The 71,918-nt window shown below is 44.3% G+C and overlaps 1 protein-coding gene across 1 annotated transcript; it reads left to right on the top strand.

Moving 5' to 3' along the window:
- The first annotated feature begins 16,450 nt into the window (after positions 1–16,450).
- Positions 16,451–41,224, top strand: LOC133753971 (ubiquitin-like modifier-activating enzyme 1). Its single transcript, XM_062184608.1, has 25 exons — positions 16,451–16,567; positions 16,699–16,754; positions 16,842–17,010; positions 17,097–17,234; positions 18,415–18,521; positions 18,776–18,866; positions 18,975–19,107; positions 30,275–30,372; positions 30,453–30,599; positions 30,721–30,897; positions 30,986–31,090; positions 31,225–31,305; positions 31,644–31,799; positions 34,473–34,638; positions 34,769–34,965; positions 36,417–36,481; positions 36,691–36,886; positions 37,504–37,578; positions 37,688–37,877; positions 39,430–39,518; positions 39,737–39,829; positions 39,956–40,147; positions 40,624–40,725; positions 40,831–40,931; positions 41,089–41,224. The coding sequence occupies exons 1-25, from the start codon at positions 16,451–16,453 to the stop codon at positions 41,222–41,224; spliced, it is 3,177 nt and encodes a 1,058-aa protein (XP_062040592.1).
- Positions 41,225–71,918: the final 30,694 nt, after the last annotated feature.

Here is a 71,918-nt window from a genome sequence, read left to right as displayed (position 1 = left end):
AAGTAATTATAAAATAACTGAAACTTGGCAATCATAACATTGTTAGTGCTAAGATCACAGAACTATTTCTGTTCAAGGCATCCTTTTTTGGTTGTGAGACTAGTATAAACACAGAAAAAACATGAAAGATAATTTGTTTCTTATGGCAAGGAAATACAGAGAAATCAATAGAAGACATTTTATATAACATTTACGTAATAGCTAAGGAAGGAGTCAGTTCATGTCACTTGCATAGTTGTGAAATGTGTGGAAGATCTAATAGCACAGGAAAGATTTAACTTTAATGTAATGGTCACTGGGGGACTAATGAAGTGATCTGAAGCGAACTAAAAGCAGGAAAGCACACACACACAAAAAGGTGTGAGAACAAATAAAACAGATAATGTTTAGGAGATTTAAAATAAGGTCCTGGATTCCAAAGCGGAAGTAAGAACATTTATTAGTAAAGAGGCTTAACAACGTAATATCTTATTTCATGTAAAGAGAGAAGTATAATCTCTAGTTCTGCTTTTGAACTTTGGTACAGTGGGTTCTTGATGCTGCCATTATCCAGTTTACCTTGAATACAGATACCAGTGAACACAGATATCTGCATCTTCAGAATACATAAGGAGCAAACCTATTTCGATTAGAGGATTAGCCAGTGAGTGCTTAAAACATGAAACGCTGATCTCTAGGAATTAAGGAATAAGAATTAACACAAGACAAGATTTGAGAGAATTGCTTGCTTTAAAAGGTACAGTTTTCCTCAAGTGAGTATTCCATTACATTACTAAAATGCAAGGGTAAGCTAGTTCATTAGCAGTAAAATAAAACTAGCCACTTGGTAATAATTTAGGAAATAAAAACATTTAGCTTGTAATAATTGTTCAGCTAAAAGGTAGCAGAGTTTGTGTATGTAAGATGGATTGAATAGCAAGATGGCTTTCTTAGCTAAGAAATAATAAATAAAAAATGAACTCTGTGAAGTAAATAGTTTGAATGTTTACATTTTTGTAATTAATATTCATTAGTAGGGAGCTCTTATTTACCCTAACAGTTAAGATGCAAATGAAGATAGTGTCCCACATTGTACTACTTAAGTTCATTTTTCAGTTCAGGTCCCACCCTCCTGTTAATGCAGACTGCGGAAGGTAGTGCTGACTGATAAGTAATGGAGTTCCTGCCAAACAGTAGGGAACCTGGATTCAGATCTCTCGTTCAACTTCCTCTGTGGCTTTTGTGGGGCATTTGGAGAGGGGGATGAGAGTTTGTTCTTTTGCTTCAAAATTGTTTGTTTTAAATTTAAAAACAAGCATTTAAAACATATTTCATATGTAAAGGAATAAATGAAGATGCAAAATTTTTTTTTATAAAGGCTCATGCTCTTTTATTTATTTATTTGTTTTACAGGCAGAGTGGACAGTGAGAGAGAGAGAGAGAGAAAGGTCTTCCTTTTGCCGTTGGTTCACCCTCCAATGGCCATCGTGGTAGGCATGCTGCGGCTGGCGCACCGTGCCGATCCGATGGCAGGAGCCAGGTGTTTCTCCTGGTCTCCCATGGGGTGCAGGGCCCAAGCACTTGAGCCATCCTCCACTGCACTCCCTGGCCACAGCAGAGAGCTGGCCTGGAAGAGGGGCAACCTGGACAGAATCCAGCGCCCCTACCGGAACTAGAACCCGGTGTGCCGGCGCCGCAAGGTGGAGGATTAGCCTAGTGAGCCGCGGTGCCGGCTGCAAAAATGTTTTTTAAAGATTTTATTTACTTACTGGAGAGGTGGAGTTATAGACAGTGGGAGGGAAAGACAGAGAGGAATGTTTTCCTTCTGTTGGTTCACTCCCCAAATGGCTGAATTGGCCAGAGCTGCACCGATCTGAAGCCAGGAGCAGGAGCTTCTTCCAGGTCTCCCATGCAGGTGCAGGGGTCCAAAGGAATTGGGCCATCTTCTCCTTCTTTCCCAGGCCATAGCAGAGAACTAAATTGGGAGAGAAGCAGCCAGGACTAGAACTGGTGTCCATATGGCTTGCCAGCACTGCAGGTGGAGGATTAGCATACTGACCTATAGCACTGGCCCTGGATTTTAATATAATTTATTGGAAAGGCAGAGTAGCAAATTACCATCTGGTGGTTCACTTCCCAACGGGCTGCAACAGTAAGGGCTGGGCCAGAAAGTATTCAGGAACAGGAAACTCCATCCTGATCTCTCACAGTAGTTGACAAGGTACTAAGTACAGGCCACCCTCTGCTTTCTCTCTAGATGCGTTAGCAAGAAACTGATTAAGAAACAGAGTAACCAGGAATTGAGCTGGTTTTCTTGATATGGGAAGCAGACCTTGCAGGTGGTAGATCAATGTGCTGTGAGACAATGTTGGTCCCCAGAAAGTCTTTTCTAAAGAAGTTTTTAACCACTAAAATTGGTGTTACATTTGTTGATTGTTTATGAGAATCATTGGTCCTGAAGGCATAGTAAGATATGTAAAACTATGAGAAATTTTCTTGAGTTACATACTTTTAGCCATTCAGGGTAGGGCAGGGCAGGGGGGAGACATTAGAAATATGCAAAGGCAGGGGCTGGTGCTGTAGCGTAGCAGGTAAAGCCGCTGCCTACAGTGCTGGCATCCCATGTGGTGCTGCTTCGAGACCCGACTGCTTCACTTCCAATCCAGCTCTCTGCTGTGGCCTGGGAAAACAGTAGAGGATGGCCCAAGTCCTTGGGCCCCTGCACCCACATGGGAGACCTGGAAGAAGCTCCTGGCTCCTGGCTTCAGATCAGCGCAGCTTCGGCCATTGCGGCCAGTTGGGAAATGAACCAGCAGATGGAAGACCTCTCTCTCTCTCTCTCTGCCTCCCCTTTTCTCTGTGTGTAACTCTGACTTTCAAATGATAAATAAATCTTTTAAAAATATGCAAAGGCAGAGAGAATATAAAGTATATAACATAAAATATAACAAAGTCTTGTTAGGAGAATGAATGGGAAAGTGAGGATTAACTGATAACAGAACTTTATTTTGAAAGACTCTAAAGGAAAAAGAAAGAAGTATGTTAAGGATAATTTAGGTTCTTTAAACATTGAGGTGGCTACAGAAAAAAAGTGAAATTTTTGAAAATGAGGCAGTTATGTAAAACAAAATAAGAAATAGTTCCAAAGTTTACAGTAGCCTGACTTCAGATTTTTCCACTCTAGCATAATGTGAAAGAAATATGTACTTCAAAGTTTGAATTGTGGTATTTTCTTGGCTGTGATAGGTGATCTTTTACTCTTCTCTGATACTGAGTAGTGAAAGTTCCCAGTAAACCTTGTGATCTCATATTTCTTTCATTTTTTAAATTCTTTTTTAAATTTTTGACAGGCAGAGTGTGGACAGTGAGAGAGAGAGAGACAGAGAGAAAGGTCTTCCTTTTTGCTGTTGGTTCACCCTCCAATGGCCGCTGCGGCCGGCGCATCGCGCTGATCCGAAGGCAGGAGCCAGGTGCTTCTCCTGGTCTCCCATGCGGGTGCAGGACCCAAGGACCTGGGCCATCCTCCACTGCACTCCCGGGCCATAGCAGAGAGCTGGCCTGGAAGAGGGGCAACTGGGACAGAATCCGGCGCCCCGACCGGGACAGGAACCCGGTGTGCCGGTGCCGCTAGACGGAGGATTAGCCTGTTGAGCCATGGCGCCGGCCAATGATCCTATATTTCTATAGAAGTATGTTGTGTTAGTAACTGGAGATATAATATATTAAATTCATAATTAATTAAAGGAGGATTTTGACTTAGAACTAAATTATGAGAAGCATCTGTATTTACAAAAATATTTTGTTGCATTAAGTGCCAATACTGGTATGTAAAAACAAATGAGTTAAACAGCAAGAAGACTGGAGTATACTGAGGCTTTAAAAAAAAACAGGTTGAAAGGATAGTGACAGATTTGTTTCAACTAGTCTTTACACTAAATTGTAATTACTTCGTTTAATTTTGTGTTTGAAATTTGAATAGTAGAAAGAACAGGAATAATGGACCGGTATGATAAACAATTATAAGCAGTAAGAGTGAAGACAAGTTTTTAACAATAATTTGATGTAATGAGAAGGGATAGATAACTGAAACAATGACACATGTAAGGGAAGGATAGTCAAGTGTAAGAGGAACAGAAGGAGACAATCGATGAAGGAAACTCTGTAAGTAATCTTATTTTTGAGGTTTTGTCTACATAAGGTAACATTATTGTAAACTTTCTGTATAGAGAGGGAAGGTAACAAGACAAAATGTGAATAACAGTTCAGTGGTAAACAGAAAAGCATTGATGGAGTCTTGGAATAATTTTTGACTTCTGTAAAGAGGAAAAAAATGTTCTTTGAGGTGCTAAATGTTATGATGTTTCTTGAAACTAAAGGTCCTGAATCACGTGGGAGAGAGAATTATGGAGATCTACCGCGTAGAAAGCCAGTGTCTTCACGGAGAGATTATTATGTGTCACCAAGAGGTGGTGGTTATGCTGCAAAAGATAGGTAAAGGAAATCAGTTTTTAATTTTAAAATTAACAGTTTGATATTATATAAGAGCCACTTCCATTTAGTCCTCAAAATATTGCCTTACACCAGAGAAAATCATTACCAATTAAACAGTACTTCCCAGTGTTCCCCCTCCTCTCAACCCCTGACAAATAGCAGGTTTATTCTATCTGTATGATCTATAGAGGATAGTTCATGTGATCTTTTGTGTCTTCTTTTCCTTAGCATGTTTTTAAGATTCGCTGACATTATAGCGTGTATTTGGTACTTATGTTATTTTATTTCTTTTATTTATTCGAAAGAGTTACAGACAGGTAGAAACAGAGATCTCTCATTCACCGTTTCAATCCCCAAGCAGTCGAAGTGACATGTATCCAACTGGTCGTGCACGCGGTAGCAGACAGGAACGAGGGTTCCCACCTTCTCTGGACAGGGTGTACGACGTTCCTCATGGATCATCTGGTAGTTCAAGTTGTGGGGCTTCTAGAGGCAGTCACGGGGGAGGCCAATCTGAAAGAGGAGGACGAAGAAGATACTAAAACAAAAATTACACTTGTTTGCCAAACTTCCTTTGCAGATAGAAAATTTAAATGCTACTTTTCTTGTGTTATAAGTACTAGCTATTAAAAGAAATTCCTTGGTTTTGGAGGAGGAGGCAGATATTAACTTCTCTTCCATGACATTTTCCTTTTACAATATATAGATAGATTTGTTTAAAGAAATGTCAGTGTTGCTGTTGAGAAATAAACGTTTCTTCTTGAGAGTGTTTGTACTGTTAAAAGTTCTTAGAATAAAAGTTTGCACAAAACACTATGTCCTGTTGCATTTTTCTTTGTTGCTTGTACGTCACTACGCCAGCCCTTAAACTACCTTTATATTATAAAGAAATAAGTATTTGAAAGAGAGTGAGCTGGCGCCGTGGCTCAATAGGCTAATCCTCTGCCTGCGGCACCGGCACCCCAGTTCTAGTCCCGGTCGGGGTGCTGGATTCTGTCCCGGTTGCTCCTCTTCCAGGCCAGCTCTCTACTGTGGCCAGGGAAGGCAGTGGAGGGTGGCCCAAGTCCTTGGGCCCTGCACCCGCGTGGGAGACCGGGAGAGGCATCTGGCTCCTGGCTTCGGATCAGCGTGGTGCGCCAGCCACAGCACGCTGGCTGCAGCAGACACTGGGGGGTGAACCAACGGCAAACAAAGACCTTTCTCTCTCTCTCTCTCTCTCTCTCTCTCTCTCACTGCCCACACTCTGTCAAAAAAAGAAAAGAAAAGAAAAGAAAAAAGAAAGAGGGTGAGACTGTTTTACATCCACTGATTTACTCTCCAAGTGGCCACAATAGCCAGGGCTGGGCTGAACCAAGAGCTTCACCTTGGTTGGTATCCCACGTGGGTGGCAAGAGGCCTAAGCACTTGGACCATCTTCTGCCGATTTCCCAGGTGTGTGAGCAGGGAGCTGGACTGCAAGTGGAGCAGCCAGGACTCAAACCAGCACCCATATTAGGTGCCTGGCATCGTAGGAGGCGGCTCTACCTCCTGTACTACAATGCCAACTCTAAACTAATGAGTTTTTTTTAAGTACCCTTGTATTTGAAATTTCATTTGTGTCATTAAATTTCTTCATGGCAAGATGGCCTTAATTAAGCAGGATAAACAAATCATTAAGTTGCTCTTTTTAAAAAGTGAAACATGTAAAAAGGTTTGAGAAGTCTCCAGAATGACTTTAAAACTCATTGTCCATGGACCAGCACTATGGTGTAGCAAGTAAAGCTGCTGCCTACAGTGCCAGCATCTCATACGGGTGCTGGATTGAGACCGGCTGCTCTACTTCCCATCCAGCTCTCTGCTATAGCCTGGGAAAGCAGTGGAAGATGGCCCAAGTGCTTGGATCCCTGCACCCATGTGGGAGACCTAGAAGCAGCTCCTGGCTGGAGCTTCAGATCGGTGCAGCTCTGGCCATTGCAGCCAGTTGGGGATTGAACCAGAAGATGGGGGACCTCTCTCTGCTTCTCCTCTCCCTGTGTAACTCTTGACTTTCAAGTAAAGTAAATAAATCTTTAAAAAACAAAACAAAACTGGCCGGCGCCATGGCTTAACAGGCTAATCCTCCGCCTTGAGGCGCCGGCACACCGGGTTCTAGTCCGGGTCGGGGCACAGATCCTGTCCCGGTTGCCCCTCTTCCAGGCCAGCTCTCTGTTGTGGCCCGGGAAGGCAGTGGAGGGTGGCCCAAGTGCTTGGGCCCTGCACCCCAGGGGAGACCAGGAGGAGCACCTGGCTCCTGCCATCGGATCAGCGCAGTGCGCCGGCCGCAGCGGCCATTGGAGGGTGAACCAACGGCTAAAGGAAGACCTTTCTCTCTATCTCCCTCTACTGTCCACTCTACCTGTCAAAAAAAAAAAAAAAACAAACAAACTCACTGTCCTAATACTAAGGTGTTTTTCTTTTTTTTTTTTTTTGAGTCCTGACACATGGCAGGAAAATGGAATTGAAAGATACAGTAATGTTACCCAGACAATTGGATGATGGTTATAGGCAATTAACTGCTATGCTAGGGAAGGAAAGACTCATACTGAAATTGAACAAACTGGAAAAAAGTATTTTTTGTATCCAAATTAGAGAACTAAATGACTGAAATGAGAGTTATTGAAACCCTTAATTTCCATTTAAATCAAATCTGAACTAACTCAATTTAATACATCTCTTAATAAAATAAGTATTGCCAGGTTTAGAAATATTGGAGTACAAGTATATTTAGGAGTTAAATTTTATTCTTGAAATAGTTAAAATTGGTAATAATGTGACACAGTTAGGGTTTTTAGTAAATTCAGCGAAGATCATGAATAGGAAGTGAAGAGGCTTCAACATTTGAAATTCATATAAAAACTTCCTTTAAGATTTATTTATTGATGTGAAAGCCAGAATTAGAGGAGGAGAAAATGAGAGAGAGGGATCTTCCATCTGTTAGTTAACTTCCCAACTGTCCACAATGGCTGGGGCTTGGCCGTGTTGAAGCCAGGAAGCTTATAGGGATCTCTCACATGACTACATGCGCTCAACTACTTGGACCATCTTCTGCTGTTGTTCCAAGTTAATTAGCAGGGGACTGGATTGGAAGTGGTGCAGCTGATAGAATAATCAGTGCCCATTATAGGATGCTGGCTTTGCAGGCAGCAATTCTATCTTCTACCCCATAATAGCAGTTCTTTGTGAAAAATCTCAAAAAGCATATAGCATATAAGAAATTTGATACACTACTTAGGTTTAAAAATTGTTAAATGACAGATTCGAGCATCAAGTGGTGTTAGTAAAATGGTGCAGTCTTATCCATGGCACCATCTAAGCCCCAGGCACCATCTTAGGCTATGACCCCATTGCCATCTTGTATAGTAAACTTTGGTCCTAAGCCCAGCCTGGCTTGCTAAAAGTCAGGTGACCAAATGGCCCAACCACAAGCATCAGCTCCACCCCCATCCTAATGAGATTCATTGCTTCCATTTGCCTACCTTCTCTAAGGCTATAACAAAACCAGCCACCCACACATGTGCTCCTGATTGCTCTCCCTTTTCTGCCTCTCCCTCCAGCCTGTTCTCCACTCAGCAACATACCTTTTCTTTACCTTTGGTGTTTGGTGTTTTGTGGTGGCCCTCCATTGCTTCTGTGACTTGGATCCAAGTTTTCTGTGGACATTGTTCTCCCCTTGGTGATTTGAGAGGCTTTGGGATCCTGGCCCGTTGCCAACCACAAAACTCACTCCTTGCGCTACCTTCATCACCAAATGTTCTGTGATTTCCATCCACACACTTGCCATTCAAAATCCTCAAGAAAGACGGGGAATGGGGAATTCTCCCACTGTGACTTTTACCACGGATTGTGGTTTTGCTCTGTGTTGTCTTGAAGTCCTGGTACTAGGCACCACAACTCCCAAGGCTTTATGCCTCTCCACTGGCTTTATGCCTTTCCACGGGCTTTAAGCCTTCCATGGACTGTAGGCCTTCCGTGGGCTTTAGGCCATGGGTGCCAGTGGCTCTATGGGTGATGATCCCAATCTCTGCTCCTGTACCCTCCCTTTCAGACAGCCATGAACTTGTGGATACCTGATAACCACCGGTCTGACTCACAGGTCGCCATGGGAGCTTCCTCACCCCACATTCCATCTGATTCTCCTCTCAGTTGTCTCCTAAACTATTTAGCCCCTCTTAAATTGCCTCCAAATCTCAAATGTCATTGCCTCTTTTTGGTATCGGGCGAGGCCCATGTATGACTTTGACAACCAGTTAAAATGGCCACTTAATGGCACATTTGACACTGACACTCAGGAATCTGTGGGTGTTCGGGAAAGTGAAAGTAGACTCCGTATATCTAAGCTTTCTCCTATTTTTCTCTAAACCTTCTCTTTTTATTTTTTATTTTAGAAAACTTTTATTTAATAAATATAAATTTCAAAAGTAAAACTTTTGGATTACAGTGGTTTTTCACCCCATAACCTCCCTCTCACCCGCAACCATCCCATCTCCCACTCCCTCTCCCATCCCATTCTTCATCAGATTCATTTCAAATATCTTTATATACAGAAGATCAATTTAGTATATACTAAGTAAAGACTTCAACAGACTGCACCCGCACAGACACAAAGTATAGGGTACTGTTTAAAGACTAATTTTACCATTAATTCTCAGTACAACACATTCAGGACAGAGATCCTACGTGGGGAATAAGTGCACAGTGATCCCCATTCTTGATTTAACAGTTGGCACTCTTTATTTGTGACGTCAGTAATCACCCGAGGCTCTTGTCATGAGCTGCCAAGGCTATGGAAGCCTCTTGAGTCTCTGTCTTATTTGGACAGGGCCATAATCAAAGTGGAAGTTTTCTCCTCCCTTCAGAGAAAGCTACCTCCTTCTTTGATGGCCCGTTTTTTTCCGCTGGGATCTCACTCACAGAGATCTTTCATTTAGGTCATTTTTGCAGTGTCTTGTCTTTCCATGCCTGGGCAACTCTCATGGGCTTTTTAGCCAGGTCCGAATGCCGTAAGGCCTGATTCTGAGGCAAGCGTGCCGTCTAAGCCTTCTCTTTCTATCTCATGTTCTTCAGCTCAAGTTCTCTTTACTTCCAAAGCCCTTACTAGCCAAGCCCCTTTCTAGCCCTTCACTGTCTCATTCACCATACCTCCCTCACCCACCTAAGAATTCAACCTTATCTCAGAACCAGCCCTTTATGTCTACTCCCCACCTTGTCTACTCCCCTTGCCTTATCTGTGATCCTCTCTAACACCCTCCTGGATAAGCAAAGGCAAGTTCAGGAACAGGCTATCTCCATGCCATCACCCTCCAGCCCAGGTCCTCCAACTAACCTTCACTCCTCCCCCTGTTCCAATTTTACCATAAGAATAGCAATGGAGTGGTGAGTCCATCCTCTTGAGCTAACAGTCTACTGTAATCAAGTCACTTATCTTCACCCTTCTAATGGCTCGTTGTTTTGTCATGAGCAAGCCAGGTGTGATTATCAGATCTTTTGATAGGTTTTATCCCTGCCTTCTAATTGAATGTCAAGTTGGCCTTGCCAGATCTCCTCAATTCCTGGTCCCAGTAGTGAGCATTTCCTAGACATTTCATTTGTTAGCACTGGGTTAACAGCGAAAACTACCTCTCTCTTCCTAAACCCTCCTCTTCCGTTCTGACACTCTCTCCTGAGTAAAAGCCTAAACTGCTAAAAAATACACTGTAAACCTCACCAAAGAGCCTTCCTCGCATCTTCTGCCCTCATTATCAGAGTCCTTGCAGTGCTCTACAAGTGCCCCATCAAGCAGCTCTGCTCTTTAAACTTAATTTCAAACACGCCTTGCTCTCTGTATGGGCAGACTCAGCTCTAAGGTCCCCCTTCAAAGACAACATTACTCTTAAGGTATCTTCCAATCTAAGTGAAATAATAATCATGACCACTAGCCCTTCAAACCAGCATGCTTACCCAGTTAATTATTTTCAGACATGTCTCCTTTTCCCTAGTTTCCCCTTACTCTGTCACCTATCAGATTCTTCCCTTTAAAAATCTCTCCAACCAGAGGGGTATCCTTCTACTCTGATGAATGCTCTCCCCTATTCAACCTACCATGATGAACAATCTCCAGTGGAACACTAAGCTCAGATTCAATTAAACTCTAAAAACATGTGTTAGGTAAATAACAGTCTTGTACATGAAAATTTCATTCAGCTGTAGCTGGACATTGGTTTTAAAAGAATTTCTCTCTTGAATCTAGGAAAATCACTGCCTTTAAAAATATTGTTTTGAAACTTGCTAAACATGGTTTGGAATTGGGTTTTAACAGCTTTCCCATTGTATAGCAATGGATAATAAGTATACAGCGCCTAAGGTGGACTTTCCAATGTCTGCTTTCATGTTGCTGATTTAGAGCTAGAGTTTCATAAAAAGAAGTAGAATTCAACATTGAATAGATGCAATTTTGACCTTCATTTAGATAGAGGTATGATAAAATACCAGCACCTTCAGTCATCCAGGTGTAATTTCTAAATGCAAATTGGGTAAAGCAAATGAGATAAATGTGCTTAAATGTAAAGTGATCTGCACCCCCATGTTTATTGCAGCTAGACGCCCTGTCTTATAAAGTTTAAAGAGGAGTGGTTAACTAGCACCTCTCTCAGGTCCCAGGTGAAAGGAGGTACATCCTGGGAAGGGAGTGATTTGACTCAGGTACGAAGGTAGTGTTACATAGGGTGTGGTGGGGAGTGTGTTTTCCAGTTTATGGCCCTAATCTAACTACCTGTCTTATCCTATATTATAACTACATTTTTATTTCTTTTTTTTGTAGTACTTTTCTTTTTTTTTGACAGGAGAATGGACAGTGAGAGAGACAGAGAGAAAGGTCTTCCTTTGCCGTTGGTTCACCCTCCAATGGCCGCCATGGCCGGCGCACCGCACTGATCCGAAGCCAGGAGCCAGGTGCTTCTCCTGGTCTCCCATGTGGGTGCAGGGCCCAAGGACCTGGGCCATCCTCCACTCCACTCCCGGCCCACAGCAGAGAGCTGGCCTGGAAGAGGAGCAACCGGGACAGAATCTGGCGCCCTGACTGGGACTAGAACCCAGGGTGCCGGCGCTGCAGGCAGAGGATTAGCCTATTGAGCCACAGCGCTGGCCTATTTTTATTTCAAATGCTTTATAGAAACAGGCCTTCAGAAACTGCAGTGATAAAGAAAATGTGGTATATATACACAATGGAATACTACACAGCCATAAGATTGAAATCCTGTCTTTTGTAACAAAATGGATGCAACTGGAAAGCATTACACTTAGTGAAATAAGCCAGTACCCAAAAGGTAGATACCATATGTTTTCCCCACATTCATTTACATTTTCTCAGTAATATTAAATGTGTTCTTATTGTACAACCAGCAGTTCATGACCTAGGTATTCTACTTATGATGATGTTCCCAGGAAAGCAGTAGAGGATGACCCAAGTCATTGGGCCCCTGCACCCACATGGGAGACTTAGAAGAAGCTCCCAGCTCCTGGCTTCAGCTTGGCCCAGCCCTAGCCATTGTGGCCATTTGGTGAGTGAGCCAGTGGACGGAAGATCTCTTTAGCTCTGTCTCTCTTTCTGCAGCTCTGCCTTTCAAATAAACAAGTAAGTATTTTTAAAAAAAAGTTGAAAAATGACATACAGGTATTTTTTACAAAGAAAGTGATGAAAATATATGAAAAATGGTCATTTTCATTAGTTATTAGGGAAATATAAATAAGTACCATTTTATTACCTCACACATATTGGATAGTGTTAGGACACTGGGGCAGTTGTAGCCAGGTGGCTGCATTGCCCAGCTACCTGAGCCAGGCTCCACCCCCATCCTAATGGGATTTGCTGCTCCTGCTTCCCTGCCCGCCCTCAGGTGAAGTTTTAAAAGGACCTGTTCCTGAACACGTGCTCTCTTGGTTCTTCTCTCCTGCACTCTCTCCTCTCTCTTGGCTCGTCTCTCTACTCTATCTTCTCTCCTCTCTCTGTCTCTGTCTCTCTCTCTCTCTCTCTCTCTGATACTCTCTTTCTCTTTTTCCTTCGCTGCCCCTTCACTCTGGTCTGTAGGGTGTTCCACAATAAACCCTTCCCCTTGCTCCGGTGTTTGGTGTGTGTTTTGCGACGGCTAACATTAATATATAACAGATAGATATAAATTTTTAATGAGAAATGACAACTACTGACAAAGGTATGAAAAACAGTGGGAATTGCCAGTAGGGTTCCTTCTGTGGAAGATAGTTTTGCAGTTCCTCCAAATGTAAAAAATGGAAATTATCATGTGTCCCAGAAGCTCCACTTCTATTAATAGAAAAACTGGAAACAGCTATCTAAAGAGATTCATGTGCAAGTGTATTTTTAAGCAGCAATATTCCTAGTAGGTAAGTGATGAAAAGGATCCAGATGCTCAGCAATCATTTCATGGGTAAATGAACAACATACTAATCAGTGCTGCAACATAGGTGAACTTTAAAACAATATACTCGGTGGTACATTAGCAGGAAGGTAGGTGTGAAGTAGCAAAGCGACACATTGGTATTACAGGGATGCCAATGTTACAAGCAACAGGTTAACCCACTGCACTACAGCACTGGTCTTGCATCAGTGTGCCCATCCTTTATGACTTAAAAGCCTGAAGTTGCAGGTTTGCATGATATCTAATTCAAAATTGTATTAGCACATAACTTACTTAATAATGTAACGTCTATATCAACTATTGTTTTAAATTTGACATTTGGAGTTTGCAACACAGAATTCATGTGCTTTTTATTTTCTTATTTCCATAAACGGCATTCAACATTTAAATCTCAAACTCCGTAATTCATGCTGTTATCAGTTTCACAGAAGAGGAAATGAGGCGTTGGTTTCTCCTCAAGTATAATTTTAGGAGTCTGAAACAAATCATGAATCCCTGGCCACAGATTATTAATTAAAATTTAGAAATAACTGCTTTTCCGTTCTGGAAAATGTCGATCTCTTTTGCTTTACTTGTCATTTGCCTTTGTTGTCTTTTTTTTAAAAAATTGAATTTCTGAGTTCCCTACTACCCACTGTGATGTACGATTTGTGACCAAAACCACTGTGTATTTGTGTCTTACCATCTTATCGTTAGTCACTGAACATATATTTATATCTAAGTCTTAACAATTGTAGTAACTCCAGCCATGAGGCAGAGCCGCTACCCTCGTTCTCACCTTTCCGTTAGTTAAGCGTCGATGACGTCATGCATAATTCATAAGGAGGCGTGGTCCTCCTACATCCTGGTCACCGAATCCAACAAACATATTGCTCAGCTTCCGGATTGGCGGTCGCCATCTTTCTTCAGCGCCTAGTGAAGGGGGACAACAATTTCAACGGCTTAGGGAGTGGAAGGCGAGAGCCTCACGTCTAGGTGGTCAAGCCGGCAGGGAGCAGTAGGAAGACGGTGGCAGCGTGTGATTGACCTTGGCTCGTGGAGGTGTCCACCACAGCGGAAGAATCAGAAAACGGCATTTGGTAACCTACGGCCTTTCTTGCTTTATCACTGCTACTAGACGTGCTGGGGACATTGAAAGGGCCTGCGTAGTCGCTGAGCCGGGCTGTTGTGGCGCAAACGCTTTTTTGAGGGCAGGTTGGAAAGTGAGAATTGGGAGGGAGTGGAGGACAGCGTGCAGAGGGGGCTTACGAGCAGAAATGAGAAACAGTGGGAGTAGAGGAATTAGAAGATCAGAGGGAAGCCAGGAGGGAAATGACGAGTAGAAGAACAGGCAGCAGGGAATGGGGGAGGAGAGGCAGGGATGCTTGGGAGGTGTGCCCACAGAGGTGGGGGAGAGGAAGTTTGGAAAGGAGGAACATCCTGGAAATGCAGACTGGGGGAGCGGAAAAGGAAAGCAGGTTTTGGAGAGGGGGCGCCCAAACACAACTGATTCTGGGATTTAGCTGACACACATTTAATCAAGCCACATACCAGGGCTCATGTTTTAGTGTATCAGGCTTTACTGCTCTGAGCCTGGAACCATGTTCTGCTGGTCCTAGCATCTAATATCTGAATGTTTCCTGTAGCATTTCACTTTTGAATCTTCGTGGTCATTACTTCCTCTGAAGGGTCTTTAAAATCCTTAGGCGCCCTGACCCTCCAGTATTTGTCCCCACAGCTTCCAACAGAGACCAGATTCTAAGGAAGATTAGTTTGCTTTTTAGCTTCCCCCCAATGTAGAGCTTTATATGATATTTTTCTTCAGATATCTCCTCCCTTGCTGTTTGACCCCAAAATTAACTTAGGAGCTAAGGCAGGACCAGACTCTGTGGCAGACCATATTTACTTTGCCTCTGAGATCTCATTTTTGGTTGTACATTCTATGTAGCCCAGAAATTCTACTTGGATAATTTAAATTAGCGTTTAGAAAGTTGTCAAATCCAAAATCTGCCTTTGGAGACTTCCATGAACTGACCGTTAGGAAGACCCCTACACCCAATATCGGCCCCACCTCCACAATGCAAATTACATCATCTTCCAATGGAAACTTTCCTTCACTAGCCATTTAGAGGCACACTTCCAGGATAGACTTTTATGGAATACTATTTTCCACAGGGTGTCAGAATTCTTCTCAGAAAACTCTCAGTGTCTCCGCTAAGATGTCCCCCGAAGACCATACTTCGAAGAAATACATGTTTGGACTCATAATTATCAGAAGTCTATACCATTCCCACTAGTATTTTTCCCCCACTGACCCTATCAAATTTGTTATTAATTGTGAGACCCACCCCTTCATCTCCCCTGCTGGATGTCCACCTGTATTCTCTTAAAAGGGTGTAGAAGCTGGTACCTGCAAAGCTGGCATCCCCTGTGCATGCTTGTGCTTGTGCAGGTTGCTGCACTTCAAATCCAGCTCCCTGTTAATGGCCTTGGAGAAGCAGGAGATGGTAGCCCGAGTGTTTGGGCCCCAGCTACAATATGGGAGAAATGGATAAAGCTTCTGGCTTCGTGCTAGCCCCGTTCCCTTTGGAGCATGAGGAGAGTGAGCCAGCAGATGGAGAATGTGTCTCTTTCTCTCCCTGTCTCCCCTGCTTAATACTATGATTTTCAAATGAATACATAAAATAAATAAATAAATCGCTTTAAAAATCAGAGTTTAAAATTATGTTTCTGGTCAGCATGTGAGACAATTATTAGTTGCCACTTGGGATACCCAAACTCCTTAGTAGAGTGCCTGTTTGAAATCCTAGGTCATTGTGATTGCAATTCAGCCTCCTGGCTTTGGCATGGCACATCTCTGGCTGTTTTGGGGATTTGGGAAGGGAATCACTGGATGGGAGATATCTCACATTTTTGAGACTCATTTTCTATGTTTTTCTTTTACTGACATTCAAATAAAATTTGTAAAAACAATTTAAAAAGATCAAAATGGGGTTCAGTATTACTGAGTGGTGGTACTGAGCCTCACTTTTTTTTAAAGATTTTTATTTATTTATTTGGCAGGTAGAGTTACAGAGAGAGAGAGAGAGAGAAAGGTCTTCCTTCCGTTGGTTCACTCCCCAAATGGCCGCATCAGCCGGCGCTGTGCAGCTCCGAAGCCGGGAGCTAGGTGCTTCTCCTGGTCTCCCATGCGGGCGCAGGGGCCCAAACACTTGGGCCATCCTCCACTGCCCTCCGGGGCCACAGCAGAGAGCTGGCCTGGAAGAAGAGCAACTGGGACCAGAACCTGGCCCGCCCACATGAGACGCTGGTGCCGCAGGCGGAGGATTAACCTAGTGCGCCACTGTGCAAGCCCCTGAGCCTCACTTTTCATCTAGCAAGTTTGTACCTAATATTTTGGGCCCTATACTGTTTAAACTCAGCCTCAGTTTTCCTTCAGGATAACCTTAGTAACATGTCCTGTGTTTCTTTAAAGATGGTATATTAATACTAAAGCTCTGTTCTTTCCCAGAATTGCTTCTGACAAAAAAATCCCATCCTTAAGTACCTTATGTTTCGTGCTGGCTTTCCAGTAGATGTCAGGCTCACTCTCATCTAAGAAACGTCGTGTTTCTGGGCCTGATTCAACACTGGAGTCTCACTGTTTCCCTGCCTACCCTGTGATGTCGGAAGTGCCCTCAGAACCAACCAACGTAAGTGTTTTCTCCATGGAAATCGGAGAAGTGGGTATGTAGCGTGATCTGAAGAAAGTGCCCTTATCCGTCTCTCCATGTTCCATTAATGCCTGTTTTCCCAACTCCGTTTTTCTTTCCTCCATCCATAGGGAATGCAGAAAAGTATTGAAACAGTCATAGATGAAGGTCTTTACTCCCGCCAGCTGTAAGTGGGTCCAAAGCTAATGATGAGTGTTGAAAATAGGTGCAGCAAGATTATGGTTTCACCCAGAGGCCTCTCTAAATCTGGCAGGTATGTGCTGGGTCATGAAGCAATGAAGCATCTTCAGACATCCAGTGTGCTAGTGTCAGGCCTGCAGGGCCTGGGTGTTGAGATTGCCAAGAACATCATCCTTGGTGGGGTGAAAGCTGTTACCCTGCATGACCAGGGCACTGCCCAGTGGGCTGACCTCTCTTCTCAGGTACCTCATTTCTGCTTTCTTAACCATTGGAAAGACAAACTCCTTAGACTCCTCATGTAGTTCAGTTCTCTTTTTTAATACTGTAGTACTACCTACGGGAAGAAGATATTGGTAAAAACCGAGCTGAAGTATCCCAACCCCGCCTCGCTGAACTCAACAGCTACGTGCCTGTCAGCACCTACACAGGACCACTGTTTGTTGAGGACTTCCTTAGAGATTTCCAGGTAATATGCAGGCCTTTATCTTTTTTCCAGATGTTATTGCTGATTCCTTTAGTAAATATTTACCTAGCAGGGTGACCTGATATCTTAGGTTTATTGCTAGAACGCTAAGAGAAGCCGAGCTGTCCTTTAAGTATTCATCTATTTAAAGGAAGATATGGCCATACATTGTGGTACATGGATTGTTGTAATAGAACTTTGTAGCTAAACTGTTACTGTTTAAGTCTTGAACTCTTCTAGAGTGTGGTCTAGAGAAAGTCATTTGACCTCTTCTGCCTTATTATTTCCTGTGCATAAACAGAAGTGTGGGTCTTGCAGAGTATTTGTGAAACTCAAGCTTAATAGTGCGCCTAATTTTTAGTAAAATTAAATAGCTGATTTTCTATACTAGAGGACTAGGGCGCAAGGATCCCTGATGTAGGAGTTGGAATTTATCCTGGTGAATAAATGATGGCAGTAAAAAACAAATCCTATAGATTGTGGCTGAACAAGTATTGGAGAATTCATTTATTTGTTTGAAAGGCCGAGTCACAGAGAGAGACGGACAGACAGAGAGGTTATCCATCCACAAATTCACTCCCCAGATGGCTTAAGCTGCCAAAGCTGGGCTGATCCAAAACCAGAAGCCAGGAGTTTCATCCAGGTTTCCCACGTGGGTGTGGAACCCAAGCACTTGAGCTATATTCTACCTCTTTTCCAGGCCGTAGGCTGGGAGCTGGATTAGAAGTGTAGCAGCTAGGACTCGTACTGTGTCCATATGGGATTCCAGCACCGCAGGCATAGGCTTAACCTGCAACACCACAGGCAGTGGCCCCTACAACTATTTTCTTAAGTATTGGAGCAATAGGGTTTGGTGGGGATAAACACAAGATGTTTTCACTGGAATAGTATTGTTACTTTTTTTTTTGACCCCTCAAGCACAAAAAAATACAGGCAGTAGTGAGTATTAGTTAAAGAAATGAAATAGTTGTTCATCAGATTCTTTACAGGTCATCTTTGATTTTTTGTCATAGTCTCTAAGAGTTCATATTGTTTCACCAATTCTTACCCTCCTGAATCTGACACACATAGGAAGTGTACAACAGTTTGTGGAAGAGGGTTTAACCAGAGAAAAACTTGGTGCTTGTTCTCTCTGTAACTTATAGCGTCAGGCTTTTAGCCCAGTCCTGTGATTTTTTTACAGGTAGTGGTCCTTACTAACACTCCCTTGGAGGATCAGCTGCAGGTGGGTGAGTTCTGCCACAACCATGGCATCAAGCTTGTGGTAGCAGACACACGTGGCCTGTTTGGGTGAGTTTTTATCTTTCCTTCTCCTCCAACACTTGCCACACGCACTCTGGGAGGCTTTTATTGTCTTCAGATTCCATTTAGACATCTGAATTTTCAGTTTTACATATTCATTCTCCCAGTATGGCATGAAAAGGTGCCACCTAATTGTCACCAGTGTACCGAGTTTGCTTGGCCAGTACTTACTGTATATTGAAGAACTTGGAGTGTCTGTTTTCATGGGTGTCATGCACCAGTCCTTTTGGTTCCCTCTATAGGCAGCTGTTCTGTGACTTTGGAAAGGAAATGATTGTTATGGATTCTAATGGGGAGCAGCCACTCAGTGCTATGGTTTCTATGGTCACCAAGGTAAGAAGACCAATCCTAGGGGTTCCAGAATAAGCAGGACAGTACCAAATCATTCTTTTCTGCTGGCAGTTGAGCCTGCTTCTGAAGTTTAACTCTTCCTCCATATAGGACAACCCTGGGATTGTTACATGCCTGGATGAGACCCGACATGGATTTGAGAGTGGAGACTTTGTCTCCTTCACGGAAGTTCAGGGCATGAATGAACTGAATGGCATTCATCCTCTTGAGATCAAAGTTCTGGGTATGTCATAGCCATCACAGGGGTGGGCCACAAGTGAGAAGTGGTTGCTTGGAACAAAGGGAAAATAGGTGAGCCAATACAAAAGCTATGTAGTAACATGTCTGCACTTCAAACTAAAATAAAAGCCAAGAATGAGTCTGGAGTCTTAGCTGGGACTTAGAGAGGTGTCTGTGAGGTCATAGAGAAAGGAAGTTACAAAGTTATTTGGAGTGCATGCCACTAGTGTTTGATTCCATTTGCTTTTAAATTGTTGACTTTAAGTTTGTAGTATATCCTTAATATGTGCTTAGCGTAGCTTACGATATTTTGTTGATTCACATAAAAGAACCTTAAAATACTTTAATTTTTATCATCTTTATATCAGATATTTTTATTTATATGTAGCATAAACTTTGCAATACATTATTTACAAAGAAATATAATGAATAAAATCACCCAAATTCTCAGAATTTTTAGTTTTCATCCTGCCTGTCTTTGGGCCCATATTTTCATCAGGTAATATTTTCTTTATGCCCAAAGAATGCCTTTTAACATTTATGTGTACGTGATCATTATTTTTCATGTCAGAAATTGCCATTATCTTGTTTATTTTTTAAAGAATTTTCTTAAGAGTTTAAAGTGTATATTGACAGTTGTTTTGCTTCAACCCAGAACTACTGTTCTGGGTTACTTGACTGCATTGTTTTCCTCAGTAATTCTTGTTCATACTTTTCTTCCCTTTGTAATATGCCCATATTTTCTACCACTGATTATAAGCATCATGATGGTAATTTACCTTTATGTGTTTCTTCATGAGTCATTTCCCCGGGACTTGCTGAATTGATCTCTGAGTTTTTTGCTGTGTGTCATGTTTGGAAAAATGATAGCCTTTTCTGTTTTTCAAAATAATGCTTTCTCACTGCCCTTCATCCATCATCCCATTTTTTAAAAATATGTATTTATTTATTTGAAAGGAAGAGTTACAGAAGGCCATGGGTGGGGGGTTCTTCTGTCTGCTGGCTAATGCCCCATGTAGCCACAGTGGCCAGAGCTGAGCTGATCCAAAGCCAGGAGCCAGGAGCTTCTTCCAAGTCTCCCACACAGGTGCCAGGGCTGAAGCACTTGTGCCATCTTCCCCTGCTTTGTCCAGGTCATAGAAGAGAGCTGAATTTGCCACAACACCAGCTCCCCATCATCCCTTCTTAAAAACTCGGATAAAATGTGTATAAGAGCATGTCAGAATTTCGTGGTAACTGAAACTAAAATGTTTTTATCTTCAAAGAGCTTTGTAATGCAGTGGGTAATTCTGGCTTTCCAGAAACTTTTAGAAATGCATTTTTAAAACTATCTCATGCTGCACAGTTCACTTATTCTTGGTTTATTCCTTTTCTTTTATTTTACTGTGTCACTTACCAGTCTGTTAGTGGTCTAAATATGATTAATCTTGTCAATAAATTTATTTAAAAAGATATTAATGTTAGTGTTATAAATCCTATATATTCACGAAGCTCTAGAAAAACTGAATATGTTGAGACTTGGAAGATATCAAAGAGACATAAATTTCATTTCTACATATGAAAAATACTTGTGGCTCAGTACAGTGGTGTATGACCAAAAAAAAAGTTTTCTGAAAGAATTTATGGCCAAAATTTTAAAATTTAATGAATGGTAAGGTCACAGGTCATAAGACTCAGTGAAATTAGGTAACAATGGCATTTGATAAACAGTTGTGAAGATTACATACTTTTGGTATGTAAGATTTTGTAATTTTTATAGAGATAATCTCATTTCCACTGAATCACCTAAGGTGAGTTTTTACATCTAGTGAAAACTTGATGTGATCCTATCATTGAGAGAAAAAGAAAACAGTTATCCTATCATTGAGGGAAAAAAAAAACAATCAGTTTTCCTGAAGCTTTTAATTATTTCATTTTAGTTGAAAGCTAAAGACAGGCAGACAGCAGTCTTTTTTACGTTTTTATTGAAAGAATGAATTTTCTCACAGATACAACTTTGGGAATATAATGGTTCTTCTCCCCATTACCCCTGTTTCCCACCCCAACTCCCATCCTGCCACCTCTCTCTCTCTCTCCCATCTACTTCTTCATTATGGTTCACTTTTAGTTTGATTTTATATACAGAGGACCAACTCCATGTTAAGCATAGATTTCAACAGGTTGCATCCACACACATACACACAGCATAGAGAGTACAGTTTGAGAAAAGATTTGCAGTCGGTTCTGATAGTACAACTCAAAAAGGACGGAGGTCCTACATGGGGACTAAGTGCATAGTGACTTCGGTCATTCCTTTAACAATTACCACTCTTATTTATGACATCAGTGATCACCTGAAGTTCTTGCCATGAGCTGCCAAGGCTATGGAAACCTTTTGTGACCATAGACTGCATTGTTATTTGGACATGGCCATGAGCAAAGTGGATGTTCTCTCATCCCTACGTCCTTCTTTGATGGCCCTTTCTTTCCTCTGGGGTTTCACAGAGATCCTCCACATAGAATATTTTTTGCCAAAGTCTTGGTTTTCCATGCCTGAAATTCTCTCACAGGCCCTTCAGCCAGACAAGAAAGCCTTAAGGGTTGATTCTGAGGTCAGTGGTATTTGCCGCGAATGTCATTCTAGGAGTCTGCTGTGTGAACTGCTTCCCATATTTGCCCTTCTTTCCTTTTTAATTCTATGATTATTATCAGGCATTTGATGTTACAAATATGATCACTTTTATACTTAAACCTATCTATATGTTGACTTTAACATTTAATATAATCACTTTTAACAATTAAGATGGCATTTGTACCACCAATTTTTATGTGTTTGGAGTCCCATGTCCATTTTTTAGGCTGTACCCTTGGAATTAAGTCTGTATGACTGTATGCAGAACTGTACTGCTTTACAATTATAGACTACCTCCTCCCTCTCTTATTCCCTCTCTTGTTTTTAATGTGTATCTTTTTCCAATTGAATTAAAATACATATGATTAACTCTTACGTTACATACAGAGTTCAATACATAGTATGAAGAAAAGAAAAGGAAAAGAAAGAAAACAGAGGAAAAAATATACAAAATAAAAAGTAAAAATAATAAACTCTCCCTCGACTGTTCAAGTCACTGATTCTAAAAGTGTCAGTGTTGCTTCTTTAGCTTTTATTTTAGAAGTGCTATTCTCCCAAATAAAGGAGAATATATGGTATTTGTCCCTTTGGGACTGGGTTATTTCACTAAGTATGAGGTTTTCCAACTTGCTCCATTTTGTTGCAAAGGAACGGATTTCATTCTTTTTTTTTTTTACTGCCATGCATTCCATAGTGTACATATCCCACAATTTCTTTATCCACTCTTCGGTTGATGGACATTTAGGTTGCTTCCATGACATAGCTATTGTGAATTGAGCTGCAATAAACATGGGAGGTGCAGATAGCTCCTTGGGTAAACTCCCAGGAGTGGAATGGCTGGGTCATATGGTGGGTCTATGTTCAGATTTTTGAGGTATCTCCATACTGTTTTCCATAGTGGCTTTACCAGTTTACATTCCCATTGTTGTTTGTTGATTTCTGTATGTGAGCCAATCTAACAGGGTGAGGTGAAACCTCATTGTGGTTTTGATTTGCATTTCCTTGATGGCTAGAGATCGTGAACATTTTTTTCTTGTGTCTGTTGGCCATTTGATTTTCATATTTTGAAAAATGCTGTTAAAGTCCTTGGCCCTTCTCTTAACTGTGTTGTTTGTTTTGTTCTTGTGGAGTTTCTTGATCTCTTTGTAGATACTGTTTATTAATCCTTTTTTGGTTGCATAGTGTAGAGATCTTTGAAATACTTGGTTAAATTTATTCCAAGGTACTTGATTGCTTTTGTAGGGTTGTCCTTGGAAATTCTTTCTGAGCCATGGCATTGTCTGAGTATACAAAAGCTGTTGATTTCTGGGTGTTGTTTTTGTATCCTGCTACTTTACAAAACTCTAATTAGGAGTTCCAAAGGTATCTTATCCCCTAAATACAGAATCATGTTATCTGCAAATAGAGATAGTTTGACTTCCTCCTTCCCAGTTTCTGTTCAATTTCTTTTTTTTTTGGTTTGTTTGTTTGTTTGTTTTTGACAGGCAGAGTGTGGGCAGTGAGAGAAAAAGAGAGAGATCTTCCTTTTTGGTTGGTTCACCCCCCGCCAGTGGCCGCTGTGGTTGGCACGCTGCGGCTGGCGCACCGCGCTGATCCGAAGCCAGGAGCCAGGTGCTTCTCCTGGTCTCCCATGCAGTGCAGGGCCCAAGGACCTGGGCCATCCTTCACTGCCTTCCCGGGCCACAGCAGAAAGCTGGACTAGAAGAGGAGCAACTGGGACAGAATCCGGCGCCCCAACCGGGACTAGAACCCCGGGGTGCTGGCACCGCTGGCGGAGGATTAGCCTAGTGAGCCGTGGCACCGGCCTGATTTCTTTTTTTTGCCCAATAGCTCTGGCTAAAACTTCCAGAGTTATATTGAATAGCAATGGTGAGAGTGGGCATCTCTCTCATCCTAGAATTCTGTGGGAATGCTTACAGATATTCCCCATCAATATGATGCTGGCCATGGGTTTGTCATAAATTACCTTGATTGTGTTGAGGAATGTTCCTATATAAACCCAGTTTGCTTAGAGCTTTCATCGTGAAAGGGTGTTGTATTTTGTCAGATGCTTTCTCTGCATCTGTTGAGATAATCAAATGGCTTTTGTTCCTGTTTGTTAATGTGATTTATCATATTGGTCGATTTTCAAATTTGCAACCATCCCTGCATACCAGGCATAAATCCCATTTGGTCTGGGTGAGTGTTCTTCCTGATGTGTAGTTGGATTCATTTGGCCAGGATTTTATTGAGTATTTTTTCTAATATATTCATCAGGGAGCTTGGTCTATAGTTTTCTTTCTCTGTTGTATCTTTTGTAGGTTTAGGAATTAAGGTGATATTGACTTATTGGGTGGATTCCTTCCCTTTCAATTGTTTTGAATAATTTGAGAAGAACTGGGTTTACTTCTTTAAATTTATGGTAGAATTCAGCAGTGAAGCTATCTGGTCCTGGGCTCTTCTTTGTTGGGAGGCCGTTCATTACTGATTCAATTTCTGTCTGGTTATGGGTCTGTTTAGGTGTTATTTCTGTTGTGTCTGTTGTTAAATTTCCATTACCATCTCTAATTTTATTGATTTGAGTCTTATCACCTTTTTCAGTTAATTGGGCCTATGTTGTGTCAATTTTGTTTATTTTTCCAAAAAACCAGCTCTTCAGTTTGCTTATTTTTTGTTTCAATTTTGTTGATTTCTTCTTTAATTTTAATTATTTCTTTTCACCTACTAGCTTTGCATTTGATTTGCTGTAGTTTTTCTAGATCCTTGAGGTACTTAGAGAGTTCATTTTTAAAAAAAAATTTTAAAGCTTTTATTTAATTAATATAAATGTCCAAAGTACAGCTTATGGATTACAGTGGCTCCACCCCCCATAACTTCCCTCCCAACCGCAACCCTCCCCTTTCCCACTCTCTCTCCCCTTCCATTCACATCAAGATTCATTTTCAATTCTCTTTATATACAGAAAATCAGTTTAGTATATATAAAGATTTCAACAGTTTGCCCTCACATAGCAACACAAAGTGAAAAATACTGTTGGAGTACTAGTTATAGCATTAAATCACAGTGTATAGCACATTAATGACAGAGATCCTACATGATTTTTTTTTAAAAATTGATTAATTTTCTATGTAATTTCCAATTTAACACCAGGGTTTTTTTCATTTTCAATTATCTTTATATACAGGAGATTGATTCAGTATATACTAAGTAAAGATTTCATCAGTTTGCACCCACACAGAAACACAAAGTGTAAAAATACTGTTACAGTACTAGTTATAGCATTACTTCACATTGGACAGCCCATTAAGGACAGATCCCACATGGGACGTAAGTTCACAGTGACTCCTGTTGTTGATTTAACAATTTGACACTCTTGTTTATGGTGTCAGTAATCTCCCTAGGCTCTAGTCATGAGTTGCCGAGGCTATGGAAGCCTTTAGGGTTCGCCGACATCAATCTTATTCTGACAGGGTCATAGTCAAAGTGGAAGTTCTGTCCTCCCTTCAGAGAAAGATACCTCCTTTGATGGCCCCGTTCTTTCCACTGGGATCGCACTCGCTGAGATCTTTCATTTAGGTCTCCTTTTTTTTTTTGTTTTTTTCCAGAGTGTCTTGGCTTTCTATGCCTAAAATAGAGTTCAGTTATTTTGCGACTTTTCAGTTTCTTAAAGTAGGCACCTATTGCTATAAACGTTTCTCTTACCTTTTGCTGCATCCCACACATTTTGATAAGTTGTATTGTCTTTTTGCTTCCTGAAATTTTTTGATTTCTCTTTTTATTTCTTCTGTGACCCACAATTTGTTCAGGAGCATGTTGTTTAGTCTCCATGTGTTTGCATATGCTCTAGAGATTCCCGAGTTGTGGATTTCCAGCTTCATTGCATTGTGGTCTGAGAAGATGCATGGTATGATTTAAATTTTTTGAATTAGCTGAGACTCACCTTATGACCTAGCATATGGTCAATCCTAGAGTAAGTTCCATGCACAGGGGAGAAATATGTGTACTCTGTAGCTGTGGGGTGGAAGGCTCTGTTAATATCTGCAAAGGTCTTCCTTCCAATGGTTCACCCCCCAAATGGCTGCTATGGCCGGCACACTGCACCGATCTGAAGCCAGAAGGCAGGTGCTTCCTCCCGGTCTCCCATGCGGGTGCAGGTCCCAACCACTTGGGACATCTTCCGCTGCCTTCCTAGGCCTCAGCAGTGAGATGGACTGGAAGAGGAGCAGCGGGACAGAATCTGTTGCCCCAACCGGGAATAGAAGCCGGGGTGTTGGCGCCTCAGGCATAGGATTAGCCTAGTGAGCCGCGGTGCCGGCCATCCTAGTGATTTTCTGTCTGTTTTATCTGTCCCTTGCTGAAAGTGGGGTATTGAAGTCCCATATTTCTATTATATTTGAGTCCATATTTTCTTTTAGATCCCATAATAATTCTTTCAAAGAACCAGGCACCCCATAATTAGATGCATATAGATTTATAATAGTAACGTCTTTGTGTTGGATTGATCCTTTAATCATTATATAGTGTCATTCTTTGTCTCTTTTTAATAGTTGGTGTGTTAAAGTCTATGTTGTCTGATATTAGGATGGCTACTTTTTTGGTTTCTGTTAGCTTGGAATATCTTTTTTCCCTTTTTTCACTTTCAGTCTGCAAGCATCTTTACTGGTGAGATGTGATTGCTGAAGGCAGCAGATAGATGGGTTTTCTTTTTTAATCCATTCAGCTGGTCTGTGTCTTTTGACTGTAGAGTTGATACCATTTACATTCAGTGTGACTAGTGTTAAATACTGTCTTTTTCCTGTCATGTTTCCTTAAGTAGAGCTGTTTATGTATTTTGGTTTTTCTTTGTATTTTAGCTAGGTCATTTCCCACGGTCATCTTCTTTGTAGTGCAGTTCCTGTTTCTGTGTTTCTGTGCAGCACATACTTGAGCCAGTGTTGTAGGGCTGGACATGAATCTTTCAGTTTCTGTTTGTCGTGGAAACTCTTTACTTCCCCTTCATTCATAAATGGTAGCTTTGCAAGGTACGGTATTCTCAGTTGGAAGTATTTTTCCTTTAAAACTTGGAATATATCATGCCATTTCTCCTTGCCTGTAAGGTTTGTGATGAGAAGTCGGGGGTGAGTCTGACTGGATTACCTCTGAGTGTCATCTATCAGTTTCTCTATGACACATGTTAAGATCTGTTCTTTCACTGAGCTGAGCATTGCCAGAATGTGTCATGGTGAATACCTTTTCTGGTCATGTCTGTTGGGGGTTCTATGTATTTCTTGTACTTGGATGTTGTGGGAGTTTGCTGATAGTATTTCTTTCTTTTTATTTTTTTGTCAGGCAGATTTAGGCAGAGAGAGAGCCAGAGAGAAAGGTCTTCCTTTTCCATTGGTTCACCCCCCAAATGGCCGCTATGGCTGGCATGCTGCACCGATCCAAAGCCAAGAGCCAGGTGCTTCCTCCTGGTCTCCCATGTGGGTGCAGGGCACAAGCACTTGGGCCATCCTCCACTGCACTCCCGGGCCACAGCAGAGAGGTGGACTGGAAGAGGAGCAACCGGGACAGACTCCAGCGTCCCGACCGGGACTAGAACCCAGGGTGCCAGCACTGCAGGCGGAGGATTAGCCAAGTGAGCCAGGGTGCCAACCAGATAGGATTTCATTAAGAAGGCCTTCTAATCCATTCTCTCTTTCCACACATTCCAGGGCTCTCATTATATGTACATTGCATTGCTTGATACAATCTTGTAAATCTAAAACTGTGATTTTTAATTTTCTAATTTTTTTTCTTATATTTAGTATTACTGTATTAATTTAGTATTACTGTATTAATTGCAGAAGTTTGTCTTCCAGTTCTCATATTCACTCTTCTATTTCATATATTTGGTTTCTGAGAGATTCCACGACATTTTTTATTTGGTCAATTTGAAGTTTCCATTTCCAGTATTTCATTTTGGCTTCTCTTTAGAATCTCAGTTTCTTGGGAATGCTTTTCATTGAGATCTTGAATCCGTTTTTATTGCTTCTAAGTAATCTTACCAATTTTCTGAACTCTTTTTCTGGCATGTCTTCAATTTCTTTTTCTTCAGTCTCCCTTTATGAAGATTTAGATTGCCCCCTTGGCAAGTTCATAGGTTCTTTCTTATTCAGAATTTTTCCTTTGTTCTTTGGCATTTGTTTGTTTTCTGATTGATTTAACTTTTAAGTTGATTTCCCTCTGCTATGAGCTGCTATGTGTCTGTGCTGGTTGCCAGTGTAAGCAAGCAGTTCCACCTCCTGGAGCTTTGTTTATTTCTGGGAGCTTAAGGAGGAGAGTACCCAGGCTTTGATGTACTAAGCACCACCTACCAGGGCTGGTCTCCCTGCTCCTTTGTTCACTAAAAAGAGCTTGTGTTTGTTTTTCAGATTTATTTTTTGCTGTGTAACTTGCATGATGGGAGAGAAGTCACTCTGAATTGTTGTGATTGTTGTTCTCTGGTGGGGTGTGTTGTGAGGTGGCCCCCGCAATTTTTGGGTTCATGGCACAGGAGGGAAAAGTGCAGCCCGCTGCCTACACTCAAAAATGTAAACAATCAGTGTCGCCTATCCCTGCCAGCTGCAGTTCCGGTTAGGGGGCGGGGTAAGACACCGAGGAATCGTGGCATGTTCACCCTTCCTGCCTGTCCCCCAGAATTTCTTCTTCTTCCCGCTTAGAGCACCGATTACTGTTCACCAAATTTCCACACTCATCTGTGTATGCATCTCTGTGGGCTCACAACCTCTCTCCTGATTCACTGAGGCAGTGGTGGCTGTCTCCTCACTGGTTCTCCTTGCTGTTCCCTTTCTGCACTTTGGGCACCTCTCTGTTTTCCCAACGTGGACCTGTGCACACTCTGGTGAACTCCTGGGCCACTCTGCATAAACTTTTTATTATTGCTCTGCTTCCTCGTATTCCTTCTACTCGTTAATTATCCATTTTTCCCTGTGTGACTTGGAACATCCCACTGCTATACCGCCATCTTGCCTCCACCTCCACAGACGCAAACTTCATCTGCTGTTTCACTCCATAAACAGCTGCAGCCGCTGTCTTGGGCCAGGCTAATGCTAGGATCCTAGAACTCAGTCTGGATCTCCCTCATATGTATCAAGAACCTGAGGACTTGAGCCACTTCTGCTGCCTCCTGCGGTGTGCAATAACAGGAAACTGGAGTAGAACTGTAATAGCTGGAATTCATACTAGGCATGCCAACTTGAGATGCTGGCTAATGAAGCACAGTCTTAACCACCATTTCAAATGCTTGCCCCCTCTTTTAAGGTCCTGTCCCTCTGCATCCATGATTGAACAATTAGAGATCAAAAATATGCGAATGATAAAAATTGCATGTATATCGAGCATATACAGGATTCTAATCATTCTTACCTGAATAGTACAGGAACACATTTAACTATTTACTTGTGTTGCATTAGATATTACAGTCCTAGTGTCTTAATGTGAGTTAGAGTTTGAGTTTGAGTTTGTGTGTGCAAGTATGATCAGCATTTTGTATGAAGAACTTGAACATCTGTGGGAGTTTTGTATCCATCGAGTTCCTAGAACCATTCTTCAGTTACAAAGAGATCTTAGTGTTTTTATAGTTATTTTCCTGGCCTTTGGTAGTTTTTTGTTTGTTAATTTTTTCTGCTTTATGCTCAGGTCTGCATTATATTTCTAAGGCTGGTGTTCTTTAATTTGCTTCCCTGTCCTCAAGAACTGTGTCCTGTGAAGTCAATATGTCCTTGTCTCTGAATTCTATACTCATCGTCAAATGAGGGTGATCCTTCCTACTTCATGTGCTTTGGCAACAAGCTGGAATAATCAGGCATCTAGTTGCATTTGTTGTTTTATCAGGAATCATTTTTTTTTGTACTGCCTTGTCTCATGGTTAAAAACTGATATCAGTGGTTTCTTCGTTAATTATTATAGGAAGTTAAATTAATCAGAACTGAAACATTTTAGTTGGCTGAGGACTGGACTAGAGGCGAAATTCTGAGTTGAGCCCCAAAGTCAGAGACATATTATGAGACATGGTTGAGACACGTCCTCAAGATTTGAGTTGTGTGAAGGAGAGACACTTCTCTCCTAATTGTTGTGGCTCTCCCAAGGATCTGGGTTAAAGGTATACAATTTACTTAGTTTCAGGTGGAGAGTTGATGACACTTCTTAGAGTTTGGAATAGGAGAGAGAGACATCTCTTTCATATGTTCTGAGTCTCAGGAGCCTGAGCAGACCCCTGGAGATCAAAGACAGGTTTCATTCTTTGTATCTGAGTGCTTGCTGTCTCCTACACTCAAGTAGACAAAAAGGATAGAAGGTATTCACAATTTTTAATTGAAAAGGAAGAGCTATGAACTTGGCTTTTTAGAATAGTGTTTAGAAGTAGAGTCATTGAGGGGGTTGAGCTGTATCTGGGGTAGGAGAGAAATGGTTTTAGATACCTGAATGTAAGAATAGAGGCTGACAGTGACTGTGCTACAGGTATTTTGGTTTTTAATTTTAATTTTAATGGTGCTAGATGGCAAGATGGGAGAATTGTTACATGACTTAACATATTCCCTTCCATCTTTTTTTCCCTTAGGTCCTTACACCTTCAGCATATGTGATACCTCCAGCTTCTCTGAGTATATTCGTGGAGGCATTGTCAGTCAGGTCAAAGTACCTAAGAAGATTAGTTTTGTGAGTATGAGTTGATGGTAGGTTTCTGAGTGTTTTCTAGTTGTTTCCGGCCTCTGATCCTGATGTCCCACTTTCCACAGAAATCCTTAGTAGTGTCATTGGCAGAGCCAGATTTTGTGATAACAGACTTTGCCAAGTATTCTCGCCCTGCTCAGCTGCACATTGGCTTCCAGGCCCTGCATCGGTTTTGTTCTCAGTACAATCGATCTCCTCGACCACATAATGAGGTAGAGATGGGGAGATAACCAGTGAATTGGACCAAAGCTGTCATATGTTTCCATTTGCCTACAATTTCGTTCCTCCTTATCCTCCTACAGTGGTCTGACATGTTCTTTTTTGACTCGTCAGGAAGATGCAGCAGAACTGGTGATCTTAGCACAGACTCTGAATTCTGAAGCCTTGCCCCCAGGACAGCAGGACATCCTGGATGAAGACCTCATTCGCAAGTTGGCATATGTAGCTGCTGGGAATCTGGCACCTATAAATGCCTTCATTGGGGGCCTGGCTGCCCAGGAGGTCATGAAGGTCAGCATGGATGATTAAGGGCATGGCCAGAAGTGTCCTCTACTTGTCACTTGTCAAGCCTCAACTACTGACAGCCTTTTCTCCCCAGGCCTGCTCTGGCAAGTTTATGCCTATCATGCAGTGGTTATACTTTGATGCTTTAGAATGCCTTCCTGAAAACAAAGCAGCCTTCATGGAAGACAAATGTCTCCCGGTATGTGGGTCCTCTGTGATGACTTCATTGTGAGCAATTCTAAAGCAACTCTTCCTTAGACTTCCTGTTTTTTTTTCTTTTCCTTTTTTTCTCTTTCTTTCTTTCTTTCTTTCTTTCTTTCTTTTTTTTTATAGCATCAGAACCGTTATGATGGGCAGGTAGCCGTATTTGGCTCAGACCTACAAGAGAAACTGGGCAAGCAGAAGTACTTTCTGGTGAGTAGACACCCACTGCCTTCACCTTCCTTACTAGCTTCTGACCCCTCTTAAATTTTCTTTTGTCTCCAGAAGTTGGGTCTTTCTGATTTTTGGTGGCTTGATCACATTCATTTTTTCACTTTCTGTGAATTGAAGGAAAACTTGATATATTCTTTGTTTTGGGTCTCAAGTGCTTCCATTTTTAAGATGATGATAGATTTTTGTGATTTGGCAGTTTAAATATGTGGCATAGGTGACTTTCTTCCATCTTTGTATCTCTACGGGAAGTATGGAACGGTAAATGGCTTCCTGCTATCTGCAGTCACCTTGACCAGACTCTCTTTCCCATCTTCTAGGTGGGTGCAGGTGCCATTGGCTGTGAGTTGCTCAAGAACTTTGCCATGATTGGACTAGGCTGTGGGGAGGGTGGGAATATTACAGTGACAGATATGGATACCATTGAAAAGTCCAATCTCAACCGACAGTTTCTCTTCCGGCCCTGGGATGTCACAGTGAGTTGAATGGGGTTTATCTCTCTCTCTCTCTCTTTTTTTTTTGTTCTCAGTCCTAGTGTCTTAGAACACCTCTCTCTGGGTGTCTCATAGCTGCGTCCAAATTTAATTGTCTGCCGGTCAGTCTTCAACTCAGCAAACATTTATCAAGCACTTAGGTCATTTCTTTGGTAGGTTTTCATAATTTCTCCACTCCTGCGTTGTTGGTTTTGGGCCATTTTGAATGCGGTGCTGTAAATTGGGGTTATGGAAGGTCGTTGTGAAAGTCAGTAATTTTACTGCCTGCTCAGAGTCTTATAACTTTACAGTCCACATAGTAGGTTCTAGACATTTGAAATACATGTTAAAAAGAAGTTCCTGCCCTTTTCTAATAGGAAAATTAATAGTAAAATACTCTTTGAATCCACAAGATTGCAATAGCCATTTTAAGAGTACTAAGACCATTATTTGATTTTTTTACTCATTTTATCAAAGAGTGGAATTTTCTAATCTACTACAGGAAATCCTCATTTAATTCAATGAAACACTTTTCAAGTGACCACTGTATCATGAGACAGAATATGTACTAGTTGTAAATATCCATTCCAAATGGAAGTTGATTGAATATGGATTCCAGATTTACTTAAAACCAAACTTATAAACACTTTTGACTGGTTAAGTTTGCTATATAGTTTTAAACTCCTGCAAGTTATGCTGATAGGCTGTCAAACTATTTTTCTGTGCTGCATTTTCCTTCAAACAAAATACCAGGTTGAATGCATTAGAAATGAGAATCTAGCTGTCATTAAGAAGTACATAAAGATATCTGACCAAAAGATAAATGGAGTTTGGCTCCTGTTACTGAAGTTTGCATTGGAAAATATTTTTATGATAATTCGGATTATGTGTAGGATCTATTAAGGATTTTAAAATGGTCTAATTTTTTTGTACTTTCTATTTAAATATGTGATATGAAAATCTATAGAACAAAGTTTCTTGGTTTCATAACTTAAAAAAAAACAAATACAGTCACAGAGAATATCATTAATACGTGAAAAGGTAGGGTATGGACGTGGTAAGAAACAAAGGTGTCTTTGGAAGGTTTACAGTGTAGACAAAAGTATCTTTCATTAGAAAGATGACATTTTTGGGGCCAGTGCTGTGGTACAGTGTGTTAACACCCTGGTCTGAACTGCCAGCATCCCATATGGGTGGCGGTTCAAGACCTGGCTGCTCCACTTCCGATCCAGCCCTCTGCTGTGGCCTGGAAAAGCAATAGAAGACGACCCAAGTCCTTGGGCCCCTGCACCCACCATGGGAGGCCTGGAGGAAGCTCCTGGCTCCTGGCTTCGGATCAGCACAGCTTCAGCCATTGCAGCCGATTGGGGAGTGAACCAGCAGATGGAAGACCTCTCCCTCTCTCTTTTTCTCTCTGCTTCTCGTCTTTCTGTGTAACTCTTACTTTCAAATGAATAAAGAAATCTTTAAAAAAAAGATGAAATTTTCTTCAGATACTCGAAGGATGTAGACTAGAATGTCTAGCATGGCCGACGCCGTGGCTCAATAGGCTAATCCTCCGCCTTGCGGCGCTGGCACACCGGGTTCTAGTCCCGGTTGGGGTGCCGGATTCTGTCCCGGTTGCCCCTCTTCTAGGCCAGATCTCTGCTGTGGCCTGGGAGTGCAGTGGAGGATGGCCCAAGTGCTTGGGCCCTGCACCCCATGGGAGACCAGGAGAAGCACCTGGCTCCTGCCATTTGATTAGCGCGTTGTGCCGGCCGCAGCATGCTGGCCGAGCCAGCCATTGAGGGTGAACCAACGACAAAGGAAGACTTTCTCTCTGTCTCTCTCTCCCACTGTCCACTCTGCCTGTCAAAAAAAAAGAATAATTTAAAAAGAATGTCTAGCCTAATAGTGTGCCAACAGATAAAGGTAAAAACCTGAGCAAAACTATACTTTATGGTGTGCAATGATAGAGACAGCTCATTTTTCTCCAAGGAAAAATGTATTAGCAGTGGAGAGTTTTTTAAAAAGATTTATTTTTGTTTATTTGAAAGAGTTTGAGAGAAGAGAGATCCTTCATCCACTGGTTCACTCCGCAAATGGCTGCAGTGGCCAGTGCTGAGCTGATCTGAACCCAGGGGCCATGAGCTACTTCCAGGTCTGCAGGGGCCAAGAAACTTGAGTCATCCTTCTCCTGCTTTCCTGTGCCATGGCAGAGAGCTGTATAGGAAATGGAGCAGCCAGGACTCGAGCCAGCACCCATTTGGGATGCTGGCGCTGCGGGCCACAGCTTTAAAACACTTTACCACAGTGTTGCCTCATCAGTAATGGGTTTTAAATAAGAAAAGGTCTTGGTCTTGGTTTTGGCTTTGGCTTTGAAAAGATCCTGTGTGCCTTTGTTTTTATTTAGGTGATGTCATCCCTAACCTGGGTCTCATTAAATGAAGAAAAAGGTAGAATCAGTTGGTAAAATAATGCAAAACTAAGGAATTTTTTTCCTATTTGTGGCATACATCTTGGGCCCTCTTTGTCTCATTTCACATTTTTCACATGTGGCATTGTCACAGAACAACAGCTGATGTTCTTGAATTTGGAGTGAAGGCTTTTCATCACTTAATCAGTTGTTAGGTTAGCTGTTTAAAAGGTTGTGTGTGAATGTATGACAAACAGCTTTCTCCCTCCATTCCCATTCAGAAGTTAAAGTCTGACGTAGCTGCTGCATCTGTGCGTCAGATAAATCCACACGTCAGAGTAATAAGCCACCAGAATCGTGTGGGCCCTGACACTGAGTGTATCTACAATGACGACTTCTATGAAAACCTGGATGGTGTAGCCAATGCCCTGGACAATGTAGATGCCCGTGAGTTTCTAGGCACATGAGGATAGGGCAAAGCCATCATTGTGCATATTAGGGTGGGGTGTACCTTTTTTATTGTGTCCTAAGACTCCTCTCCCAGTTCTCATGATACATCCTCTTTACCTCCATGAAGGCCTGTACATGGACCGCCGCTGCGTGTACTACCGTAAACCATTGTTGGAGTCAGGGACACTGGGCACCAAGGGCAATGTGCAAGTGGTTATTCCCTTCCTGACGGAATCTTACAACTCTAGCCAGGACCCACCTGAGAAGTCCATCCCCATCTGCACACTGAAGAACTTCCCCAATGCCATTGAACACACTCTGAAGGTGATTAGCCTTGGGCTCTTTGGGAGGTGAAAGAGACAGGCCCAGACATAGCCTCAGGGTTTTGAAACCCTTGGCATTCCAGAACTGTAAGCCTCAGTGTGGCAAATCTTTCTGCTAATCAGTTTTCATGTATACCAACAACTTCGTTTTTAAAACTTTTTTTTAACTTTAAAAAATCTTCTGTTAGTTAAAGACTACAATTTCAGTAAACATCTGAAAAGTGAGAATGTGTAAACACTAATGTGTGTCTGAGCAAAACTGACTGCACTGTTAACTTTGTTTTTTCAAAGGTAACAGAGTTATTACAAAAAAACTTTGCATTAAAGTATATATTTAAATTTCCGTAACTGCTGCTCAAAATGTTTCAAACAGTTAGTTTATCAGAATAGTTTCTGTTGACATAATGGCCATACATATAGAACAGGCCATATTTAGTTGAAGAAAATAAATACACCTGAGTAACTGATACACATAACCTAATCCTAATCTGCAACCCAAGAACCACACCATTGTGTGTTTAGAGTGTTTCTTAGTGTAATATTTGAGACTTTGTTTAGGAGGAATTATCTGTAAAAAAAAATTGTCTTCCCAACTTAGCACTTTCAGCGTGAGTGGATATACTTATTTATGTACTCATGACTGTCAGTTTTTGGCTCTCATGTGTATTTATATGTTTATATAACCTCTAGTAGGTCGCGTTTTCTTTTGTGCCCAACATGCAGGGAAATCTATGAGAAAGGTTTTAAAACATTTTCATTATATGACCTCAGACTTCTGTGAAACTTCTGCATGCCTCGGATTCCTTATCCATAAAATTTCCATGACAATTAATATCTCATCCTTTCTATAACATTTAACATGCATTTGCTATTTTGAATAAGCTCTAGATATATATGTATTTGGTTGTTTCTTTGTAGCAAGTGCATGGAGCATAGAAATTACTCTCTAGAATGATAAAGTAGGCAGTAGGACAGAGCTACAGTCTCCAGTGAATCTCTGGCATCTAGAGATCCAAATGACTTTGCAAATGATTGTACTTACTGGTCTTACACTTCTCATATTTAAAGTATAAAATGGCAGCACATATGCAGAACTGCCTTGTTTTTTTGCCAGTCCCAGGGTCTCTGTGGGGATTTTTGTTGTTATATTTAGCTGTGAATTTTCCTTCTTTTTGAGGAAAAACACCCCTATTCTAGTAATGTACACAGACCTGACGAGTAGCTCTTCATGCCTAAGCACCTGCGTTACTACTGTATAGATAAGCCACTGAAAAAGTAGAGGTGTGAAGTTGAGGAAATTTGGGGAGCCACATTTAACAAACTTCACTGTTGCGCACTCACAGAGCAGAAGTGCTTCTTTCAACTTGCTTGATTCACTGATTAATCTTTCTAATACGTTTAGAAACCTCTGTGTTATTCATTGTCCCTGTGTAATGTTTGCTTTGTCTGCAGTGGGCCCGGGATGAATTTGAAGGCCTCTTCAAGCACCCTGCAGAAAATGTCAACCAGTATCTCACGTGTGTAACAACTGAACTGTGACGCTTGCCCCTGCCCAACAAAGCCTAAAAACCTTGTGTCTGCTTCCCTCACATCTGTACCTTATTATGTTTGAGCCTCTTGACACCTTTTGGGAATCATGTCTGGCTTTGCATGGAGAGTGTGGGATTTTCAGGAAGCCTGCTTCTGGGTCTGTTGAATAATCCTGCTGTTTGCTTCTTCCCTATAGAGACCCAAAGTTTGTGGAACGGACTTTGCAGCTGGGAGGCACCCAACCAGTGGAGGTGCTGCAGGCCTTACAGCGTAGCCTGGTGCTGCAGCGACCATATACATGGGCTGACTGTGTGACTTGGGCTTGCTACCACTGGCACACCCAGTATTCTAACAACATCCGGCAGCTACTCCACAACTTCCCTCCCAACCAGGTATTATGGCACTTTTCTGGACCTTTTGGCAGAGTACTTTTCTGGGAAACAGGAGAGTTCTCCAGGTTTTTGATAATCCAGCAATCACAGGCAACCCAAGGATTGGTATCTCAGAAAAACAAGCTGCTGTTCTGCAAACATGTTCTGCCTATTTCCTTTTCCACCAGGAAAGGGTTTTTTTCATTTCTGGTTCCCTGATTATGGTGTCGAGTATTGTTTCTGATCTCACATTGTAGATACTACCAGGGAAAGCTTTATAGTTCTAAAGTTTTATAGTTATATAGTTTCAAATTTAACAGCCATTGTTGGTTTGAAACCCAATGGACTTGACATTAGAGCAAGCCATTTAGTTTTCTCTTTGTATTTCTGTAACTTTATCTGTAAAGAAGAAATAATAACTCATATGTTGGGGTTTTTTTCAGGGTTAACATATATATGTTAAGCTTTAGTTTGTATAGTGCCTGCCAGAGTGACAAGTTTATGATTTTTTTTTTGATATTCTGATAAAAAGTTTCCCAGAATAGTGTCTAGACTCACAGGAACAAAGTGAGGTGTTAGCATTGCCAGCTGGTCTCCTACACTCAGGTTCTACTCCTCCAAAATCTTTCCTCTCCTAGCTGACAAGCTCAGGAGCCCCGTTCTGGTCTGGACCCAAACGCTGTCCACATCCACTTATATTTGATGTCAACAATGTAAGTCTCAATTTCCTGGGATCTCTTTGGGTCAAGGGGAAGTTGGATAGGTAGGAAATAGGCAGATTTCCCCACTGAGAACTGACTTTGTGTGTTTGCCTTCTCACAGACGCTACATCTGGACTATGTGATGGCTGCTGCTAACCTGTTTGCCCAGATGTATGGGCTGATGGGCTCTCAAGACCGACCTGCTGTGGCCACACTCCTGCAGTCTCTACAGGTACCTGAATTCATCCCCAAGTCTGGTGTCAGGATTCATGTTTCTGACCAGGAGCTGCAGAGTGCCAGTGTCTCTCCTGGTGAGTTTTGGCCAGCAGGCCAGGAGTTCACTCTACTTTCTCCACCTATGTCTCCTCACTAGCCTTACCACTACTTGGCCCTTCTCTGTGACTATAGGCGTAGGGTTTACCAACATACCATCTTTTTGGGTGTTACTTTTATTCTGTGTGAAATAAGGATGACTGGTTGCAGGTGTCATTTCTTTTCTTTCTACCTCAATAGATGTCAGAAATAGCTGTTCATTATCCCTTTTCTGGTTTTTGTTTGCCTTTGTTCTTTGCTTCTCTATATGATCTGAACGAGTGTTACCTTTTCTTGATCCCTTACCTGCTTTATCTCTTCAATTTCTCCTGTATCCCATGTAAATATTTACCCCAAACTTTTTGTTTTCTGTTTTCCTCCTTATCCTGTTGTCCTCCGTATGTCTTCTCAAACCTCATTCTCAAATTCCCATCTCCATCTATCTACAATGTGGCTCATGCTATGTGTCTTCCTCTCTGTAGTGTCTTACCCCTGATTGTGTTTCTTCCATTTTACATATCTCACCACTTCAGATCAGTTGCCATATTTTCCTTTATAATTGCCACCTCTTTATGTTCCTCTGTGCACATATTTGTCTGTATCTCTCATGCATGTCTCCCTTCCATGTATTTGTTTTTAACTCGCCTTATGTACGTAACCTATCTCTACTATTCTCCCACTGAATCTTGCCCTTCAAATTTCTTGACATTAATCCGACTTGATGGTTCCCTTCTTTGTTACTGTCTGGAAGTTTTCCTTCCTTCCCTTACTCATTTTCTTTTTCAACTCCAGTCTCATGTTTCCTCCCCTGTATCTCCTCATCTGTGTGTGTTATTCTTCCATACGACCTCGATATCCATGGTTTATCTTTTCTGTCTTCTGTCAAGATCCTATCTGCTCCCTCTTTTTTTAATATGGTCAGAGTCTGATAAGGCTATTACCTGTTTATGATGTATGTTCAGCAATGCTAAATGTGTTCTTGTACAACAAGACTAAGACTTTTTAATGTTAACTAAAAATTCAAGTCCTGTTACAGTTTCTCCTCATTTTTCCCTTCCTCACTGTCTCAGGCAGCATACCTGTTTTCTGCTTCCACAAGTTATTATTCTAGGAATATAAAAAGTAGAATCATACTATTTTTCTTTTGTGTCTTATTTATTTTATTGCTGTGATGTCTTCAGTAATGCATGGACAGATACAACACCTAGAAGGTTAATGTGTGTTAAAAGTATGTGTCAGAATTTCCTTCCTTTTTAAGACTGAGTCTATTACATGGATTACATTTTGTTGACAGAAATTTGGGTTGCCTCTTGGCTATGCTGGATAGTGCTTCTTCATCATTTATTAATAGCTTTATAATTTTCCTATCGTGCTTCCTACATCTTTGTACCTCTTTCTCTGGGGGAATATTGCCTCCTATTTTTCTTGTCTCACTATTTCCCAAAGTGTCCATGATATGCATGAACACTTTGTGTACCCTGGGCTACTGATTTTACCTCAGAAACAGGCTTAGGATCAGAGGGACTAACCGTGTCTCCTCTTTTCGCGCAGATGACAGCCATCTAGAGGAGCTCAAGGCTGTGCTTCCCAGTCCAGACAAACTCTCCGGGTTCAAGATGTACCCCATCAACTTTGAGAAGGTTGTTGGTGGGGTCCTGATCTGGGTAGGGAAATAAGTTGACAGTGGCTCAGCTCTCAGGCTTTGTCAGCATTATGGATCTACAACAGGGCCCAGTCATCCTTTGTGGTGTGGAGGTTAGCAGGTAGTTGGAGTGGGAAATATACTTCTCGCATGTAGCTAAGAATCCTTTTCACTCTTATTCTTTCCCCTCTCCCCCCTCCTCCTCATTCACAACAGGATGATGATAGCAACTTTCATATGGATTTCATTGTTGCTGCATCCAACCTCAGAGCAGAGAACTATGATATACCTCCTGCAGACCGTCATAAGGTAATGACAGTCTGATGAATCTTCCATCCCTGTGCAAGCTTACTTAAGTCTAGAATTTGAACTTAGCTTCTTGTGTAGATTTCAGCCTTCTCTAAAAATAACTTCTGTGGCACACTTGATTCACAGAGCAAGCTTATTGCAGGAAAGATCATCCCAGCCATTGCAACAACCACATCAGCTGTAGTTGGCCTTGTGTGTCTGGAGCTGTACAAGGTAGTGCAGGGACACCAACAGCTTGAGTCCTATAAGAACAGCTTCATGAACTTGGCTCTGCCATTCTTCAGCTTCTCTGAGCCCGTTGCCCCACCACATCACCAGGTGAGAAGGGTGACAGCCTGCCTGTATGGAGATGTCATGTTACGCATTAGTAAACTATGTATATGAGTGAAAAATGTGTGTGTGTATGTGTGTGCAGTCATCTGTATTCCTTATGGCACGTGTAAGTTTCTGTCACTGGGTATCTGCTTTTTGTGTTCCCTTGTTCATTCATTCAGTGTACAAAGTGGGAGCATGACACACATTTTGAAAAAAAAAACAGATTACTAAGGTACTTATAAGAAATTAAAAGGAGGAAAGTAAACGAGATAGAAAATGAGTGAAAGAGGTAACAAGGTCTCAGTCATATGTGGCTATTTGGTCATTATAAGAATTACAGTTACTTAAATTGAGATGTGGCTATCAGACTACTTGGAATAAAGAATTTCAATGGCTCTGACCTAACATGTCAAGTTGGCTGATAGTGGCCAGGCCATCTGGAATAACAACTATCCTTCCCCTTGTTCTTTGTTTCCAAGTATTATAACCAAGAATGGACTTTATGGGATCGCTTTGATGTACATGGATTACAGCCTAATGGTGAGGAGATGACCCTCAGGCAGTTCCTAGAATACTTCAAGGTAAGGTGCCTTTCTTCTTCATTTCCCCCACCCACGGGGTTGGTAGTTGTATAAATCCAAATCTTACAGATGGTCGTTCCCCTTCCTCCTTCTCATCCTCTGTAGACGGAGCACAAACTGGAAATAACCATGCTGTCCCAGGGTGTGTCCATGCTCTACTCATTCTTTATGCCTGCCTCCAAGCTGAAGGAACGTCTAGATCAGCCGTGAGTTGGTAGCTGGGGAGGGTGGAGGTGTCCTGCTCAGGGGGATCTTAAATTTCCAGCTGTATCAAGCAATAGTTAACTTTGATCTTGTCTTTGCCTACAATATGTCCCTCTCTTCTGTGTCACCTCCTTAACCTTCTGGTTTTTTTTGTCTCAGAATGACAGAAATTGTGAGCTGTGTGTCGAAGAGAAAAGTGGGCCACCATGTGCGGGCTCTGGTGCTTGAACTGTGTTGCAACAGTGAAAGTGGCGAGGACATTGAGGTCCCTTATGTACGCTACATCATTCCTTGAGCTTTGATCAGAGAACCTTTTTTTTTTTTGCTGCTTTCTACTGTTTGAAATTGGCGTTCATAATAAAAAAGTGATCCAGATGTGATACATTTTTGTTTTGGTAAGGGCCAATACCCTGTTATCTCTGTATTTCCATTTGTTAAAGTAATAATCCAGAGTCCAGCTCCACCCTCACAACATGGAAATTTCTTAAAATTCAAAGATACAGGACAGCCTAAGTACAACTGATTGATGAGTGCGGTATGTTAACTTTAATTTGGCATATTTGCTAAAATAAATGGTGACACCAACAAAGCCATTAACAGGGTTAAATCTGAGGATCTAATCCCTCTTCCGTGTTGATTCTAAGATAGAGATTGCACACCTGGTTTACCACAATACAAATTATATTTAGAGGTTATCCCACCTCAATCTTTGGTTGTAAGCCATATTCCATATTTCTCATCTGTAACAAAGGGACAACAAGTTGTTAGGAATAAAGTACATTTGTATGTATTACACGTGGATTTACTATTGTAATATGATGTGCCTTTTAAGTCTTAGAAACCTGTGCCTTTGCCATGCAGGTTTCATCCTACCCTCATGGTACTTGATGGGTCGACTCTTAGTGAAACCTGTGTAACCATGGTTTCCTTCTGTAAGGAGGGTGTAAATCTGGTGAAATGTGAAGAGCCAGTACCCTACTTCCCTCAACACCATTTTGTTTTCAGGATCACCAGACTTCCTTCATTCAGGGCAGCATGGAGCTGTGTTAGGATGATCTGTAGCAGCAGGACTCATCACTGGCCTCACAAGAACCCCAATCTTTCCCTTTCATCTTGACAATTCTACAAAATCCTGAAAGAACCAATAGTTTTGACTACTTTCACATTGTTAACCCGCCCAGGTTACCCAAAGCTTCCATTTGTATTCCCATACTTCAGACAGCTTGATCCTCATTTCTAAAATGACGTCTCATTTCTGAACTATAACTGAATCAACAAGCTTGGGGCCAGCTCGATGGCCCCAGCATAATGTGCTTGCCTGTAAATGATATTATTGGTCTTTCATTGACTTTGTATTTCTAGATGTCCTTTTTTTCCCTAAATGCCGTTTTCCTTACAGCACAGAGATACTGAGTAGGAGTGCTTTAAAAACTTGATTGAGGCAATGATCTAGCAAGGAGAAAGCTTTTCCTACCACAGGTGCTTTTTTAAAAGATTTATTTTATTTATTTGAAAGAGTTACAGAGAGGGGTAGAGACAGAGGTAGAGAGAGGTCTTCCATCCACTGGTTCACTCCCCCAGATGGCCACAACAGCCAGAGCTGTACCGATCCAAAGCCAGGAGCCAGGAGCTCCTTCCAGGTCTGCCACGCAGGTAAAGGGCCCCAACAACTTGGGCCTTTGGGCTTTCCCAGGCCAGAGCAGAGAGCTGGATTGGAAGGGGAGCAGCCTGATAGAACCGGTGCCCATATGGGGTGCCAGCACTCCCGGCCAGGGCTTTAACGTGCTGCGCCACACTGCTGGCCCCCCTCGTAGGTGCTTTTGTATACTGAATGCTCTGCAGTACAGATGCTAGCCTCTGCCCACTGAACATACAATGTATGAGGCTTGCATTCAAGTGGCATAATTTCTTTGCTGTAATAGTTTCCAAGTCCAACAAACTCCCATAGCCATGTTTAACATCATCATCTCTGAAATTTAATTTCACGTCAGGCCCAGACACGTGCAAATTTCATTTTCACTCTACTTGCCCTCAGTGATTACTGCTGTTGTCTGCTCTGAAATAATGTTCTGTTATCACTGCTAGATTTTCTGTATTTATCTCTGTATTTTCTGCACACGAGCATGCACCTATATCAGATTGACCCAAGAGAAGCCTGTGGTGGTATTTCATAGCCATCTTGTAGACCCTTAGTACACTGAGCTGGTATGATAGAGCGGGGGGTGTACTGTTAGTCTGGATTCTCTAAAAAGTTGAATCCATACGTATATATGGAAATAAGTATGGATAGATAAGTAGAGAAGATTTAGCCCTGCAGCCTGCAGGGGACAAGCTAGAGAACTAGCACTGATGATATAATTAAAATTTATGAAAGGGCCTAGGAACAAGTGCTATGATGTACGATTGCTGTCTTGTGGGGAAATTAGTTACATGATGGAGCCCAAAGGAAGTAAGGTGGGCGGAATCCAAAGTTGTTTACCACTAAAACTGATTGGCTGTGCAACATCAGGGGAGGTAACAAAACTAGTAACAAGTGTATAGACATATGGCTAGTCCTATAGAAATCCCCCCGTAAGGTGATTTTTTAAGTGATTGGTTGGTCCTTAGCCCTGCCCCAATGACTGCAGTTTTGTGCTATAAAAGGTTCTGTTTCGCACAAAGTAAATGAGTCCTTGCTAGACTTGGCTCCCCGCTGTGTCTGATTGTCTCCAGGATCGGGAGGCTGGGGAACGGGCAAGCGGCGCACTTACCTTTCCTCGGACCCAGTCCATCCTTCTACGGGTGGACTAAGACCCAGCATCTGGCGCCCAACGTGGGGCTCAAGCAGTAACTTTTCGGCCGAGGCCAAGTGGTCTCTCAGGGTAAGTGAAACCCTAGTATGGGTAATGCAGTTTCGTCCATTATGGACTGGGCCTTAAAGGCCTTACAGGACTTGGGAGAGCCCAGAGACTCAGAGGAAGATGGCGGGGAAAGAGAATGGGCTAAGTTTGATCAGGAATGCAGAGAGCCTGTTGAGGCACGAACTGTTGAGGTAAAAATGAAAGTAAAAGCCATCCCGCCTAGCCCCTCCACCCCAGGAGGGCCAAAACCACCCCCACACCTCCTGGGGGCAGAGGCAGCCTCCCCCTATGTAGAGCCAGGGAGGGAGCTTTGTGATCTGGGCACTTATGATTGCCCAGGAGGGGAGAGGAGAAATGAGGCGACCTTTGCGGAAGCTTATCCGGTGGACATAAAGCAGCATAGGGAAGTGAACTCTGGGCCAGGGAACCTGCTGCCTCAGGCCTACTCTGTTAATTTAGCTCCAGGCAGCAACAGAGCTCTGGAGTGGTATCCCTGGGAAGCGAAGGACTTAAAGGAGCTTCACGAGCTTCGCAAGGCAGTGGCAGAAGACGGGCCAAATTCCCCCTGGGCCCAAACTCTGCTACAACACATAGCTTATCAACCATGTGTCCCCGAGGGCTGGTTGGACGTGGCCAAGGCAGTCCCCGCGAGTTTCCAGTTCATAAAGTTGTGTGCCTTCTTTAAGGAGGAGTGCCGGGTGAGAGCCGAAGCTAACGAAACAGCCCAGCCAGCTATCCCTATTACATATGCTATGCTGGCTGGGATGGGGGAAGGGTTCTCTATGGGGATCCAGCAAGCTGTGCTACCTGCTCTGTACCGTGAACAAGTGAGGCAGGCAGGACTTAATGCCTGGTACAAGCTGGATGAGGGGCCCACAGAATCTCCCATCGCAGGGGTGCAACAAAAGCCAGGAGAGTCATTGCCAGATTTTGTAGCTAGGGTTGAACACAGTCTCCGTCGTAAGTTGCCAGCTGGGGACCTTCAGGATCAGTTTGTTAAGATGCTCATCTGGGAAGGAATGAATGCTGATCATAGGACGGGCTGCGCTGGCCTAAGGGAAGCATCGATAAGTCGATGGATAGTGGCCTCGCAGGATGTAGGTACGCAACAGCATCAAAATCAATCCCTGGCCATGACCCTACAGGCTCAGATGACGGCCATGATCCAGGCCCTCTCAGCCCAGACATCGGCAATGACAGAGGCTATTACTCAGGCTCTGGCCACCCAAAGTTCCAAGTCACTCGGGCAGGCCACTCAGAGAGCCTGCTTCAAGTGTGGGCAAGAGGGGCATTTTAAATGGGAGTGCCCTCAAGCCTCCTTGACTAATAGACTGGGAGGGTCAAAGCTGCCCCATACCCCCTGCCCTAGGTGCAGGAAGGGATATCATTGGAAAAAGGATTGCAGGTCCAAATTTGATATAGAAGGGAAGCCTTTAAACTAGAGGGGGGGGGCATCCTCCAGCCCCGTTAACTCAAGGAGGAACCCCATCCAAGGGGAAACCGGGGGTAACCCGTACTAGAACAATCCAAGCCCACTAGACTGCCCCCCTTATGGAGGGGCTCCGTCCCAAAATGAGTGTTGTCATAGGTGGAAAAATGTTTCACTGCCTAATCGCCACTGGGGTGGATAGGACGGTACTCCGGGAAGAGGAGGTGCCACCCACCTGGGAGCTAGCGGATGGGCCATCAATATTAGGAGTGGGGGGCAATTCTCGATCTAAGGAAACAGTTGCCCTCATGAAATGGGTCAGTCCTGATGGAGAACAGGGAAAAATACGGCCCCTGGTAGTGAAAAACCTCACAGTTAATTTATTAGGACAGGATATGCTAGGGCAAATGGATGCTGCGGCTACCACTGGCCTTACCTAAAGGAACAAAAACCTTCATCCATTAACCCTTTCCAACCTAATGAGTCTTTATTTGCAGTTAATAAGACTTTTTCTCCAGCACTACGGAAGTCTCTCATTCCCTGCCGCTTTGTTTCAGATGTGTTTCCCTGTCCTAAGCAATGGGCTCCTATGCTGATGACCAGCTCTTTTCTGTGCAGCTGTAGTTAACTTATCTAAGAGTTTGCACGTGTCTTGAAGGTTTCGTGTTTTATTGGATTTGTCTGTCTTTAATGTTTAAGTGATTACCTAACTCTGATCAGATCTACCCCACAGCTTTGATTAAAATACTCAGGTTATACGTGCTAGTTTTTGGCTGAGTAGTTTGACTCTCTAACAGTTTAAATTCTCAAATGGAGTCTAACAACTTTGGGACTTCCAGTAGGATCCCTGGAACTCTCAAAGGATGGGGCTCTAAATTTGTTAAACTAACAACTGTTTGAGTCAATTCAAATTATGCAAGGTATATTAAAATGTTGTGAATAACGTCAGACCTGTACTGTATTCATGTTCTTGCTTTCCAGCTAGAGTGGCCTTACAAAAATGAGTAAATTCTGTGTATACAAGCCCTTATATTGTTAACTAAACTAAGCCAATACAGATTGGTTCAGAGAATTAAGTTAATGCCAAAGCCCTTCGGTTTGCTTGGTAGCTCACTTGCTCGGTTTTATGCTTTAAATTTGTTTCTCTTAACGATGAAGATCTTTTCAAAGTTGTAAACATGTACTAGTGTCCATGTTTGCTGTCCAGGAGGAGTTAATGGTGTGGTATTCATTAATAACTCAGTGTCTTATAAGAGAGACATTTTGAGTTTGTTTGTCCATACATGACAATTCAAGACTATGTAAAAGTAACTACAGGTATAAAGTTTCAGAAGGTGTGAGCAAGTCATGAAAGGTTTTAAAAGGTTTACAACTTTAAAATTGTTTACAGAGTTTTCTTTAAGTTACGTGCTAATGCCAAAATTACATTGACCTAAAGTTGAAATAAAAAATGTGCACTAATGTTAGTAAATATCTGGAAATGGTCTAAGTCGTAAATCTTGGAATCTGTTTTTGCAAAAACTGTAACGTCTATTTTAACAGTGTCTGCTTAATGGGTTACTCTGCCATTTCTAAAGTTAGGTCCTTTTTAGCTCTGTTAAATAGTTCTAAGTTATGTGAGGATTTTGTGTACTAACTCTTATGTTCAAGGTGTTTATTTCTGGTTTATTCAATAACAAAAAACATAAAATTCATGTTCTGTCAAGGTAATCTATTGTGTACTCTACTGTCTCTGTTAAGTTCAAATTGATGAAAAGCATTGCTAAATACCTTTATGATTAGATCTGGTCTAAAAGTGTTAAGATCATCCTGTCTAATAAAGGGCTATCATTTCAGGATGTTAAAAAATTCTATTCTAACCAGATACTCTAAGTTCTCTTGGCACCTTTAACAAACTTTCTAAAAATCAAAGTTCTAAATTCTCTAAACTTTTGGTATCTTCAAAAGGGCCCCTGGAGATATCAAAAGATATATCTCTCATATTACAGAGATAATAACCAATTGGGATGTTTAAAAGTGCTGCCAAGATGTAAAATGATTCAGCACTCTACTAAAATACCTCACAACCCACAGGAATAGGCTATGGTGGAAAAAAAAACATCAATGCCTCAAAAAACAGTTATTAAAACAAAAAGGGGGAGTGGCTACCCCCCATCTACAGTTACATAAGGCCTTGTTTACTATCAATATTTTAGATTTTTCGAAAGGGTCAAGGGAGTCAAGGTTCCAAAAACATTGGGGACATTTAAACGCTAAACCTCAGATGCTCGTTAGATGGAGAGACCCTCTCACCCGACTCTGGAGAGGGCCTGACCCACTGATTCAGTTGGGAAGAGGATTTGGCTGTGTGTTCCCCATAGGGGAGTTGACTCCAATTTGAATACCGGCCAGAAATATCAGGCCTATGCCCGATGCAAGTAACAACCCACCCAGGGAGTGGTTTGCCCCTGAGGGAGATCCCCTTGTCTTTCCTCTTCCAGAAATGGACAGAGATCCAGAGGAGGTGATGATGCTACTCTTCGCTGTGATCCTGAAGTGCCCAGCCCAGTGACGGGGGATTTGATGACCCAAACGTGATCATCAAAACACTTCAGGAAGACCTGAAAAAGACAAAGAGAATTCCAAGAAAGCCCCCTTTGGACGGGCCTTAATGGACTCTTGCCCTACCTCTTCCCTCTTCTTGGACTGCTTCTTGCCCTGCTTTTAATCCTTGCTATTGGCCCATGCATAATGAATAGGCTTATACAGTTTATACAACAGCGCATAGAGGCAACAAGGGTAAGACAGGTTGAGGTTCATTACTAGAGGCTGCTAGCCACAGAGGGCTATGATCCCCTGAACTGGGGAAGTGCCCCCAGTGCTCTCCACATTGCCAACGACGGGTAAGATTCCGGATGGACCGGAACAACCTAAGACAGGTGGTGGAGAAAGCTCACCACGCTCCCATAATAACAAGTCACGCGACACCCCAAGACGGGTAAAGCACCCAGCGTCCTGCACCAACCTAAGACAGGGCTCATGGCCAAGCTGCCTGGGTTACCAATGACGGGTAAGGGCAAGGACGGCCAGGGGCAACCTAAGACAGGGACCGCGTGCTAAAACAAAAAAGGGGGAATATGTGGGGAAATTAGTTACATGATGGAGCCCAAAGGAAGTAAGGTGGGCAGAATCCAAAGTTGTTTACCACTAAAACTGATTGGCTGTGCAACATCAGGGGAGGTAACAAAACTAGTAACAAGTGTATAGACATATGGCTAGTCCTATAGAAATCCCCCCGTAATGTGATTTTTTAAGTGATTGGTTGGTCCTTAGCCCTGCCCCAATGACTCTGCAGTTTTGTGCTATAAAAGGTTCTGTTTCACACAAAGTAAATGAGTCCTTGCTAGACTTGGCTCCCCGCTGCGTCTGATTGTCTCCGGGATCGGGAGGCTGGGGAAAGGGTGAGCGGCGCACTTACCTTTCCTCGGACCCAGTCCATCCTTCTACGGGTGGACTAAGACCCAGCACTGTCTGACAAGAAAGTCTCCCTTACAGAGTGATCAGTTTATGGCCAATCTGATGAATGGTGATACGTGGTAAGTGCGTTTATTCATTTGAGAGATAGAGCTATAGACAGAGGGAGAGACAAGTGAAGTCTTGTGTCCACTGGTTCCCCAAGTGGTTGTGATGACCAGAGCTGAGCTGATACAAAAACCAGGAACCAGGAGCTTTTTCCAGGTTCCACAGGCAGGTGCAGGGGCCTAAACTCTTGGGACATCCTCCACTGCTTTTCTAGGCCAAACCAGGGAGCTGGATGGAAGAGGAACTGCTGGGATGTGAAGTGGTGCCCATATAGGATGCAGGCGCTGTAAGTGGAGGTTTAACCTACTATCCATCAAGGAGAGTACACTCATCTCCTCCAAAACTACATCGTTGTCCAGAAAATAAACAGCTAAGCGTTTGCCAGCATTCCATATCAGAGTAAGATTTAATTCTGCTTCCTGTTGGTCTTGCCTCTGCTTGAGACGCAACTTATAGGAGGCAGCCGCAGAAGGTTCAAGTATTTGAATATAGCAGTTACTCTGAAGGGATTTCTATCTCCTGACTTAGGTTTGGCCCAGCCCAACTGTTGCAGATAGAAAACCTCTAGAGCTTTTAGAGTAACCACTACTATTGAGGGTGTTGCAGGTGAATATGTGGCAGAGAGAGATTATCGCAATTCTCACATGAAAGAATAATTACCATGTGGACTGTGGCAGAGTCCTTTATCTTCTAATTAGACTTGTCTCTAGCTGACATTAAAATTGTGGTAGAGGCCTTCCCAAGATCAGAAGAAAAGAGTTGGAAACTTTTACATTACATTACATTAGGGTAGGGGGAAGTGTGATCTCCTGCCCATGAATTAGCTATTTATCTTGAGTTTTCCGCATCGCATTCAGAGGCCACCTTTTGCTGGAACCCTGGTTTGACTATGGGTTCTTACTCTGCCCCTACTCAGGTTGAAGAAGTCAAAGAAGTTCTCACCCTAACCCCTGACAGCAAGCCATCTCCAATTGCTTAGAGATTCGCTGTCCTCTACTCAAACTTTGCTTCTCTTGTCAACATTTTGTCTGGGCTCATATCTCACTGATGCTAGAACACCAATTTGGACTCATCTTCCCAGTTTTCCCACAACATAGTGGTTCTTAGAGTGAGTTTTCCTAGAGTGTACTGTTATTTTGTGTGTTCTGTAGGTAAAAGTTATGCCAAAATGTCAGACCAGCATTATTCTGGAAAATTGTACTTTGTAGCACACAATTCAAACATGAAAATATAAAACAAAGCCAACAAGAATGCAACATTCAGTTTGCAGCTTAAAAACTGAGAGTTAAAACCTAACCACAAGCATATTATAGTCGGTTGGTTGGTTGACTTTGCACTGTGCCGATCCGAAGCCAGGAGCTGAGTACTTCCTCCCTGTCTCCCATGTGGGTGCAGGGACCCAGGCACTTGGGCCATCCTCCGCTGCCCTCCCGGGCCACAGCAGAGAGCTGGACTGGCAGAGGAGCAACCGGGACAGAATCTGGCACCCCGACCGGGACTAGAACCCAGGGTGCTGGTGCCGCAGGCGGAGGATTAGCCAAGTGAGCCACGGGGCAGGCCGGTAGAACATGTTTTTACTGAAGTCATGTGAACAATGACATTGCCACAAAACCAAAATAATTAAATTATTTAGTTAGTTAGTTAGTTTTGGAAGAATTAAGTAGGGTGCAAAAGGCAAGCATTTCCATTTCTGTTTTCTTTTTCTTTTCTTTTTTTTCTTTTTGACAGGAAGAGTGGACAGTGAGAGAGAGAGACAGAGAAAAAGGTCTTCCTTTACCATTGGTTCACCCTCCAATGGCCGCAGCGCACCACACTGATCCAAAGGCAGGAGCCAGGTGCTTCTCCTGGTCTCCCATGGGGTGCAGGGCCCAAGCACTTGGGCCACCCTCCACTGCACTCCCGGGCCACAGCAGAGAGCTGGCCTGGAAGAGGGGCAACCGGGACAGAATCTGGCGCCCTGACTGGGACTAGAACCCGGTGTGCCAGCGCTGCAAGGTGGAGGATTAGCCTATTGAGCCGTGGCGCCAGCCTCCATTTCTGTTTTCAAAATTATACTTTGCAAAGCACTGAAGGCCATAACAATAGCATAAAAGATCTTTGGAATATACACTGAAATATTCAGGTAAAGAACCAACAATAGTTTAAGTAAATGACTTCATAGAAGCCCATAAATGTCACTAACTCATTCAGTCTCACGTAGCTATAGTTTTTCTCTTTTTTTTTTAAGAAGGCATTTTTTCAAATGAATACAAATTTCATATGTACAGCTTTTAGGAATATAGTGTTTTTTCCCCCAATTCCCACCCTTCCACCCCCACTCCCATCCCACCCTTGCAGTTCCATTTTTCATTAAGATAAGTTTTTAATTGAGTTTAATATGCAGAAGACCAACACAATACTAAGCAGAGATTTCAACCGTTTGCAACCACACAAATACATAAAGCGCAGTTTGAAGGTGTATTGTTAATTCTCATACTACACCGCATGAATGACAGAGGTCCAACATGCGGGTAACTTCCTGTTGTTGATTTAACAACTGACACTCTTATTTTTGATGTCAGTGACCACTCGAGGCTCTTGACATGAGCTGCCAAGGCTATGGAAGCCTTTTGAGTCCAGAAACTCTGTCAGTATTTAGACAAGGCCGTATACAAACTGGAAGCTCTTCCTTCAGCGAAAGGTACCTCTCTCTTTGATGGCCCCTTGTTTCCACTGGGGCCTCACCCACAGATCTTTCATACAGAACATGAAGCCCGCCCTCTTCCCCGGGCCCTAGTAGGAGTCTCTCTGACTGCACATTTTTGCACACAACACCTCCACTCTTTTCCCCTGCCCGCCATGAATGGACGCTGCCCCTGCCAACCTGAACCCAGAAGTCCATCCTGCTCACCGCGCAACCTAACTTTGATTGGACGACGGAGATGCCAGTTTGGGCTCGGCTCGCCCATGCCTGCCAGTGAGTGGACGGGCGACATGCCAGTCACATAACAAAGCCCACAGAACTTCCGCCCCACTCCCCAACGTCCACACCTGCTTCTCCCTCACTGGACCGGGAACCTGCCCGTCTGCGCCTAGAACCCCACCCCTGAGGCTGACCAATTGCCCGTCATGGGACCGGGAACCTGCCCGTCATTAACTGGACCCCGCCTCCTTAGCTCCTCTGCCTGCCCCTGACTAGAATAGGAACCTGTCTGTGACAAGAACCCCACCCCTCGGCTCTCTTGCGCCCCTGACGGGACCCGGAGGCTGTCAGTCTGTGACAGGAACACCACCCTCGGCTCTCCTGCCGCCCCTGACTGGACCCGGAACCTGTCTGTCTGTGACAGGAGCCCCACCCCTCGGCGCTCCCGCCGCCCATGACTGGACCCGGAACCTGTCAGTCTGTGACAAGAACCCCACCCCTTGGCTCTCCTGCCACCCTGACTGGACCCGGAACCTGTCATTCTGTGACAGGAGTCCCACCCCTCGGCTCTCCTGCCGCCCTGACAGGACTGGAGCCTGTCAGACTGTGACAGGAGCCCCACCCCTCGGCTCTCCTGCCGCCCTGACTGGACCCGGAACCTGTCATTCTGTGAGAGGAGCCCCACCCCAAGGCTCTCCTGCCGCCCTGACGGGACCCGGGGCCTGTCAGTCTGTGACAGGAGCCCCACCCCAAGGCTCTCCTGCCGCCCTGACGGGACCCGGGGCCTGTCAGTCTGTGACAGGAGCCCCACCCCAAGGCTCTCCCGCCGCCCCTGACGGGACCCTGAACCTGTCAGTCTGTGACGAGCACCCCACCCCTCGGCTCTCCCGCCGCCCTGACGGGACCGGAACTGTCAGTCTGTGACAAGGACCCCACTCCTCGGCTCTCCTGCCGCCCCTGATGGGACCGGAACCTGTCAGTCTGTGACAGGAGCCCCACCCCTCGGCTCTCCTGCCGCCCTGACTGGACCCGGAACCTGTCAGTCTGTGACAAGAACCCCACCCCAAGGCTCTCCTGCCGCCCTGACTGGACCCGGAACCTGTCAGTCTGTGACAGGAGCCCCACCCCTCGGCTCTCCTGCCGCCCTGACTGGACCCGGAACCTGTCAGTCTGTGACAAGAACCCCACCCCAAGGCTCTCCTGCCGCCCTGACTGGACCCGGAACCTGTCAGTCTGTGACAGGAGCCCCACCCCTCGGCTCTCCAGCCGCCCCTGACTGGACCCGGAACCTGTCAGTCTGTGAGAGGAGCCCCACCCCTCGGCTCTCCAGCCGCCCCTGACGGGACCCGGAACCTGTCAGTCTGTGACTGGAGCCCCACCCCTCGGCTCTCCTGCAGTCCCTGACTGGACCCGGAACCTGTCAGTCTGTGACTGGAGCCCCACCCCAAGGCTCTCCTGCCGCCCCTGCCCGAGTGCGCCTCCTCCCGTTCTCTGCACTGCCGCTAATGGCGTTTTGCAGCAGGCACTCAGAACGCCACCCCCGCCTCCCCGGTGGCTGCCTGGAAGAGTTGGGCGCCAGTCCACGTTGAGCACCTCGCCTTCTGCGCGGCCCTGACTGACTGATGGATGAGGAGGAACAGTCTGGGCTGTCCAGCTCGTGGTGGGCACGGGCCGGCAGCGTCGCAGAAGACAGGTTCTGGGCTCCTACTGCTCGTTCCTCCTCCCAGACCAGGGCAGGCAGGGCCAAGCTACAGGGCGAGGTTCTGGCGGACGGACAGTGAGCTGCCAGGGACGTGCTGGCGCAGAACCGAAGCTGCCCCGTGCGTCCTGAGCTGGGCATGGGCGGGAGGACTGCCGCACTGGGCGCGTGCACGGCACTGCCCGCGGCCCGTCAGGAGCCGGGAGGGGCGTGGCTCGAGGCGCCCAGGCTGGCTGCTGTCTCAGCCAGTCAGGGGCACTGAGGGGCGGGGCCGACGGAGGAGGGCAGGACCTCGCGCAGATTGGCAGGGCCTCTTCCAATCAAGGGCGAGCAGAGGCGCAGAAGAAGGCGGTGCCGTGTGAAGACCGCTTGTCAGGCAGCTCCCTGGTCCCGCCGGGTGCTGGGAAGGGGGCTCCTAGGGGGTTCGGACGTCCTGGGAGCAGATTGGCAGGGCCGCTGTCCAGTGAGGGCACTCAGTGACGAAGGGGCGGCGTGGGGGTGAAGGGGCAAAGACCTGCATCCCAGTCTCTCACAAGGATACAGCAGGTGCACAGGAGCCCTGAGCCCACCCCACCTTCTCCCTCCGGGTCTCTCACAAGGATACACAGGATGATGAGCCCATCCCAGAACATCCACCCAGGTCTTTCTCAAGGATATCACGGGGGCACAGGGGCCTTTACCTGACCCCAGGACCTCCATATGAGTCACTTACAAGCATACAACAGGTACAGAGCAGCCCTGCTTCACACCATGACCTCCATTCGAGTCTCTCACAAGTATATAACAGGTGCACATGGAGCTGAACCTACCGCTTCACCTCCATCCGGGTCTCCAACAAGGATTTAATAGGTGCACCGATGCCCTTAGCCCTCGCCAGGACCTCCATTTGCGTCTCTCACAAGGATGTAAACAGTTGCACGGGGACTTCAGAAACCCCCAGGAACTCTATTTGGGTCTCTCATTTATATAACAGATGCACAGGAGCCCTGAGCCCACCAGAGGACCTCCATCAAGTCGCTCACAAAGATATAACAGTTGCACAGGTGCCCTGAGCCCATCCCAGATGCTTCTTCCTAGTCTTTCACAAGGATATAACAGGTCCACTGGGCCCTTGACCCACTCCAGGTCCTCCATCCGGGTCATTCACAAGGGTATAATTGGTGCACAGGGGTCCTTAGCCCATCCCAGGACCACCCTCCGGGTCTCTCACAAGGATACAACAGATGCAAAGGCGCCCTAAATCCATCCAAGATCCTCAATCCGGGTCTTCACAAGGATATAACAGTCGCACAGTTACCTTAAACAGCCAAAAGACCTACATCCGGGTCTCTCACAAGGATATAACAGTCGCACAGGGACCTGAAACAACCGAAAGACCGCCATCCGGGTCTCTCACAAGGATACAACAGGTGCACAGGGATCTGAGAGAGCCCCAGGACCTCCATCTGGGCCTGTCACAAGCATATAGCAGGTGCACAGAGTCTTGAGCCCACCGAAGATGCTCCATCCGGGTCTGTCAGTGGCACTGACCTCACCCAAGATCCTCCATCCATGTCATTCACAAAGATATAGCAGTTGCACGGGAGACGGAATGAACTGAAGACCTCCTTCTGGGTCTCTCACAATGATATATCAGGTGCACAGGGTTTGGAACCCATCCCACGACCTCCATCCGGGTAGCTCACAAAGATACAACAGGGGAACATGGACCTGAGCCCACCCCAGGCCCTCCATCAGGGTCTCTCACAAGGATATCATTGATGCACAGGGGCCCTTAGCCCACCCCAGGACCACCCTCCGGGTCTCTCACCAGGGGACAACAGGTACACAGGGGTGATGAACCCATCCCAGGATGTCAACCAAGTCTCTCACAAGGACATACCAGGCCACCCATCCGGGTTTCTCTTAAGAATATAACAGGGAGAAAGGGGTGCTGAGCACATCTTGGGTCCTCCATTTGGGTCTTTCTCAAGGATAAAACAAGTGCACAGGGGCCCTGAGCCCATCCCAGGTCTTACATCCAGGAATTCACAAGGATAAAACAGGTGCACATGGCTCTGAGACCACCCTAGGACACCCATGCGGGTCTCTCACAAGAAGATGAAAGGTGCATGGGGACTTTAGAAACCACCAGGATCTCCATCCCAGTCTCTCAAAACATGCAACATGTGCAAAGGAACGCTGTGCCCACCCCAGGACCTCCATCCGGGTCTCTCACAAGGATAGAACAAGTGCAAATGGATGATGAGCCCATCCCAGAACATCCACCCAGGTCTTTCTCAAGGATATCACGGGGGCACAGGGGCCTTTACCTGACCCCAGGACCTCCATATGAGTCACTTACAAGCATACAACAGGTGCAGAGCAGCCCTGCTTCACACCATGACCTCCATTCAAGTCTCTCACAAGTATATAACAGGTGCACATGGAGCTGAACCTACTGCTGGACCTCCATCCGGGTCTCCAACAAGGATTTAATAGGTGCACCGATGCCCTTAGCCCTCGCCAGGACCTCCATTTGCGTCTCTCACAAGGATGTAAACAGTTGCACGGGGACTTCAGAAACCCCCAGGAACTCTATTTGGGTCTCTCATTTATATAACAGATGCACAGGAGCCCTGAGCCCACCAGAGGACCTCCATCAAGTCGCTCACAAAGATATAACAGTTGCACAGGTGCCCTGAGCCCATCCCAGATGCTTCTTCCTAGTCTTTCACAAGGATATAACAGGTCCACTGGGCCCTTGACCCACTCCAGGTCCTCCATCCGGGTCATTCACAAGGGTATAATTGGTGCACAGGGGTCCTTAGCCCATCCCAGGACCACCCTCCGGGTCTCTCACAAGGATACAACAGATGCAAAGGCGCCCTAAATCCATCCAAGATCCTCAATCCGGGTCTTCACAAGGATATAACAGTCGCACAGTTACCTTAAACAGCCAAAAGACCTACATCCGGGTCTCTCACAAGGATATAACAGTCGCACAGGGACCTGAAACAACCGAAAGACCGCCATCCGGGTCTCTCACAAGGATACAACAGGTGCACAGGGATCTGAGAAAGCCCCAGGACCTCCATCTGGGCCTGTCACAAGCATATAGCAGGTGCACAGAGTCTTGAGCCCACCGAAGATGCTCCATCCGGGTCTGTCAGTGGCACTGACCTCACCCAAGATCCTCCATCCATGTCATTCACAAAGATATAACAGTTGCACAGGGGCCTTTACCTGACCTCAGGACCTCCATATGAGTCACTTACAAGCACATAACAGGTGCAGAGCGGCCCTGCTCCACACCATGACCTCCATTCGAGTCTCTCACAAATATATAACAGGTGCACATGGAGCTGAACCTACTGCTTCACCTCCATCCGGGTCTCCAACAAGGATTTAATAGGTGCACCGATGCCCTTAGCCCACGCCAGGACCTCCATTTGCGCCTCTCACAGTTGCATGGGGGCTTGAGAAACCCCCAGGAACTCTATTTGGGTCTCTCATTTATATAACAGATGCACAGGAGCCCTGAGCCCACCAGAGGACCTCCATCAAGTCGCTCACAAAGATATAACAGTTGCACAGGTGACCTGAGCCCATCCCAGATGCTTCTTCCTAGTCTTTCACAAGGATATAACAGGTCCACTGGGCCCTTGACCCACTCCAGGTCCTCCATCCGGGTCACTCACAAGAGTATAATTGGTGCACAGGGGTCCTTAGCCCATCCCAGGACCACCCTCCGGGTCTCTCACAAGGATACAACAGGTGCACAGGGGCCCTGAGCCCACTCCAGGACCGCCATCCGGGTCTCTCACAAGGATACAACAGATGCAAAGGCGCCCTAAATCCATCCAAGATCCTCAATCCGGGTCTTTCACAAGGATATAACAGTCGCACAGTTACCTTAAACAGCCAAAAGACCGCCATCCGGGTCTCTCACAAGGATATAACAATTGCACAGGGGCCCTTATCCAACCACAATACCTCAATGTATTCACTCAGAACGACATAACAGATGCAAAGGGGCCCTGAACACACCTGAGGACCTCCATCTGGGTCTCTAGGAAGGATATAACAGGTGCACATGGACTTGTGAAAACCCCAGGTCCTGAATCCGTGTCTCTCACAAGGTTATAACAGGTGCACAAGTGCCCTGAGCCCACCCCAGTACCTGCATAAAGGTCTCTTAAAAGGAAATAACAGGTGCCCGGGGACCTGAGAAACCCGCAAGAACTCCATCCAGGTCTCTCACAAGGATATAACAGTTGCATAGGGGCCCTGAGAAACCCCCAGGATCTCCATCCTGGTATCTCACACGAATATAACAGGTGCACAGGGACACGAGCCCTTCCCAGAATATCCAACTGGGTCTCTCACAAGGATATAACATCCTGAGCCCATCCCATGTCCTCCATCCGGGTCTCTCACACGGATATAACAGGTGCACAGGTTCCATGAGAAACCCCCAGGACCTCCATCTATGTCTCTCACAAGGAAGTAACAGGTACATAGGGAAATGAGCCTTTCCCGGGACATCCATCCTCCATCCAGGTCTCTCATAAGGATAGATTGTGTGCACAGCTGCCCTGTAAACCATTCTTCCTGGGATTGGCTCTCTTTTTTATGCTTCAACAGCCTTTCATGCACCTTTTCTATGTGTTCCCGGACCACTCCTGTATAGTCAGTATAAAAAAAATTCCTCCATCCTCAAAGTATATGTGGGCTTTAAGGCTTTAGGAGTTATGAGGCCCAGAGCTATTTATTTTATGTGGGGTACATTTTACGAGAGGTTTGAACCTCCTTGGGAAGGCACCCTGTTGACTTCCATTACCTAGCTGGCCTGGGAGGATAGCTGGGCAGGTAAAGGCAGGTGGCATCTCTAACAGGAAATGTACAGTCTGTCTGCAGTGTTGCTGACCCTGTTTTGCCAACCCCTCTGCAACAGTGGTTACTTTGGAAGCTGGGCCGAGTGAAGTTTTTTAGCTAACAGCCAATAAGATCTGTGGGTCTGACCTGGGTGTCCTTCGACTCCAGGGCAGTTCCACTTCCAGAGAGGCAACTCTTGGCTGGCAGAGCTGACTTCTGTGGAAGCCCTGAATTTTCATGTCAAACCAATGCAGTGGACTGGCCTGTTGGGTCTCCTTGATGACAGATCACTGTACAGAGCAGCCTTTAATAGGCCTGCCACCCATCTTCACATTTCTGATGTCTAGCTTTCTTTTCCTCCTGGTTTTTGTTAAGGCAGACCAGAGGATGTAAGCAAAGGGGATGCTCAAGTCCCACCTCTAATCTTTGTGGCTTAAACTAGAAGTTACAGTCACAGGCCTGTCCTGATAGTTTTCATTTTGAGGCAGACAATGCCCGTGAGGAAAGTTATGCCCTCACTTTAAAACTTTTTTCTTGTTTGGTCTGAAAAGTGAGGTTTTGTCTGTTTACTGTGCCCATGGCTAAGTAAGCCTGTGAGGTAGGAAGTCAGATATGAGCTTATGTGTGTGTAACAGGTCTATGTCCATCATATGCATCTACATCTCAAAGTCATCCCGATAATGTTTCAGGGGCAGCCTGGCCTTCGCATCCTGCCCTGCCCTTTCCTACCTGCTAACCTGCCAGGTGGGGGTCCCCACCCCTCCTGCCTGACAAATCTTCCACAATCTCCCAGATGCAGTCCGGTATCTGCATTTCAAACACCATGTCCCGGAACCCCATTCTCTAGGCGGTCCTGCTCACCCTTCCTCTGAACCCAGGATGGCACCAGCTAGGCTTCCTCCTGTCTGATACCTTCAAGGGAAAACTCAGATAGGAGCTTCTTAATATTTACAACCATAAAATCCTTTGCTTCAGGAGGAGATGTGTGAAGACAGAGACCAATCTCCTTAAATACCTCCGGCCTCAAACGGACTGCGAGCTCAGCTCTCTGCCTCTCTGCTGAGCTGCCCGCCTGGCCTGGTCAGCTGTAATCTCTCCACTCAGCCATGGAACCTCACTCCTTCCCCTCACCTGAGCGACTGCACTCTCTCAGGTCCTCTCTGGAGAGGTGCCCATCCGTTCTTACGGATGTCCCTTTCCTAATAAACTTTGTTTCTTTACTTTCCATTACTCTGTCTCATGCCTGAATTCTTCCTTGTGTAAAGACAAGAACCCTGCCATTCTCTGGTAACAAGCCTAGCTGTGAAATTATAATTTAAACTCTCCTTTTGGCTATATTATTATTACAGAAATGTTAGTCATTTTATAAGATCTAAAAATCAAACTATACATGCACAAGTTTTTCAGAATAGTTATTCTCCCATCTTAAAGAGAATAGAGAAGTGAGGCTGGTGCCGTGGCTCAACAGGCTAACCCTCCGCCTTGCGGCACCGGACACTGGGTTCTAGTCCCAGTCGGGGCGCCGGAGTCTATCCCAGTTGCCCCTCTTCCAGGCCAGCTCTCTGCTATGGCCAGGGAGTGCAGTGGAGGATGGCCCAAGTCCTTGGGCCCTGCACCCACATGGGAGACCAGGAGAAGCACCTGGCTCCTGGCTTCAGATCAGCGAGTTGCGCCGGCCACAGTGGCCATTGGAGGGTGAACCAGCAGCAAAAAGGAAGACCTTTCTCTCTGTCTCTCTCTCTCACTATCCACTCTGCCTGTCAAAAAAAAGAGAGAGAGAGAGAGAGAGAGAGAGAATAGAGAAATGAGGGAGCAAGTCCCAGATTGTTTGCTGACAATAGCAATATTAAATGAAAACTTAGCAAGTGATTTTAACCATCAGATAACAATTTAGGGAAACATTTACCAGGGGTCCAATACCTTCTATAGATTTTAAGAATACATGTTTCTGGAAACAATTTTTAAACATTTAACATGGTGTAACTAGTCTAATCAGCAAACTCAAGTACAAACATATAAAAACAATGTTACTTTCTTTTAACCAACAGATTTAAAGCATCTGATACACAGATTCAGGTCACATGCATCAAAATATATCTTCGATTAACTCTGGCAGTTTAACTTTATGAACAATCTTTTATCCATAGGCCATTTAAAATAAAGCTCTTAACAAATTTTCCCATGTAGACATACAATATGTATACACACATAATATAACACACAAGATGGAACAATAAAGCAGTTTTAGTATTAACCTTTAAAAAAACTTTAACTCCTTTTTGTAAATTACCAATTGATTTGAATTACTTTCTGCTCTTAGTAACCTCAGCTAACCATACCTTTTCTCAGCTGGTACCTGTAATACATTATTGGTGTTATCTGTTTACAGAGCCATCCCAAAGTACTGAATACAATAGAAGTGGCTGGAAAAAGTCCATCAGAACCTATACAAAACTGGGGATGACAAAGGACTTTAAATAGCCATGTTTAAACTTATTATAAACTCAACAAGAAGCACTTGCTTATTTTACACAGCATTTTGAAAGCAGGTGTAGGATTTTACAAAGCATTTAACCCTTTTATGTCTTTAGGGCCCCTTTCTTGAGATAACCATTATGTGTACAAATACAAGATTATTAGACTTTTTAACTTTTAGACATTCTTAGTAGTAGTATTTAATATTATTAAAACTTAAAATTTATCACCACTTTACATCTTGACAGTACTTTTAACATGATGACATAATATAGACCAAACTTGATCATTGTTACAAGGTGATTATTTAAATACCTGAAAAAAGCACATATTTAAATAACCCATAGCCCTTGGCTGGCACTAGGCTAATCCTCTGCCTGCAGCGCCGGCACCCCGGGTTCTAGTCCCGGTTGTGGCACCGGCTTCTGTCCCGGTTACTCCTCTTCCAGTCCAGCTCTCTGCTGTGGCCTGGGAGTGCAGTGGAGGATGGCCCAAGTGCTTTGGCCCTGCACCCCATGGGATACCAGGAGAAGCACCTGGCTCCTGGCTTCGGATCAGCATGGTGCACTGGCTGCAGTGGCCATTGGGGGGTGAACCAACGGAAAAGGAAAACCGTTCTCTCTGTCTCTCTCTATCGACTCTGCCTGTCAAAAAAAAAAAAGAAATTTGACAATAAAAGTCTAAATAACCCATAGCTCTTAATAAAAACTTAGCTGTTTTTAAACAATTAGATTTTAACAGAGACATCAAGAGAACATAATAGATTACTTTAACTCATTGCTTTAACAGAGGATCAGATTTTGATTTTATGTCAAAGAAAATAGATTAATAGTTTCATAACCAAAAATTTCTTTTTTTTCATAATGTTCTGTGACTTCCTCATACCTTCTGTAACTTACTCAAAACTTTCTTTCCCATTCTAGTCTAGAGTAAACTAGCCATTACGATAAACAATTTTCACAAACCATGTCCTTCCTCTATGTAAATCTCTTTTCTTTTTTTACACACCCTCTTTAACTTACTTGAAACATTCTATCATTTCCATTCCAGTCTATAGTAAACTAGCCATCAGGATGAAGCTGTTCTTACAAACTATGTCCTTTCTTTAAAAAAAAACCTTTTTCCTGCTTAATTTCTTACCATGTGCATATTTTTACTTGTTATGTTTCCCATCTGCCAATTTTTGATTTACATTTTGAAATAACCTGTTAAAATCTCCAAATTAAGACAACTTTCTAGGCAAGGCAACACATCTAATTTCAGCCTTAATCTCCCAATAGTAGTAGGCACTTCATACCTGGGTGAAATCTTAATCAGCAAAACCCTGGTGCCTTCTCTGGCTTCCTCTGTTCTGGTGTGGAAGGACTCCACCCAGCCTGAGTCCTACAAAGAGTAACAACAGGTATGCTTAGCCTCTGCTGGGTAGTAACTTAGCAAAGTCTATCTCTAGGCCTCCAAACAGGCTTCCTTCTGTGTTGCCATTGATTTCTCAACAATGTTGCAGTGGGTTCCTTTCTGAGAGCAGCAGCGTGGTGGGGGCACGAGGCGCGGTCACCACACAGACTCCGGGAGTCGGGTGAAAGCAGGCTTGAGGCGAGCAGCCCGCAGACTTGTTTATTACAGTTAGTACAACAGCTTATATAGCCAAGACCAGCCGATCTGGTCAAGGAACGGTCTATGCCCCAACCAATCACAGCCTGTTGCCAGGCAGTTTCCAAAGCCATCCAATCACAGCCTGTTGCCAGTCAGGCTCTTGTTGCCAGGCAGTTTCTGAAACCATCCAATCATGGCCTGCCGTCAGTCAGGCTCTGTTGTCATGTGGTTTCCAAAGCCATCCAATCACGGCCTGTTGCCAGGCAGTTTCTGTTGTCAGCGGCCATCTTAGCATGACCTTTTCACCTCAGTGGCCATCTTGGCATGAACTTTTCACCTCAGCAGCCATCTTGATATGACCTTTTCACCTCATTCCACCACAGTTCTGTTCTTCATATTCCTGGTGGCTGTGAGGGCCACTGTTTGGCATTGCAGCAGGCACAAGTTTAGCATCTCTCAGTTACATTTCTGTCAAGCATGGGGAGCACAGTCATATAATACCAGTTGACCAGAGCTTCTAAGCTGTTTCCCCTATGTGAGTGTTTCCAGGAAGCTGATGAAGCAGGGATTAGGCCAGGTAATCTGGGACAAAAGTGTCTGTCGGGAAGAAGCCAACAACCATCCCAGCAGTGAATAACAGCACCAGCTGCCAGCTCCCAGCCTACTTCCAGGAGCCTTAGGACCTCATTTCAGCTTTTAATGGCCTTTCCCCTGTCTGGTAGAGGAGGGACCTCTGACTTGCGAGGAAGGAGATGGGGACCTGAGAGTAGTGGGGCCTCTTCTGGCTCTCCCTGAAGAATGGGTGGAGAGGCTGTGGAAGTCTTGGTGGGCCCTTGATCTTTAGACTCAGGGCTGAGTCGCAGTCACAGGAGTTTTGCTCTGTTCCTATCTGTTAATGCAGGACCATATCAAGGAAGTTGAGTTAATATAATTTGTAACCAAGAATTTATATAGGAACTATCTGGGTGCTCTGCCTATCTGGTTATCACCAGGTACACCTCCAGTGACCTCTGGAGCACCCTGGCAGCCCAGCAGAGCTGCAACCTTAAGGACCTGGGCATATTCCCTCTGCTGGGCCAGCAGGCGGCTCAGGTTCCCTGGTGAGTGGGAGGGGCAGTGAACATCACAGGCACCCTGCTGCCCTCCACAATGCCTGGCACTGAGTGCATTAGGCCACCAGGCCATCTAATTGGCTGGGCCCAGTGACCCATGGCCACTCTCTCCTCTGCACCTTGTACAGGTTTCCCTGAAGAGCCGCAGCAGCAGCAGTGGCAATAACAATGATGGCTCTGTGAAAAGACAAAGTTGAGACAAAATGGAGGAACTAGGACTAACAGGAATCAAGGCTAACCGCATTTTTCTTGCCTCTGTATGAGTTGGTTAAGCTTACAAAAATGTGATATCTTTAGAGAACAGGGGAGAACGGAATTTCCCCAACCCATATCCTGTTATGACATACCAAGGTCTTACTGCCACCCCCACCCTGCTTGCTTAAGCTGATAAAATAAACTGCCCGCGCTACCCCCATCCCAAACCCTTACCCAGTAACCATTAACATATCCAATAGAACTTTAACACGACTAGATATGCTAATGCTGTGGTTTTGAGCTTTAAATATCCAGTAAAGCTGATGTTCGGGGCCGCTCTCTCTCTCTTTCTGCACCTCACTGGAGGGTGCTACTGAGCCGGCCCATTTGCAAATGAAATAAACTTCCTCTTGCCTTTGCATCGATTGGAGTGGAGTCTGTGTTTCTGGGGTTCGGTTTGTGGGACGCCTGCATAAGGTGTCTTACATTTCCTGGGGGCTCGTCTGGGATTTGAGACCCCAGACCCACTCTCCATCTCCCAATTGGAGGTAAGTTTTTCTTTCTGTGATTTTGTAGATTTCTGTTTATTGTTTGCCTGCGCGCCAAAGGAATAAGGAGCCAGTAGTAGGAAGGGACAGACGTGTCCGAGACCCCTGGTTCAGCCCTTGAGGATGCTCCAGCGGTGAAGTGGGAAGAAGGGAAGGACTTTGTCTCCCTCCTTCCCTGGGAAAGGCTGATCAGGCAGCTGACCCCATCTGACGTTTTGGTTTCAGTTTTATCTCGTTTTGTTGTCGCACGCAGTGTCTTTGTGTGTCTTGTGATTGTCTTTTGTGTCAAAATTTACTTGCCTTTTATCCTTAATATGGGACAGGGACTAACCACCCCTTTAAGCCTTACTTTAGGCCTCTGAAAAGAAGTTCAAAACTGTGCGCACAATCAGTCGATCGACGTCAAAAGTAAAAAGTGGGTGACTTTCTGTGCCTTGGAATGGTCGACCTTTGAGGTTGGCTGGCCTGCCGAGGGATGGGACCTTTAATGCTGATATTATCTCACAGGTCAAGGCATGAGTCTTTCAACCAGGACCCCACGGACACCCTGACCAGGTTCCCTATATTACCGTGTGGGAAGACCTGACCCAAGACCCTCCCCTAATAAAGGCTATAAAGACTCCATTACAGATGCAGGAAATAGGGTTAAAAAAGGTGAGCCATAGAACAGTTCATTGATGCCATAGGAATAGTCAGTCCTTGGCTCACAGAAGGAGTCGTGGATGAGCAACATAAAAATGTACTCAAAAAAAGATTTAAATGTGCATTGAAAGAAACAAAACAAGCCGTGACAAAGGCTGGAAAAACTTTACTGCAGATGTAGAGGATAGGGTTAAAGAAACAAACCGTAGAGTAATTTATCAGCGCTGTTAAAAAATTTGTCCTCGGTTTGCTGAAGAGGGTGTTGTAAATAAGAAACACTGGGAGTAAAAAATATAAATCAGTGTGCACTGGACAGCCCTCACCATGTATTTAAATATTTTACTTAAAGTAAATGTTACCTGTTGTAAAATTAATATTACTATGTAAAATGAGAAATTGTGGTAACAAAGTGTCCGGACTACCCATTCTATTTTTGTATTATGTGTTAACTCTACCCTATTATTAATATGAATGCTTGAACAGATTATGCTTGGTTTGCTTTACAAAAAATTGTAAATCTAAATATGCTGCAAATAGTTAAGATTGCACAAACCTATAAGAATGTAACAATTACAGATAGTTAGAGGCTACTATCATTATGGCTAAATGGTTACCCACCGTGTTCCATCCGCTAAAAATTTGTTGTCTTATCAAAAAGAGATGTTACAAATATTTAATGAAACCCAAATCACTAATTTCAGAGTAATGCAAAATGTTAGCGCCTTTGTTAATTGGACTGTGTGTGCCTCAACATGTCTGTTTAATAAGTAACAGTGCCTCAGATCTCCATGCCATGGGATTGTCTAGCCCATTCTTAGGCTGTCTGCAGCAGCTTGAGTTGTTGTATTGAAATGGTACTGTTTTTTTATGTCCCTGACATTGGTGCCCAAGAAGCTAATTCCCCCTCAGATATGTTTCAATTTATCCTTAAAATGCCTTAAATATTATTGTGTTTGCTAAATGTATACTTGTATAAAAAATTTGTATTGCATTCTTATAATGTGTTAATTATGTCTACCTCTCAATGCAACCCTGGGGCCAAATGTAAGGACAGATTTTTGGGATGGAGTGGCTTGTATCTAGGTTCGGCTCTGGTAGACAAGTAATTTTGCTGCCGGATGACCTTCTCCTGCTCCTTGGGAGCCTGGCCAGTTCCCGGGGAGGAGGATAAAGGAATGTTTCTTATAAATAGGTGGGCATGCTTCGTGTCTCGGCTCTCTGGCCAAGATCCGAGACGGGACGCACTGCTTGCCTAAAATCTTAGCCATCCTTGTCCTTGGGGCTTTGAGAGGGAGCCAGAACAAGCCTCTGCTGCTGCTTCATCCCAGGGGAACACACAGTCAAGCTAAATGTTAAACATGCCTGTAATGATGACTGATAATGTGTGATTCTCAGTATGGATTCTTTTCCGGTGCTTTGTAAAGACTGCCTAGTGATGCCCACAGCACTATAAATTCTGCTAAACATAAGTACAATGTAAACATGACTCAATTGGCTACTGTGGCTGAGGTGTTCTGTAACAGTCCCTTTGATAAGGGATTAACAAAATGGATTCACTTAAAAACAGGACATTCAGGACCTGCCGCTCTGCAGGGACATGTACAAAAATTGTCCAAAAGTCAAAAATCAAAATAAGGCTCCTCCTGGGATTTCCCCCCGGTGCTAAAGGGAAAGTCATTGGGCCAATTAATGTCACCCCAAAACTGATAAAAAAAAAGGTAATTCACTAAAAAACAGAGTTCGGGAAAACTGGAAGTGGGGCCAGCCTCAGGCCCTCCCTACAGGGATCAGTGGACTCTCTTGCTATAATATCATTATAGCAATGGAGCCATGTTTATTGCAACATTATGTTAATCTATGCTCCTTTACTGTCTTTCCTCTAAATAATTTTAGTGTGCACTACAAGGCTTGCAGCGTATTTCTTGCAGATTAAACTAAAAGTAACTAAGTCTGTGCATAGCAGACAGCAGAAAAATAATTTGCTGTCACAAATTGGCAAAGTTGGCAGAATCTGCAGGTATACAAAGCAATGCCTTTCATTAAAAAGAAAACTGAAGTTGCATATGTAGCCTGTGATGTTCCTGGCTGGAAAGACCCTCAGTTGGCTTCTTTGGCAAAAAAAAAGGGCTCTCTGCTCAGGATTGAGTAAAAATTAAAATGACAAGTTACGGAGTGCACAGCCTCCACAAGTTATTGAGGTTTGCAATCGGTGCCAGTAAAATAGGGAAATAAACTATAGGCTTTGGGGAGGTGAGGATGGATTTTGTTATCTGCATACTGATGCATGTGTAAGCAATTTTAAAAAAAGGGGTACTAAATAAATATAAATTTAAAAATGCTGCCCTTTGGAGTCAAACTGCTAGGTGGTAATAAAAAATTATCTAATTTGGCATGTTAAGAAATCAGGTAAAACCTGGAAAATGACTGTGGATTACAGAAGGTTTGAGTAAGTTACAAAAGGTTTGAGTAAGTTACAGAAGGTGTGAGAAAGTTACAAAATGTTATAAAAAGACATTTTCAGTTATAAAACTATTAGTCTATTTTCTTTGACATAAAATCAAAATCTGATCCTCTGTTAAAGCAATGAGTTAAAGTAATCTATTATGTTCAAGTCTTGATGTCTCTGTTAAATTCTAATTGTTTAAAAATAGCTGTGAAAAGAGCAATGGTGAAATGGAGGGATCCTAACACCAATCAATGGAATGGACCTGATCTGGTACTGGAATGGGACATGGGCTCCTAAGGGATGGGTTTTTCTATGCAGTCAATATGCCTTTACATCATTAGTCTCTGATAACTTCCTCAATTTCTCCCTGGGCCATGTGGCCCCGATGCTGACATCTGTATTTACAGCAGTGGATAGAGTGCGTCAGCGGCATGCTTCACCTGAAGACTGTAATGGCAACGTCATCCTAATAGGAGAGGACACTGCCCTTGCCGTGGCTGTATCAGTAGTAAGTGTTCCTGGACTGGCCTTTGGAAATAACCGTGGACTGCGAAGGCTTGCATGTTTAGTGACCAAAACAATCTTACTGCTACTGGACTGTGCAATATAGCCAAAGAATTGGTTCAAGTTTGCTACCAAACCTCCTTTGTAATCAAAAATAATTGATATTTGGCTGTATGTTTATTCTCTCACCTAATGTCAGGCTGGAATGGTACTCAAAGACGGGTAAGACACTCAGCATCCTGTACCAACCTAAGACAGGGCTCTAGGCCAAGCTGCCAGAGTTACCGATGACGGGTAAGGACAGGAATGACTGAGGGCAACCTAAGACAGAGGCCATTCTCAATTAAATAAAAAGGGGGAATTGCAAAGGGAGTTCTGACTCAAAAACTGGGGCCCTGGAAAAGGCCGGTGGCCTATTTTTCAAAGAAGCTGGACAATGTTGCTTCTGGATGGCCACCATGCCTGCGCATGATAGCGGCAGTGGTCGACGGGAAGGCCGTTGTCTGGGCCTCTGCCTTGCCACCAGGCACTTCAGCACAGAAAGCTGAGTTGGTCGCATTAACTCAGGCCCTAAAATAGGCAAAAGGAAAGAGGGTAAACATTTATACAGACAGTCGGTACGCCTTTGCCACGGCACATGTGCATGGTGAAATATATAAAAGAAGGGGACTGTTGACTTCCGGAGGCAGAGAAATCAAAAATAAACAGGAAATCTTAGACCTCCTACAGGCCCTCTTCCTGCCAAAGAAGGTGAGCATCATGCATTGCCCAGGTCACCAGAGAGGAAAGGACCCGGTGGCACAGGGTAACCGGATGGCGGACGAGGTGGCCAGGACTAGCGCCCTGGGTAGCAGCATGTTGACTATCCACACTCAGGATTCCCCCAGCCAGGGACAGGGATGGACTTATACAGAACAGGATGTGGCAGCCTTGCTGGACAGGGAGGAGACTTCTCATTTTTTTTGGAACTGGATACAGTGGTAAAACAATCTATAGAGGCCTGCATCCCATGCGCCAAGGTGAATCCCAGATGTTCTAAAATACCTGAAGGAGTAAGAATACGGGGAGCTAGGCCTGGAGTCAATTGGGAGGTAGATTTCACCGAGGTCCACCCAAGCAAATATGGAATTAAGTACCTTCTAGTGTTCATAGACACCTTTTCCGGTTGGCCTGAAGCATTCCCAGTGAAGAAGGAGATGGCACAAGTCATGGTTAAGAAACTATTAGAAGAAATCTTCCCGTGGTTCGGCCTACCTAAGGTATTGGGGTCAGACAACAGGCCCGCCTTCGTCTCCCGGGTAAGTCAGTTGTGGCCAAGGTGCTGGGGATTGATTGGAAATTGCATTGTGCGTATAGACCCCAGAGTTCAGGCCAGGTAGAACGTATGAACAGGACAATTAAAGAGACCTTGACTAAATTAATAGTGGAGACTGGCACTAGAGACTGGGTCGAATTGCTGCCGATGGCCTTGTTTAGGGCCCGTAACACACCTTCTGTATGTGGACTAACACCCTATGAAATATTGTATGGAGGTCCCCCACCTGCGGCGGATCTGTTAGGACCCAGTATTGACTCTTTTGCAACTTCCCCTGCCCTGCAGACTCGCTTCCGTGCCTTGCAGCTGATTCACAAGCACATAGGGAAGCAGCTGACTGCCGCATATCAGTCCAAGTGTCCGGTGCTTCCGCACGCGTTCCAGATCGGGGACGCCGTCTACGTCCGCAGGCATCAGACCAGGACTCTTGAGCCGCGCTGGAAAGGACCTTATACGGTACTGCTGACTACACCAATGGCGGTAAAGGTGGACGGAATCGCTGCCTGGATCCACGTGTCACACGTCAAGAAGGCAGTAACCGGGCGGAATCAAGAGACCGACAGCCCTGCCAACGAGCCGGCACCAGAATGGAGACTACAACGCACTCAAAATCCCCTCAAGATAAGACTCTTAAAGTCTGTCTAGCCTTACTGTATATAACCCTGTTACCTTGTAATCTGCCCCATAACCCCAGTAACCCGCACATGCCTCAAACCCTAACTTGGAAGGTAATATCAGCCACTGGGGACGAGGTATGGAACATTAGCACCACGGCCCCACTTGGCTCCTGGTGGCCTTCCCTACACCCTGATGTGTGCCAATTGGCTGTGGGATTGGATACCTGGGAATTGCCTGACCTAGATTCCCCAAGTACAATTCCCTTAGACAACCGTCAACCAAGCGGAGACTATCCCCGCTACTATCTGGGGGATTTCTATGGGTGTAGGGACAGACAAAGACGGTGTTTCCTTCGTCAGGAGGAATTCTATGTATGTCCTAAAGATGGTCGTAACCGAGCCCAGATCAGACAATGCGGGGGGCCGGAGTCCCTCTACTGTAGTAGTTGGGGCTGTGAAACCACTGGGTCTGCCTATTGAAAGCCCTCTTCTAGTTGGGATTGGATTACCATACACCGTAATTTCACTCCTGAAGGATGGGACAAATGCTTTACCTCTAGGTTGTCCCAGACTGGCTGCGCTAACACTCCCCTCTGCAACCCCCTTAACATTTCCTTCATGGCTAAGGGTTGTGCCCAGGAGACGGTCACTCAATGGATAAAAGGCAGGACCTGGGGATTGAGATACTATGTTACTAGGTATGATTTCGGACTCTGGTTCACTATAAAACTTCAAGTCAAACCAGCAAGCCCAGTCAGCGTGGGTCCGAACCAAGAACTAAGGCCAGCTTCCAGACCAGCAGCCAAGTTACCAGTTGCAGTTTCCCCTACTGGGGTGCCTCGGGAAACTGAAACGATATACGAGGCTGGTATGGGAAGACCGGGACGGTCCAGTTTCGACAGAATATATGACCTAGTACAAGGGGCGTGGCATGCACTAAATAATACCAACCCCAAATTGACTGAGTCTTGCTGGTTATGTATGGCAACCAGCCCCCCTTATTATGAAGGGTTTGCCACGAATGCCACCTATAATTGGTCCAGCTCCCATAACCGTCCTCAGAAGTGCCTCCTTAAACCCACCCTAACCTTGTCCGAGGTCTCGGGGAACGGCACTGGTGCTTGTGTAGGAAACCCACCTGACTCCCATCGGCACCTTTGTGCCACAACCAATGGAACCAAACTCGGCCCAAACCAATACTTAGTACTGCCTGACGGGTTGTGGTGGGCATGTGCCCAGGGACTCACCCCTTGTGTATCGACCCATGTCCTTAGCCAGACCAACGATTTCTGTGTCGCGGTCCAGGTGCTCCCTAAGGTAAGATACCACCCCCCTGAAAAAATAGAAGACCATCTAGACCCTACCCTGACTCGGCATCGCAGGGAGGTAGTGACGGCGGTAACATTGGGAGTATTGCTTACTGCCGGGGTAGCGGCTGGAGTAGGCACGGGGACCACGGCACTCGTTCAGGGAAATGCTAGGATAACTGCCCTTCAGGAGGCTGTAGACCAGGACATTTGAGATTTGCAAAAAAGTGTTTTAGACCTACAAGCGTCCCTTACTTCTCTGTCGGAGGTGGCTCTGCAAAATAGAAGGGGCTTAGATCTGCTGTTCATGAAGGAGGGGGGCTTGTGTGCGGCTTTAGGGGAAGAGTGCTGCTTTTACGTTGACCATTCCGGAGTAGTTAAGGACACCATAAAAAAAACTGGAGGAGAGGCTCAACCAGAGGAGAAGGGAACGGGATGCAGCCCAAGGCTGGTTTAAAGGATGGTATAACAAATCCCCTTGGCTGACTACTTTACTCTCCACTATTGCAGGCCCCTTAATCATACTTCTGATAATCCTGACTTTTGGGCCCTGCATTCTCAACAGGCTCCTGCAATTCATCCGAGATAGATTGTCCTTTACTCAAGCCCTAATTTTAACCCAACAGTACCAGAGCCTAAAAACAGAAGATTCGACGGAGACAGGTTATAAAACTACGAGTGTCCCCTAAATTTTAAGATTAAAATTGGCCAAAAACAAGAGGAGGGAATGAAAAGACAAAGTTGAGGCAAAATGGAGGAACTAGGACTAACAGGAATCAAGGCTAACCGCATTTTTCTTGCTTCTGTATGAGTTGGCTAAGCTTACAAAAATATGATATCTTTAGAGAACAGGGGAGAACGGAATTTCCCCAACCCATATCCTGTTATGACATACCAAGGTCTTACTGCCACCCCCGCCCTGCTTGCTTAAGCTGATAAAAAGAAAC

Source organism: Lepus europaeus, chromosome Y (genome assembly GCF_033115175.1).
Source record: "Lepus europaeus isolate LE1 chromosome Y, mLepTim1.pri, whole genome shotgun sequence".
Lineage (NCBI taxonomy): Eukaryota > Metazoa > Chordata > Mammalia > Lagomorpha > Leporidae > Lepus > Lepus europaeus.
The sequence above is the reverse complement of the archived record's forward strand: the minus strand, read 5'-3'. Positions and strand labels throughout refer to the sequence as shown.

Coding starts and splice junctions, on each gene's coding strand:
- LOC133753971 (XM_062184608.1), top strand. CDS start 16,451: ATGTCAGGCTCACTCTCATCTAAGAAACGTCGTGTTTCTGGGCCTGAT. Junction 16,755..16,841: donor GGTCTTTACTCCCGCCAGCT/GTAAGTGGGTCC, acceptor TAAATCTGGCAG/GTATGTGCTGGGTCATGAAG. Junction 39,830..39,955: donor CTCCTGCAGACCGTCATAAG/GTAATGACAGTC, acceptor CTTGATTCACAG/AGCAAGCTTATTGCAGGAAA.